The sequence below is a fragment of the Aulonocara sp. 'chitande type north' Nkhata Bay genome, linkage group LG15 (genome assembly GCF_057382095.1).
Source record: "Aulonocara sp. 'chitande type north' Nkhata Bay isolate Kocher_YH1m ecotype deep benthic linkage group LG15, A_spYH_male_GT1.1, whole genome shotgun sequence".
Lineage (NCBI taxonomy): Eukaryota > Metazoa > Chordata > Actinopteri > Cichliformes > Cichlidae > Aulonocara > Aulonocara sp. 'chitande type north' Nkhata Bay.
In genome coordinates, this window is record NC_141358.1 from 6,297,353 (window position 1) to 6,364,734 (window position 67,382).

The window sequence follows — 67,382 nt, forward strand, 5'->3', positions numbered from 1 at the left end:
TGTACACAGTCCCTGTGGCATCTTATTGTTAGACCTATTGTTACTGTTACAAAGGAAATGAATGGACTGTAGCATGAAGCACATTCCTGAAACCCTTTTAACCAATGGGAGTTAAGGTCACATGAGGGTAAATGTAAAGGCTTTCTCTCTGGGTTGCCCAGGGATGTGCGTGAAAGTTGCATGTTTGGACTTGCTGCTATTTCCCCCAGCTGGAACCTATAAATATATTACCTGTTGGCAAAAAGTCTCTTTCCCCACAGACCACTATTATATTGTAAAATGGAAGTCTGCAAGAAATCAACAAAAATATTTGTATCCTCTGAGGTTTTCAGCATGCCCAGTCCCCAAAGATTATCAGTGTGTTTATTGATCACAATTTCCGCCGTTTATTTTGATGCCGGGAGGAGACTCAAATCCCCCGGGGGTTGTGTCAGGAAGGGCATCCTGCGTAAAAATCTGCCAAATAAAACATGCGGCGCTACCCGCTGTGGCGACTTGCGAATAAAGGAGCAGCCAAAAGTAGTTTATTTTGGTTTATGGCTTGAATCTGTTAATTCGACTGAGTTGGGTGTTTTGATTCAGTGTTTTGATCCTCTGCGATTTATTTGTGTTTCCTGTGGAATCTGCAGTTAATCAGTAGTGGCGAAGTCGGGTTTGCATGATTAGATCCTAAGCTGTGAGTGATTGGGGCACAGGAGCAGAAGAGGGAGAGAATAGGTGAGTGGTTTTCGGTAGTCATTGACATTCTGTGAATATGTGGATGCACAACATGTTATAGGTATCGATTTTTAAGGAGAGCCTGGGCAGGAACCAGGATGACCTTTAACCTTATTGTTGTATATATATTTTGTGTTATTTGTGTGTTGATCATCCTCATTCCTGAAAAATAGCAAATGCACAAATTTATTAAAATTTAATATTACCCAAAATGTGTGCCTGATCCAGTGTACCCAAGTGGTCAAATGCACTGCAACTCAAGAAAACACAAGAAAACAAAAAAATGTAACACTGAAACGAAACAGAAGTGTTTCTGGGGAGACAATAACCTGACAGAGCAGCTGTGGAAGTGACAAGCTAGCAGTAAAAGGCTAATGGCAAACATGTATCTACAGTATTATATGAATCATGTGATTAAAACACATATTACCTGCATCTTTCACTAATTCCCTACACTAATGAATCCACCACTTCTTCTAAGTGTGTCTCAGCGCATTGCTTCGCTTATTTGGATTTCTTTCACTTCAGCAGCCGGTGCACAAACGCAGAAATGTTTCTTTTGTGTTTTGTTCAGTTCTGTTGTGCTTTGTGTGCTGTTGCTGCATTTTTCTATTTGCTGGCATTTTCTTGAGTTGCAGTCTGTTCGATCTCTCAGGTCCACCATAGTCTGAGAACATTTTTCCACATATTTCACTGGGATCATTAGTCTTTTTGCAGTTTCGGGTATCGTCCCCTGGTGGTGTTTAAAAAGAATGCAGGTTAGAGGAACCTCCATGTCGACTTCACTTTTCAGACCCAGAAGCTACATCCATCTTTTATTCCGTCTATGCTCTTGATCTAGCTTGCAGTGGCAATCTGCTTTTTACTCCCATGATTCTTAGCTGTCATTTTATTTTATCTTCTGATCACCTCAACCACCCAGTTGCTGCCTTTGACCAACTTTGAATAACTGTGCACAAATTCCTCCTCTAATCTCACACTTCCTTCTTGACTTCGTTTCCTCTTTGCTTGCTTTTGAATTGATAGATAAATCTTTACAGATGTATCTGGGTCTTTCCCGGGGGATTGAAAATCCATAAAATTAGCTCTCTCTCGCCTCTGTTCTTTCCCATGCTTACAGACAAACCGACGAGTGCAGCAGCAAGATAAAAGCCAGTGTTATGTGAAAACACGAAATCACTCACTTTCATTTCATTTGAAAGGATCTTCCTAAAAAACCACTCCCTTTAGTCAAGGAGAGGTGTAGAGTCATGGATAGAGCTCAGCAGCACAGCAGTAGTATGGTTTCAGGCTTTACTAAAAACAGAGATTTTTGTCTGTATGAGATGTTCTCAGGCAGCTCTGTGTTATTCACCTGCTCTGTAGCCTTACTATCCACATGCTTTACTGAGAAACTGACTGAATATGTGTTAATGCACATCCTCCTCATGCCAGCTCGACTCAAAGCGCCATAGCTTTCTGCAGGCATGTAAAAATAAATGTATTTCACAATAAGCTCCTCAGTCTTACGAGTGCACGGAGTCATACACATTCAACAGTTTTGACAATATTCATTTAACTGCAGCCAATTAAAACTCAGGTAACAAAATGAATGGCTCTCTGGCCCTCACTCTAAAGACATTTTTAACTATTTCTCATGAATAACTGACAAATTCAGTTATTCAGCGGGGACATAATTTTATTCTCTCTGCTGAGGTTTCTTTATTGAAAGAGATAAGTGAAAGCAAATATACCCACAAAGAATATCCAGTCTAAATATATTGGCAGGAAAAGGAAAGATAGATAAAGCTCAGTTCAGTTTGAAAATGCAAATACTTCTGTGGGTTTTTTGAGGGTGTGTGTGGGTGATGTGATGTAAACTGTATCCTTGGGGTCTGCTCTGGAAATAAAGCTGAAGTAGCCCCCAGCTTGACTAATACTGTCATCTGAGATGGGAACATTTAGAAAACATAACATCTGTGAGGCGTTTTTGTTTTTTTCTTAAACTGTTTTGGAGATCTCAGTAGAAAGAAAGGCAGCACACACTCCTCTAAGCTCTTTCCCCTGAATAATCTAGCATTACAAATTCACAAGGTATGCTCAAAACCAGCACCTGCTCTTCGTGCTATTTTTATAGACAGCGCCTGAGTCACATAAGCTAAATGAGCCTCTTTTTAGAGTTTGCAGTCTGTCCAAAGCCCTCCTTAATACCCCAAGCAATTTCATTAGAATCCAAAATTAGCATGTTGTTATTGTTTTTAAAACGAGACAACACAATAACAATCCAGCCCAAATCAATTATGTTAAACGTACTTCTTATTTTACAGCTGTAGGGAAATATCATATAGTGTGACCTAAGTGGGAGGAGACGAGGGGGTGCTTGCTCTTCAATTTTCATTTCCATCAGTCTCCTCTACCGATATGGAATTCTCATGGGTGTCTTGGAGCAAGTTATCTCCTCAAAAAGAAAAAGAAAAAGAAAAAGACAATTGTTGATGGGGTGGGGGTGCTGGAAATATCTGGGTTGCGATGCATTACATCCCTAAATCTATGTGCAGAACATTTCTGCAAAAAGTTTATTTTTCCGACCAGCTTCATTTTCATCTTTGTCTCCTTCTGTTGCAGGAAAATGGAAAAAATGAGAAATGGTAACTGCAGTGCACGGCAGCTGAGAAGGAAATCACACTTAAAACCATGAGGGACATGTAGTGTTGACACTGTAATTAATACCCAAATTGTTTCTGTAGTTTGGAAGCTGCTCCACATGTCTTTTTTTTTGGCTTAATCCACCGCTAAACATGATTACTGGAACAACTCCACTTGCTCACAGATTTTGTTATGCATAAGGGTTCATAAAGTGGGGTTTCCAAAGAACCGCACCATCCTTGAGTGAAACACAAAAATGCATCTGAGAAATCCACATGTAGACTGCAGTCCAGTGCTGTAGCTTCCAGTCAGAAACATGAGGTGAGCAAATACAGCCAGCCTGTTTCTCTCCTGCAGGAATCTTTGGCATTGCCAAGAAACGCTCATTGAAATGATGAAAAGTGACTCATCCACAGATGAGAGCAACCGAGGAAGTTGCTTTGCTTTTTCTTCTTTGTAAACTCTCAATAATTGACAGTCTGTGAAGATTTTATTAGTGACTTCATAACAACAGGCCCCCTTTCCTGCACCTTCACAAATGATTTTATTTAATTTAAATGTACACAAGAAATCCCTCGTGCACAAATCAGACACAAAATATTTTCCCACTCACTGTCTTGTTTTCTCAGGCAAAAGCACGGAGCATTGGCAAACACAACAGCCTTCTTTTGATCTATACTGCTTATTAATTCAATCTGCTTGTTTGTCTGCCTGTTCAGCATATCCTGGTGGAAAAAAAGTGAAGCAAGCTCTTTGTTTTGTTTTATATGAGCACTTTTCACCCTGGATGACTAGGCAAGCATCTCATCATTGGTTATTGTGCTGCAGCATGTTCACTGACAAAGACATCAGCATGTGACTCACTCCTCACTCTCCTACTGTAATGAGAGCTCTTCCCCAGCTGGTGCTGCAGTCGCTGCTGTTGCATGTATGCTGGCACGGCAGAGCCGCGTTTAACCCTCTCACAGAGGGGATTCGGCTATGCAAATTTAGTTTCTTCATTCTTAAGGAGGAAGGCGTACTTCAGTTTTTGTCAGCATAACTAAAAAAAAAAAAGCACATTCATCAACCTGATTCAGCTGCAGCATAGTGACACCAACAATGCTTACAAACTGGAACATGCACAGAACCGGCTGGCTACAAGTAACAAATTAGCAGCTTTAAGAAATAAGTAATTCAAATAGCTGGGTGAAATGTTTGACATTTTAAATAAAACAAGCTGTTGAAGCCAGCTAAAATGATTGTAATTAATGTGCATGTTAGCTAATGTAATAGCTAACATATGGTGTATTGTACGGCTATTAAGGCCCCAGTTTGAATTCACCCCAGGTTTACTGGCTGTCATTCCCCTGCTGTTTCTCAGCTTCCTTATCTTCTGTCTACTGTCCTATTCAATAAAGAAAAAAAAAATGAAATGATAGAGATTAAGCTACATACTAACCTTTATTATAGCGGTTAATAGACAACAGAATTAACTGTTAGCTAGTGTAAAAATTGAAAGGCAGTGGCTTGAAACTGTAAATACTAAAGGGGAATTAATCAGTTACTAAGAGTAGGAAAAAGTTGCAGCTGATGGTGACTTTGAAAGAAAATGCAAGTAAAATATCAAAAATGTAATGAATAACTGAAATAGCTGAGCTTAATTCAGAGAATAATCCTTTTACAAAAGTCATGTGATACAGCACAGGAAAAGCCGGCCAAAGATTGAGCTTGAGAATCTTGGTAAATACAGCCAAGCAATGATGCGATGCAGAGTTCTAATATTTTGATTTCACCATTTGCAAACATTTTCAAAACTATGTGTGATAAATGTAGTCTGCGGAGCAGTTTGTGATGCATAAATTGCAGATAATGCAGCACTTCCCAAAATCCTCACCCTGTAAACCTATTGACTATAATAGGAAAACTCATACTTGATGAGGCCACACTCAGCCGAAGGTATGATCTGGCCAGTCAGACTTTCAAATTTTCCTCCCTAGTGATGCTGGTGACCTTTTCTTCTTTGTGACAATACCAAAGAAGAAAAGTGCAGACAATCGCTTTTTGCCTTTTTACTAAATCACCATAAATTAAAGAAGGGACACAGTTTGACAAGTTAAAAGTCATGGAGATAGATTAAAAAAATCTGCTTTTTTAAGCCAGCAGTATTAATATTTTAGGAAACAAACAAGTAAAGTGGTGTTTGCGGGCTGCACCACACCCGTTGTGCTCATCTGATACACTGTGGGGGTATGTACAACAACAACAACAGAAAAAAAAGTTGAGAGCCATTGATAATGTGCACCACAACCAACAATCACAACAGAATATAACATCATTGCTCTTCTTTGTCAAAGTGACTGCCGCAATAATAGGACACCGTGTGGGAAATGTTAGCTTGTTCTGTTGGCATTTTGTTCACTGTGTGAAATTTTGAGCTGGGTAGGCTACAGCTCTGCTGTTCAATAATCATAATGGTTGACAACACAAAGGGAAATGTACTTTCCTGCATGCAGCAAAGAGAATGGTGCAGTTATACAGATTTCAAAGCTGCTCCTCTGTCTCTTTCTGGCAAAACCACCTACACCCCATGACTCAGTCTGTGTTTGCTTTTGCTTTAAGAACAACTCAAGCATCTCAATTACTCAGCCAGTTCCTTCAGATTGTGAAGGGCTTTTCAGATATGAATCCAACTATAGAACTTCACATTACAAAAATCAGAGAAAGAATTTTTGCTTCCAAGAAAGGCCATCCTTCCTGATTTATTTGTCATTACATTTGAACATGTCTTTATTTGCAATATGTACATGTTGCCGTCACACAAGATAGGAAAGAAATCCCAAAGATAATGTAACAACATTGTTTTTCTTTAACGCGGCTTAAAGCACGACACGAAGAGATCACTATCAACCTGGCATTCAGCAAACTTCTTTGTTGCATGGATGTGTAGCTCATCACAATGAGGAAAAAAAAGAATAACAGCATTAAAACTTACGTATTGTTGTAACACTTTGCACAATACCATGTTGCCAAAGAAGCCAGCTAAAAACACATCATTTGAATGACACGCTACAAAACACAAAGTATCTTCATCGCTATCAGCAATAAAACTTTCTCCGTGAGATGAAAACAAACTTTCGCTATAGGTACAGTGATGGTGATGTGTGCATACACTGCAATCAGTAGCTTGTGAGTTAAGTTTGGGACAAGTGGTCAAAAAGGTGTCAAAGGTTATCAGACTAAACATATACAGATACATTATCCTGTCTTCAGAACCCCTTAAGAGTGCACTGTGGTCCATTTCTGACTTATTTTAGTCAGAAGATGATTGTTTACCCATAAAGGCAGTCAAAGACAACATTCAAAAGAAACTTTGGGGTTTTTGAATTAAACTGCAGCTCGGACCCCAAACGTCAAGCTTCCTCTTGTAGAGAATATGTAAAGATATTCACTCGTCATTAGCACATGAGAACAGAGTTACATTTTAGCCTAAAAATTTCACAGAACCAAGGATGTGTGTAAATGGATTGTTTACTTGCCTGGTTTGACAGCAAGCAGTGACATCAAAAGTGGCTTATTAGTGAAATTAATGTGGTTGTGCTATTTTAGGGCTATGCTCCAGAGAATATGCATTCCTTCAGAAAAAGCCATTAATGGGAGCTAATTGTGCACCATAACTGTCAGGTATGACTAATGCAGGACCTGTGCAGGGTAGCAAAGTGTATATCATCCCCTCTTGAGGCTTCACTGCTTGAAATAGTATCTGCCAGACTTGTGTAAAAACACAAGCTAAAATATCAGTAATTAATAAGCCCTTCTTGCAGACAATCTGTGAACTTGTCTGTTGAACGTCTTCACCTTCAAAGTGTGAAGGAACAAAGCGAAATCTCCCCTGTTTTATTAGCTGGAATAAGGGAAAGTGGGAAAAGGCATTGTGCAAAATATGAGCCTTTTGGTTTGTTTTTTAATTTAACTCAGTTGAATTTATGATTAAGGAAAGCTCTAAATCAAATAAATGATCAGAGCTAAAATCAGGACTACCACACTTGGAAAAGTCTACATATATATATACATATATTAGGAGTGCAACAATACTCGTATCGATATTGAACCGTTCGATACAGTGCTTTCGGTTTGAACAATACCAAATTTTTTATTTATTTTATCAACTTTTCTTCTGACGATGCTGTCTGTGTTAAGAGCTCAGTGGATCTGCGTTCGACTACTCCGCCTAGGCTGCACTGTCGAGTGCAGATCCACTGAGCGCAGCACAAGCTAGCAAGACAGAAGCTAAGCTCGTTGCAACATGGCAACTGCCTCAACGCTACCCGAAATTGAACCTCCCCCACCCTCATTCTCTGTATTGAACTTTCTTTTCCAAAGATGAGTGATTCCTCGATCAGATAGATTTATTTGTTTTATTATTTTGCTTTTGTTGTTTCAGCAACATTAAATTTAAAACTGTACTTTTGAGTTAAAATATATATTCATAATTTTAATAAATGACATATTAAAAAGGCATGAACATTTTTTTGTATCGAAAAAATATCGACCCGTGACACCAAAGTGTCGAACCGAACCGTGAATTTTGTGTATCGTTGCACCCCTAATATATGTATATATATATATATATATATATATATATATATATATATATACACACAGTTAGAAGTCTGGAATCTATATACGTCACCAAATGTTGCATTTCCTTGCTTCAGATTCACTGCTAGGCCTTTACTGTGGTCACATTTAATTGCTTATTATTGGGTTTGTATTTAACGACATGCTCGGTTCAGACAGATACGCACGAATTACTTCACCATTGAAGGATATGTAACTGTTTTGCCTTGGGTTGCTTTTGCAGTATGCTTTCCATTTCCACTGTGAAGTTCAGTGTGATCAGTTTTACAGCTACAGCTGAATCTGAGCAGAGTGTAGTCGTGTCATTATCATCAATAAACACCAGTGACTCAGTTCCACTACCAAATGCCACATTTGACCATTTGAATCTACTCCAGATCTTTTATTTGCTTAATTTATAATACAACGGTGCAGAAAACCAGGCCTCACCTGGCTGTGTAACTGCTTGTTAGTCCATTGTCCAATTATAAGTATTTTTTTAGCCTCTTGAAATTAAATACTAATTAAATACTTCTGTTAAACCACTTGAATGAAATCGGAAAGTCTGCACATCTTGATCGTTTGATTTCCAACAAACCAGAATTTACACAATTAAGTCTTTGTCCAAAAACCAAGAACCTAACTGTATGTAAGTCCTGCTTTGAACTGACATTATGTACTTGATGTATATGGCATCCTTAAATGGCTCATGCTTCATTTCATATTTCATGCTGTGTTATCAGATGTATCACTTGTAGAAACACTGGACACCATTTGCCCTGAATATCTGGCCATCTCACATCTGTGCTTTACTTCAAAGGCCATAAATGAAAATTAGTTTAAGCAGTATTAATGAAGACACTTTTTAAACAGTAGAGAACACAAAAGGACAAACATTAAAAAAACAAACAAAATAAAGCAAATTTGTATGTATGTAGGCAAACATATCTGCATGAGCAGATTTTAGGAGTACTAGGGATTTGACAGATGGCTAGCTTTACTGAGGAAAAATGCAGGCCTGTGGCTCCATTGAGATTTTTCTGATTCATGCCAGTGCATTTGTTTTAATGAGAAGGGAACCGTGTTCCCTATTATAATTATTATTATTTTGATTTTCAAGAGTTTGATCCTTTATTGATGAACGCTCTATATTTTTTTTCTTATGTCCCTCTGGAAATAAGTCCTTTGTCATGGTTTAAGAAAGTGTAAATATTCTCACATCTTCTTTTTTTATTTTATTTAAATCTTGCGGTGTGAGGCAGTCAGCCCAGAGACAAATGCATTTTTGAGCTGATGGGGGCAGATTATAGTATATTAAAGACAATCCTAGGTGGCAAACTGAGATGATACAGGGCAAGACTCCACAGGGCAGCTCCAATTTTAACAGCAGCTCAAACAACAACAGTATAGTATTGGTTTAGGTGAATAAGTTACACTGTGTTGATCTGAACCTTCCTAAACCTCTGCTTGTTAATAATTGGTTAAGTTCAATAGGTTACTGTATGAGCTTCTCTCTTCAAAGTTTCTTTAGGGCTTGTGGAACCTAAAAATCCGTCAGGAGAGGATGAAGCAAACATGGATTTAAGCCATTGCAATGCAAACTGGGCTCCAACATGGAATGCTTCCTTTACTCAAACCCTCTGTCTCAGCAGTCTCTCTCAATCCACAGGCCTCCCTCTTCTTGCCCTCTTGCTTGACCTCTCTCCAGTCACTGTGGCAAATCTTGGCTGACAGAGGGCCTGCAGGGAGAGAAGTCTGGAACAAAAGGAAGGTGGAGGGGGGGAAAAATTGTACATCCTGGAAAAACTTTCCTCAAAGTCTGCAGGCGCAGTGACATTCCCCAGAGGACGGTGTTCTCTTCCTGGGCTCCCTGGAGGTGTTTGGAAAGAAGGTGTGACTGCTATATGTGCCCTGGTTTAGAAAGGTAGGCAATGAGCGCTACCACTACCCCTACATACACACCGGTGCCTATAGTGATGGAGAGGGCAGCTAAGAACAAAGCCCTTCGGGAGGCGATGTTGGCCAGCGGGAAGTCACCTTTGTTCACTGCCTTAGTGGTCTGTAAAAGGGAAAACAAAGAAGAAGAAGAAGAAAGTCAGAGGCTGATATCATTTGCAACGACTTCAAGAGAAATGGTGAGCCACTGAAAAATATGTTGTTTATCGTTTCTATTGCAATGTAAAACCTAAAGTCATGGAAATGGAGAGACCAACTGACTGACCTGTGCAAATAAATACATGAACTGAATAAAAAATGCATTGCAGGACTAAGAAATCGCAATCAGTGTGAAAATGTGAAGGACAGGAGGTTATGGTCACCTCAGCTGCTATCACTGAATGACAAAAATCGTATGGGGGGAAACAAGATAGATAATTTATCATTGAACTAAAAAAATAATAATTATTTTCATGTTTATATATCACACAGTTAATCCATGCTTTCAAGTCACAGAGTGTAAAGCTGGTTCTTTGTGTGCCCACACTGCTTTTTTCCCCCTCCAAAGAGTGACTCCCACTGACATGACCCATTTACAACAGGCACATATAGATCCTCTTCACGAGCCCCTGTTAGTGTAGCTAGAAAAAGCAGCCGTTAAACCGCAGTAAATACTAGTTTTTGTTTTCAATCAAATAAGAATCCTAAAATTGGTGTTATATTTTGTCCTCTGGCATACATTTATTTTTCAAGCAATCTGCTTTTATAACAAAAACCACTCTGAGAGCACAAACCTCTGCCAAGGCTTCTCGTTGTCTGGGCAGTATTTGGTTTCAAGGAAATGGGAAATGGCATTGAGATCTTTATGCATTCATTTTGCTTTCTTTGTTCTTTTTATTCATTCTTTAAGAAGCGTGTTGTACAATAAAAAGTAATTTCAGGCTTTTCTTTTTTCTCTGTTGAAACCCATTTTAATATACTTGACATGTTTTTCAGTACAATTATGTTTTACTTTACTTACTAAACTTAATTTTAAATGTTTAGTGATAAATGTCAAGCGAAAACGTTTCTATTGATTTTTTGTTTGATAGTTTTGTTTTCCAAGTAAAATCATACTTGTTCATGAGCATGTATTCAAATTGTTATGTATTTAAACACTTAGCCTTTTACTGTAATGTATATAACAACATCAAAATAAAATATTAATAATATTATAATAAATATAATATTTATTCACTGTTTTCCCATTCATTGTCAATACAAACAATGGCAGTGATAAACATATTTTTAAATACCTACAGCTTTACTATCACTTTGACTTTCAGATCAACCTATTAACATTAAAGGAAAGGTCAAAGGTCAAATGGGGAATGATATTTTATATCGTTATACTGCACTGTACTTTCAATACTAAGAATCATAGTTTATAGGTGAGGTTATAAGGCTTTTGTCAGTTTTTAAATCCATTAATCATTAAGCTGACCTTTAAGACCTTGTAGGATGAAAGCCAAGTTTTAATGAATTGTTAACATTACCCAACTCTACACACATACAAAGTTTTATCAGAAGTGATTCAAAACTCTTTGAGCTTTTCTGTGTTTACAGACATGAATGATGACACGCATGCAGGTACTGCAGCCTTTTTTTCTAAGTATATATGCCAACTGGAAAACCAATTGACAAAAAGAAAAATATATATATGTATGTATACATTTACAATATAATCACGTATATATGATTTGCCATTTGACTAAATTTGATTTGTATATTTAATCTGTCTGATTTGCGTTTCCAGGAAACTACTGACTTTGTGTTTTACAGTGCAAACACTGAAGCGATTATGTTGCATGATTCAGCGTAATGAATATAAGCTTGAGCATTAATATAGTGTATTTTTAGAATAGAATAGAATAGAATAGAATACTTTTATTTGTCAATTTCTTCAAATGTACTTGCCATACAAAGGAATTGAAATTACGTTTCACACTGTCCCATGCGTAGACATTGACAACAATAAGGTGCAGATGCACAACAAAAACAGCCCTAACAATAAAGTAATAAATAGTAATATAATAATATAAATAGTGCTAAAAGAAATACTAAAAATATATATATAGTTGCAGGTGTGTGCAATTGCAATGCAAGTCAGGAATGTTTTCAGTTCTTGGTTCAGAGAGTGTTTCTTTGTTGGAGAGTGTGCGTGGGTGAGGGGGAGTAGAGTCCAATCTGTCTTCCTATACTTCTGCCAATCTGGTGATTATGCTGGCTGGGAGTCGGGAGGGAAGAGAGTTCAGCAGTCTCACAGCCTGGTGGATGAAGCTGTTGGTGAGCCTGGTAGTGCGGGAGTGGAGACTTCTGTATCTCTTTCCAGAGGGCAGGAGGCTGAACAGACAGTGCGCGGGGTGGGTTGCATCGTTGACAATTGTGATGGCTTTGCGGGTGAGGCGAGTGGTGTAAAGAAGAAGTGTATTAGAAGAGTCTATGGTAAAAGAAGAAACTAAATGAACACTGTGAGATTAACAATGGGCAGTACTTACATTCTCAGAAATAACAATTATTTGATACGTAATAACTTCAGAAATAAACAGACTGAAACTTGGTTATGTTTTGAAGTGGTCCGTTTCCTGCCTCATTAGTCACTGTAGATGTATATTAAACATGTTGGTTGTATTTAAACACATCTAAATGTAATCATGTAGGCGAAAAATTCATCCTAATTTTGTGGTGATTGTAATGTGAAGTCTGGGCTCCAAAACACTGAGCTGAAAATGATTATAAAGCAGGGAGCTGCAGAGTTGTGCAGTGTTTGGATGTAGTATTTGGAATCTACATCAAAACATACATTTTTTTAGCATTTATCATCACACTATAATTATTGTAATATATGCATGCATGTATGTTTCCTATCTCCCACACATAGGGCGGGGGATTTGCTAGTTAATAATGGTAAATAGAGAATCTCCTCTCTAAAGCAGGAGCAGGTATAAAGACTTGTGGTTGCTGTGCTATGTAACCTTTAGCTATCTTCTTGTTCAAATGGATTTCCTCGCCAGAAGGGAAAGGAAGGGAAAATAGACTATTTTGATTTCTCTTTTTCATTTAGTTCACTGAGTGGAGGTTATCCCTGAAGCAGAAATTACAGAGCATAAACTGTTATATTGGCGTTTTTTGGCCTTTGTATTGGCTTTTTAAGTTTCTTGTTTCATTTTTCTTCCACTAAATTAAAATAAATTCAGTTTTTTTATTACAATGCCTTACTGTATTTACTACTTTTTTTTTCTTCACAGCAGTCAAAGATTCAGCAGTCTCCAGTGTTCAACATGTTTATAAATTACAACCATAATTCAATGTGCCAACAACACAACACAGTCAGATGGGTGTGAACCTGTGCTAACAGAATTTTGAAATGCATTGTGTGGATGCATGAAATGGCCTTCATTATTCTTGTATCCAATTTAATAATGATGTGTGGCATGTGAGTATGATGAAGTTGGCCTTAGGGTCACACTAGCTCACTCTGCCACTTTCATTTTGGAGGTGAGCCACAGCACCAAGTACATGAGGTAACATTTCTTAATAAAATATCAATACTTGAAATGTGCAATTCACTTGTATTTTTATTTTTTATTCCTATTTATTCTATTTATCCCCTTTGTATATTTTATTTATATTTGTCTCTGTATTTATATATGTGTGTGTGTGTGTGTGTGTGTATATATATATATATATAACAGTTCTGTAACTGTAACTTCGGTCGTTGCTGTGCTTTTTTTGGAAGTCGAATTTCCCAGAGGAACCCACCCGAGGGATTAATAAAGTTCTATCTTATCTTATCTTATCTTATCTTATCTTAAAAATCAAGGTTAACAAGGATTGCACTGCTACTCAGGTGCAGCTCTCTCAGTAGTCAGAGAGTTTGCATCTGGCAGAGGCAGGGAGTGGAACCCTAAACACAAAGTCTCCATTAAAAAAAAAAAAGAGCTATACTTGGTTTGACCTTTGACTTTGAAAGTCTTGCATATGAGTTGCTTTTGTAGAATTGCTTTGCTCAACATAAGGGAAAACTGAGAAGAATTCTGAAATCTTCTTCTCATTGAGAAGAGCGAGCTGGTTCAGGTATGTAGTCTAATAGCATCTTTCTTTATTTAAGTGTGGTCTTGTTGGATATCTGAGGGGAGAGAAGAAATACTGACTGGAGTAAGGATTACTTGAAGTTTACTTTTTTAACATAGTATAATCTGAGATAGTTCTCGAGGCTTTCTGAAGGCCTTTCAAAGTTGCTTTTCCTTGAAGATTGGCTGTTTGGTTTTTTCTTGTGCTAGTCATATAAATAGTAAAACAAAATCTGTCTTTGTAACATTAAGCCAGTATAATGTTTAAGTATTGCACTTAAAATTTAATATTTTATACAGTACTGTATAATGCTAATACTGTTTTTAGCCGCCTGTAACAAAAACACATAATTTATTCTAATTTCTTTAGTTGAATCTACAAAAAAAAAAGCCAAAGATGACATAACACAGTATTTTTGTAGCAATAAGGTGATTCCCAAATAGCTGTTAGCTGAAAACGTATCTTGGCATCGAGTGCAACATGTCCTTAAACAAAATGAGGACATTTTCCTTCAGGAAAATGAGGATAGTAGAGAAAATAGAGAGTGGAAGATGCAATAAAAAGTGGCAAGACTATTTCCTAAACTATATTTGAAGGTGATGCTGACATTTTTTACTATTTACAAAGAAGAAAATCCAGCAATGACGTTTGACAGGACCCGAGAGATGCATCTGGCTCTTCAGTTGATCCATCTACTTGCGTCATTAGAAATGGTCTTACTGGGAGACCATGTGAAACATACAGTGGAACAGTATCAGCCATAGATTGGCCTCCCCAGAGTTCGGACCGCAACATTTTTGAAGCAGTGTGGGAACATCTTGACAGAACAGAACAAAAGGCAGCACACATCTAAAAAGAGCTTTAAATGTCCTTCAAGAAGCCTGGAGAACTATTCATCAATCAGACTCAGAATACTTTATTAATCCCTAAGAAAATTATTTGGTCACAGTTGCTCCAAGACAATAAGAACAGTAACAGACTGAACTAAATTAAATAATACAATATATTACAAAGTGACAAATTTAAGAAATTGGCTCTAATACATGCAAACAGCTTAGTTCAGTCTTTCTTCAATAATGAAGGTGCTCATACCAATTATTGACATTCAAACTTATTAGAATTGTGCAAACTCTGTGTTTGCCTTAGAAACTGTATTATGTTTGCACGTTTTAATAAATCGCCGCACCTACTTCCTGTTCTACCAGCAAAATATAAGGAAATATCGGAAGGCTCAACTCTTTCGCACATTACAGTACAGTTTACAGAAATACAGTGATAACAAAGAATGAGTGCAGTGTGCGATAAATCTAATGTAAAATATATATTGAAATTTCTATTAGGAAGATTGTCTTGATGCTAGCTCTGTTTAGATTACTGCACATCCCTCTCTCCCGTTTCCCCACTTCAAACTCATCACTTTTTCCTGAGGTCATTTATTCTCTGCCAAACCAATCAGATTGTGCTTTCTCTCCCACTGCCAGGTGTTATTTTAGTGTGGAATTAATGCAATTCTCTTCAACCTTACTGGTGGGTTCTTCACATCCCTCCAGTTCTCATGTCATCACTCCTCATCCACCACCAGGGTCTAGACTCCATAAAATGACTAACCCGTTAAAATAATGACATCACAATGGGGTCTACTCACAAAAGGCTAATGGCATATTTCTTTTCCCTTTTGTGCATATTAAGTCGAATACATTATTTTAATTACTCTTTAAGTGTCTTGCTTTATCGCTCTCTCCTGACAAAAATATTGTATTATTCATAGTCTCTGCCAATTTGCACTACAGTCATGCAAACAGCGACAAAGCAGCTGTACCAGAATATGACCTCTAGTTACTCATGCCTTCCTCCATTTAGCTCGAAATTCTGGATCTCATTCTCTGCAGTTTCTCACCAGGGTAAAATAACTCCAGTGAAGCAGATATAAATGAATTTTGCATATTTAGTCTGGCTTTAGCCAATTATATTAGAACAGAACGACAGGCATTGTTTATGTAGTCATTTCAATATATTGTTAAGAACATAAATGCAGACAGGATTAATAATCAGTTGTTTTCTGCTTTTAAGGAAGCATTGTTAATTGCCATGAGCTCAGAGCTCAAGAGGATTTTTTGATGCTTACTGGACGGAAAACTTTGTGTTGGGGTTGTTTTTTAGGGTACGGAGACAATTACGAAGCATTTAAACAAAATCAGATGCCTAAAACTTTCTGTATGTTTCTGCGAGTGCCCACAGCAAGTGAAGAAGATGTTTCACTGCAGATTACTGAAAAACCAATCACTTGTTTGAATTCCTGACTTTTGTGGATGTAGCCCTGGCTCAGACACAACGCATCTGTCAGAACCTTCTGTAGTTTTGCAGAATGCACGCAGAGTGGCCATTAGGAAGGGTCTTGTATCACTTTGATTGTTTGAACTTAATAAAAAAAACAGCACAAGGTATTGCCACTTTGCTCTGTTTCTCTAAGGCTGAGCAGATTTTTGAAGACAAAGTTAATAGTCCAAGACAAAGACAGCTAGATTAGAGCCAACGAGAGAGGCTCTTTAGAAAAATGCCTCGAAAGGTCAGGAAGAAAATCCAGACGAAATATGTGCATTCGAGGCAGCCTTCAGCTTCCACATCAATACAGTAATCACTGGAACAGAAGCACCATTATGAGGGGTTTATGGGAAATTAGGCTTTAATTTGCTTTCAAAATGACACAAAGCACATTCTCCCTCTGACAATATATTAGCACAACCCCACAGAGGTCTTTGGGGACACTAAAATAGTTCTGACTTGTTTTGAGATTCAGACTGAAGAGGGGTTTTTTTCTACAGAGGCTATTCAAAGGGCACTCACTCGAGGGTCAGTTTCTCTGGTGCATTTGTCAAATATGATACGCAATGTTTGTCAGTTAAAATGAAATCAAGGCATTTTGTGACAAACTGAAATAATTCTGTAATGTGGACTGAGAGTGATGAAAATATCGCAGCTTAACTTTTAACACTGTCAATCATTGTATTTTTCCTTGAATACCCTTGAGAGCAAAATGGTTAGAAGCATTTAAGGCTTTATCTCCACCACCTTGACAAAATGATTGAAATGTGGTGTCATAGAAAAAAGATAACATCTGAGACTCGGCTGCATGGAGACTCGGCACCCTTAACAGGTTTTTCTTCCAAACAAACAACACTCGACGCCCCCTTCTCTGTGTCTGTGTCTCCGCCTCCCTCGCACAGACAGGCACAAATAGAGAAACAGTTTCACTATAACGAGCTCATTCATTTTCATTCTTTATTATGGCTCGTACGCCATACGATAACTTCAGGGGAGTCTTATTTGCAAGATCGTGAAATAGATTGTTGCTGCTCCTCAGCCCTGCACTTTCCAGTGCAGATGTCTCAGAGCTAAGTGACGAATTTATCAGCATCTCCAAAACAAAACACTCACCCAATTAGCGGCAATAATTGAAACTCAATTCCGCTTCCCAATCAAATGCTCAAAGCTAATTTCCCTCAGATATTTATGGTATTCCAGTTATTATCAGCTGATGTGTGCGTTTGTGGGGGGAGGTTAACACTGAATCTCAAAATTGTGCACCACAAGTTACCATAAAGACATTATGCACAATAAAAGCCGTTGTCTTTGGCGAACAGCGTTACAGCAGCATATGAATGCATGTCTGTTTTTGTGTTAAGGTGTTTGCTGACGCCTTCACTCACTCGTCTCCTTGGCAAAGCAGCGGCGCTGTATTTGACTAGGCCTGACCTTCCAGTGGAACAAAAACACTATTGATCTGCCATCCACAGAGTCTATTACAGTCGCTAACGTGTTTGTTTTTAAATGTCCTTAGAGTAAGTGGTGAAGCTGATGTGCTATCATTTCTAAAATATAAATAAATAAATTTCTTTGCCCTTGTCACATCTACAGTGTTCTACAAAGACAGAAAGCTCTGCCAAAGCAATGAAATGAGCAGGGTGTGTATATGTGAAAGGAACCTGCGACAGAGGTAAATCCCTATCTTAGAAAACTGATTTCCATCCCAGTTTGCATGTTAGGTGTGTTTTAACAGTCAGGTACAGGAGTGGATAATTCATTTTCCCAGAGGGCACATGAGAACCTGGGACTGTTGTGGAAGGTACAGCCTTCTACAACAGTCCCAGTTTCTCAAGCGGCCCCTTGAGACAATTAATTGCCCAGCCTCGGTCAGGTAGCTTGTTGTAGGTAGGCAATATTTATAAGCATGGCTTAGGGTTGCTTAAGCATTCTCTCTCAGTAGATCTATTGAAGCTTTCTGATTGAAGTAAAGGGTAAATCAATATAGTTTTCATATACGGAATTTTCTTGATGCACTGATTGGAAATTTCAAAAACGTAACTGATTTTGCTATGTGGTCCACAGCTCTTCCAAAACAGTGCCCTCAACCCAGCAGCGAGCGAAACGCATGCTTTGTTGTATCTGAAAGCTCCATTTGTCTGATTTTTACCCCCAAACATCATTGTGACAGACAGATTACCTTAGGCAACAATGCAACATCTGTTTATTGTTTTCTCTCATCAGTTCTGGACAGCACATTCTCATCCCAGGGCATCACTTACTGCTGTTCCGGCAAATGACGCAGGCAGAGATGCACACAGGGTGCGTGCCATGGAAATATTAGATTTGGAAAAATAGCTGTCTTATTTTTGAGATCTACAAAGTACTCATTTGGAGTGGCAGTGGAATAATCAGCCAGAAGAACATGGCTTTGAATTTAGGGACTTTGTTTTGCTCTTTGCTTCGCTTGCACCGCTATTTGGTTAGGTTTGGAAATTGAAACAGGGTTCGCTTGAATGCTCGCAGGATTGGGATGTTGGTATCACTAAGGATAGGATTCTAAGATTAACAAAGTCTGAATGATACTATTGATTGTGTGATGATTGCACAGTTTAGGAGGACCAGTTGCTAATCTTGCTATTTGAACCCATGTCTAAAACAAAAACACAGAAAATCAAAATTATCCTTTAATTATAATAATAATAATAATAATAATGGATACTTTATTGATCCCCATGGGGAAATTACTTGCTTTTCTCTGCATTTGACCCATTCACTCAGTGAAGCAGTGGGCAGCCCACTAAGCAGGCGCCCGGGGAGCAGTGTGTAGGGACGGTACCTTGCTCAGGGGTACCTCAGGGTAGCCGTTAAGTGGATTCGAACCGCCGACCTTCCGATCATGGGGCGACCACTTTACCTACTGAGCTATCCCTGCCTAGATAACATCCAATCCAAAAAGGAAATCTGACTCAGCTACAACTAGTTATGGTTTGTGTTGGCTTCTTTTAATGAGTCATATATTCCTCAGCCATTATATTTTTATGAAGTAAAAGCTGATAAAGATTCTGATTTTACCTACATGTTGAGTTGATATTGCCATTATTGGCCACCAGTGCAGTGCAAATGCACCGGTAAGCATACTCAGACATGTGCTCTGCTAGCTCCTATAGAATCACCACTTTCAGGTTGGTCCTTCTGAATAACGGCATGAAACGAAGACCAGTGAAGTGGGTTATTGAACTATAAAATTAAGCGATCCCAAACTTCCTCCATATCTTTGAAATCCTGACAGCTCTTCAGGAAAGCACCTTCTAAAGGGGGGAGATTGGCAGAAAAATCATCCATCCCTAAACACAGCCATCACTTCCCCATAATTACCCAGGAAGAATCAAATTAGCTCCTGACAAGATAATTCACTGACGGGCTTAGACTACTTGCGCCCAAGATAAGGCAGCTAAATGCTTGAGCTTTTGATAAGAATTTGTGGTCAGACGCAGGGCAATTTAATGAAAAGCTTGTCTGTCTCTAGCACGTTTGTGTGTTTGTATGTGCAGTGCGTGTGTTTACATGCATTTTCGGACATACTGTGTGTTTACGCTTGTGCTGTTAGCCTTTTAATGTGTTGTCTTTATTATGCTGATGATTCACAGGACAGACTTGATTAGCGGCAAGACAAGAGGCACTCCCTGTGCTCTTTGGTTGACATAACATCATCAGAGTCATTTCAAAGAGAACTGAAAAGAGGGAGGAAGTCTGGCTGGAATCTATTAGATACCTATTATGTTGTGATTGCAGACGTTACTGAAAAGAAAATATTGGTAAAGCTTCTCGCTTCAGATTACGTTGTTTAGGGTCATTTTTAGTATTTTTTTATGCTGGACTGCAATAAAACATTTGTTTTTAGTGCATCAGTCAAAAGAATGCCAGTGTGTCTGCAAAATAATTACGGCTCATCTTTCCCAAGGGCTCACCATCTTTAATACATCAGCCCGCCTTTAATTGGGTTCATCTTCAGTCCTCTTGAAAAGTCTACACGTTCAGAGATCCTCTCTCATCTTATTATTTTGAATACAACCTTTCTTGGCATTTACAGATAGAACCTTGAAAGTGATTTATAGACTCTTCCTAAAGGAGGCTCTCAGCCTGTTTACAGAGCATCAAGCAGCCATTACAGATTGGCCTTGAGTTATTGATGCATAGCTCAGTAAAAATTGGCCTTGTAGTAAGCGAGTCAGCTGTCAGTCCTTTTTTAAGAGTGAAGGCTCTTAATCTTTTGGTAATGAGTCATACATAAAGACGGATAGATGTGTGTGTTTACATGTTTGTGTGTTCCCATCTCTACGAATTTATAGAAGCATGTGTATGGGTGATTGGGGGGGGAAGGGGTGGGGGCATGCTAGACCTTGACAACCAGATGCTGCATCATTCATGTGTGACAGACCACAACTTTGAAAGGGTATGCATTGCATGCCTGTGTTAATATGTGCATGTGTGGCCTCACCCCTTGTGAGAAGTAAAATGCTGCAATCCCCAAAGGCCAGAAACAGCAGAGCATGGAGAATATGGCCAGGCCGAGATGATCTCGTGGAGGGACAACTATGAAGTTGTCTTCACTCTCGCTGTCGGTAGAACAGTCTGTCTGCACAGAAAACAGCAGTTAATGTTAAAACATATAGCCATTTAAAATTTCATGATGTATATGGGCAGACTGTGTAGTTTCAGTGGCGATGTAGCAGTAAACAGGTGGTTTGAGAAAACACTGGAATTGATTCCTTTTGATTTTTGATGCAGACAGCTGCATCAAAATGCAGACAAAGACTGATGCCACTCTTATGCTTTGCAAAATTTAAGGCTATTGACAACAATCAGTTAGTATACAGCCTGGAGAACTGTAGAGACTAACAGCTAATCTACCCCTGCACAAAAGGCCACAAGCACTTCATTAACTGAAAAGCTATATTTTTGTCACAACTCATAGCCAATGACAAGATGGGTTGTTATGCCAATTGTGACTTTGTTTACAATAGTAAAAACAAAAGTAAAAATAATAAACATGAAGTATGTGGAGTCAGAGGTATCAGTTGTGGCATGGATGATTGAGATAAGCATTTTTCTGTTGTTGAAAGTGGAGTGGATCTTTTTGTTACTTAATTTTCTTAGGTCATTTTTTTCAACCCACAAGACAAAATTTTTTGTTGCTAAAAGTTTTTGCTGCATCTGAAATTTTTGAGTTAAGATCTCAAAATTTTGAAATGCAAAGAAAAAATTTAAAAAGCTAAAAACAAAAAAACCCACTACAAATGGAGAAAATAACCTGAAATTTCAAGCTACCAAGTTGGAATTTGTGTTGACTTGTGAATGAGAAAAAAATGTTTGTTTGCTTTTTTAGTGCCAGAATAAAGCTTCCATGGTAAGTAGGCAAACTTTGATTCTATTTGACAGAACTCTGTTTTATGTGCTAACCAGTTTTTGGTTGAAGACTAAAGTTAAAACCTGACCAACTTAGGTTAGATATTAGCCATTCGTCTTTTGGTATCGGCATATATAATAGCCCAAAAATGAACATTTAAAAAGATAGCAACCAGCTGATCCAAACCAAAATAAATAACCAAACAAAACAGATATTAGCAATATCTGTTTATATTAGGTTTGTGAGAAAGAAAAAAATAATCAGCCATTATATTGAAATATCTCAGTTTTAGATATTGGTATCACTCTTAAAACAGATTCAATATCCTCTAATCCTCAGTGAAAGCACAAGCATTATTAACCGTTGAACAGTTTCTAACTACTGAGATAGAAATTTCTCATTGCAAACTCATAGCAATACAGGTAATACAAGTAATATCACCAAGACACCTCATCCTGTATATTTTTGGGCGCCTAAGTCCAACCATGTGGAACTTCTGTAAATTTTCTGTCACTGGATGATGAAATTTGCCAACAAACATGCAGATAAAAACAGGATTTACTTTAAAATACATATGAGTAAGACTTCATTTATATGGTACAGCAGTCTTTGTACAGGTAGAGTTGGTTTTCAAGTTGAGTGGGTGGGAAAAGAATCTCCACTTATTGAGAAAGAAAAAGGCATTTGTGTAATGGGAAACAAAACATACCAGCGTATGCAGGATCATTTGCTTCCACATAATGTCACAGCTCACATTTATAGACTTTTGGTAATGGCCCATTAGTTTCTCATTAGTTCTGAGATATGCAGATTCCTACATTTTGGCATCTAAACAACAGATGGCATGAAAAAAATAGCTACGGTTGAAAGTACACCCCATTTCAGATGTGAAATAGTTATGAATCAAACACACCTCCTCCCTAAAGCTTTATGAAACTATTTCACGCTCCATGCAACATTTCTCACAAGAAACTGCAGCAAAAGAGAATAGATGCTCATACATCTGCATACAGTTTAGGATGATGCAAATTCAGAGTCCTGATCCAGAGCTGAAAAGATCAGTATGTGTTACAATTCACAAGTCGGTACAGGACGTTCTGACTACGTCATTCTCTAGCATGCACGTATACAAACACGTTCCTCTTGCGGCTTTGTTGTTGGATTCTTCGACGAAGCCGAGACCAAGTACAGAGATTTATTTTCCAGGGATGAAAAGAAGTCTCAGATTGAGGCCACAGTTTCTATATGAGACATTAAGCTGCATCCTTCCCACATTATCCTGTTTGAAGGATGATCCAGCATGAGGGTGGAACATGGAAAATAAATGAAAAATTAATCAAGGCTAACAAATTGTGGGTGACTATTGTGTCAAATAAATAGACGTCAATTTTGCTCAACATTTCAATAAGAGAGATGATGTCTGCACAGATGTTGGATGTCAGGCAAAAGGTCAGGGAAGGAAGGCAGAGTACGTGAGAATCGTTATGATATATGATCTGACCAGATAATAATAATTATTATTTTTTAAGATAGCTATAGTGACAATTTTATTCTTTTTTATACAAGTTCTGGTTAAGGCAGGGGTGTCAAACTCCAGTCCCGGAGGGCCAGTGTCCTGAAACTTTGCTGCAGCACACCTGAATAAAATTAGTAGGTCATTAAGAAGACTACAGAACTTGACTGTATGCTGAGGTGGCAGTTCAGCCATTTGATTCATGTTACAGAAGCTCATGAGTGAATGAACATGGTGCAATAAAAGTACTTTTAGAAGTTACCACCTTTCCTATCGCTCACACGTTGATTCCAGATATTGTATCAAGAACCAATCCTAGACCATGGCTGGCTTGATAGAAGAGTGTACAGTTTTTACTTAAAAATGCATTTCTGATGTTTATTTTTGTGTTTCATATCGGTGAACAAGAGTGCAGAACAGTGACATTAGCATTATATTGAAAGTTACGCTTCTGTAAACATGTTAGAGTATTGGAAATACATTTGGTTTGAGGGCAAAACAGTTTTTAATTAATTTCAATAACACACCCTCCTTGTAACAATGTTGCCTGATTGATGATGAGGATTAGCGGGTGGGTGGCTGAGATGTATGGGGGCCCTGCCCACCGATGGAGGGGGAAATACTGGTTTAATCGTCTCCAAAAATAGACCCTTTGAATGCAACCGTATTAGAGAAAGTAATTGAGCCGCAGAAGAACATTTCTAATTTCTCTGTGCACTCAGACAATGCCACGCTGTGTGAAAAGCTTTGCCTACAAAGCCGTTAAAAGCTGCAAAAACGGGCCCCTGTCTAGGTGGTCAATATATTTTCATGCTCTTTATAATGACATGTGGACACCAGAAGGTTGCAACACATGAACATAATGCAGCTTAAAGAGTGCATAATGTCAGTCTGCTGTTGTGGCCTTAAGCAAGCACTATGGTGCAATCTCTGCAGAGCCAGCCCTGCTGTGTGCTGTGCCTTAGAGCTCCCTGACAATATCTGCACAGCCTTCTGGCTGTTTGGAGAATCAAAACACACATCATCCAGGGATTCTATTGGCTTAGATTACTGTGGGGAGAAAAGTTCAGGAAGCAGGGGAGGCAGGCAGGTGAAGATTTAGGTTGTCTGAAATCAGTGCAGACCTGCAGATAAGTCTGTGTTTAAGGAAGGAAGGTCATTAATCACAAACCTTCAAAGTAAAACAGGCCACTAACCCGTCTGGAAGACTGTCTCAGTTGTCAGTGAAATTACTTTATCTTTTACAGCATTTTTCTCAAAATTAATGATGGGTATGAAATCAAATCAAGAGCTGAATGACGTTACGGGTCGCAAACTTCTTTACCGGGTTTACAGAAAAACCCATCAACAAAAACTGTTGGATACTGTTTGTGACCACAATATTTAAACTTAGCCCTGCTTCCTGGCCCAACAAAAGCTTATTATTGTTATTAGAATATAATGGTTATTAGAACTGGAAAGTGAATGATGACAAAGGACCGCGTTACCTAGAACAACACAGTGAATCACAGAATAGAATAGCCCTTTATTGTTATTGTACATGTACAATGAAATCATGGTTGATCCACTTCAACTGTGTAGGAATAAAATGTAAATAGCAAGGCAGCAGCAATAAATAAAAAACTGGAGAAATATATAGAAATAGAAACATTTCATTATTTATCATCATTTATTTCACAAAGCTTGAGGGGATAGGTTAATTGGAAAATCCAAATTGCCATTGTGTGAATGGTGTGAATGTGCGAGTGAATGTGAGTGCGAATGGTTGTCTGTCCCTGTGTGTTGGCCCTGCAACAGACTGGCGACCTGTCCAGGGTGTACCCCGCCTCTCGCCCTATGACAGCTGGAATAGGCTCCAGCGCCCCCCGCGACCCTGAAAAGGATAAGCGGAAGCGAATGGATGGATGGATATTTCACAATGATTGCTTCTAAAAACACACCCTGCAAACCGTGCTGCTTTAACCTCTCTGCTCTGTGTCTCTGTTAAGCTCAGCTAAGTTAAATAGACACCCAGACCACAAGAGTTCCAGATAAATACACCACCACACGTTTTTAGTTTGTAATAGGAGATGCTTAAGTAAGAAAACCTTTATATTATTTATTACAGACATATTTATCTGGAAGATGCTGTAGATTATACCTTCAGTTTAAACAGCTTTGTAGTTTTTTGCCAAACTTTAAATGAGCAAATGCGCATGTGGGTTTGTTATGAAATGTTTATCTCTCCAGTAGCAGAAAGGACTAATGACTTGTGTATGCAGATGATGCTATCTGTGCTCAGATATCTCCTACGAGGTGTAAATCCTGTCAACATGCGGTAACTGGCTGACAGTTAATGAACAGCTAACTGATGATTTCACCATTCTGCTGTGACAGCTTAAACAAAAGCTTGTGTAATTTGCACTACAGGAAATGTGCCCCCCAACCTGTAGAATTTAATTAAATGTTTTATTTATTGATTTATTTTCATCAGATCTGATGTCATCTAAATGTCACAATTCCTGATGACAACAGCAAGATCATTTTTAATCTTTGCAAAAATCATAGGGAGGATTTTCACAAATTTGGGTACCGAAGCATTTTATTTTATTACACATTACATGTATTATTTCATAAAATAACTCATTGTGTGTGTGTCTACCCGATAGTTTAGTATGCACTTCTGCCATTATTTTGTGAACAAAATTAAATACATCATTTTCCACTAATATCCAAAACAGTGCAATAAAAGAAAATGAAAGTTATATCTTCAACTACTTTAAAAGCAAAAGCCAGCAGTTTAAATAACAGAAATTAATTGTGTGAGGCTACGCAAAGGTAAAGTACTACAGGATGGTCTCTAGAAAGAAACTACTTAACAGCCACAGGGCACTGAATTATTTACCTGCTTAAAAAAATAGATTACATTCAGAATATTTATATTTCGGGTGGTGAATATGAATTCAGGTGAAATGAAAAGAAATCGTGCAAGAAAACAAAGAACGTTAAAGCAACAAGCAGAAGTCTGTAGCCACTAGCGATTCAGTACTAATCGACACAAAAAAGCACTATTGTATTATATTAACAACCGTAATGACCTTTTTCCATTAGTACCTACTCCGGTCACCTCGGCACAGCTCAAAATGGTTTTTAGGGATTTCCATTAGGTCATAGTACCTGGTACCAGGTTTTTTTTTTTAATACCTACTCGACCGGGGTTTCAAGCTATCTGAGGCGATCCAAAAATGTGACATCAGCAGACTGCATGCCACGGATTGGCTAGTCAGTGGCATCACTCAATGATTTATGAAAGCATCTTCTTCACAGAAATCAAAACAACCATTTATGAAACTATGAGGGGAGTGGCTGCACAGAAACAATACTCTGGTCTTGGAGTTTGACAAAAGAGCCACAGACTGAGTAGCAGGTATCACATAGAAATGATATTATGGGGTATTGCCATAACAACCACATGCACATTTGGTGGTACTCTGTTGTGTCTTCACCTCTAGCTGACACTCAACTTTACAGTCAGGTAGGCACACAGCCCCTCACCTCGCTAGCAGCTGAACACAAACAGCAACAATAGAACAATGAACTTCAAGGTCAGTTAAGCACTCATTTCAGCAGCATTGGCATATTAAATATTTAATGTAACTATTAACCTGGCCAGTGTACCCATTACCATTAACCATTTAACTATCAGAAATTCCCAGATGGATAACAAACCCAGCCTCAGCGCATCATAAGCTAGCATACAGCTAATGCTGGTATCAAGATAAATGCAATGCGTTAGGAAGGGCATCAGACATAAAATCTGTGCCAGTTCAACCATGCAGGTCCATCCACAGAGTTAATTTAACAGGATAACACCAAAAACAGTTATGTTTCTCTTAACGTCCCAGCAACTAGACAGAAAGAATGCTAGCCTACATTACCAACTACTTATCAAATCAAATATCTGGCATACAAACACCATACAGTTTCGCAACTGTATTTTTCTTTATTTTTCACCACATCAGACAACCTAAAAAAATAGTGTTGTCATTGGGGTTATTGTTTGCACTGTTCTAATCACAATCATTTTTTCACTCCTATGCTTCTGAAAATGGCATAAAGTATCAAATTTAATTTAATGTAATGTCTAAATTTGCATTTTCTTCTAACTAACAGAGCAACACTGCTCTGGTTATTTAAAAAAAAAAAAGCCTCATCACGTTCGATATATGACCTCAGTAAAAATTTTCCTAATAACCATATTTTCTCAGATGTTAGTTTATAGTCTATCAATACAGCACAATGTTTATTCTGTAACTTGTGGTTCCATTTAGAGTGAAAAAAAGTATGATTTAGGGTGCAGATACAATTTGCTACCATGAGTGCTCACCATCCCTTGTTCTCACAGTCAGATCCCCATTTAGCTAGTAAAAAAAGATGCCCTAGATGTGTGGTTTTAGGGGTTTCAGAGGAATAACAGAAGAAACACCAAGTAAAAAATAATATAATCTTTACCATATGATTAGTAAGATTTACACAGTACCTGAGTGCACAAACTCTGGGTCGACGACACTCCTGTATGTGAGAGGCATATTCAGTATTAAGAGCTTTTCATGATGTCGTTCTCCCAAACATGTATTGCAGTTATAAGGGGATGTACTTGCAGTGTTGGATTAATGAACAAAATATTTGTTATTTTTCCTTTTCGTTGCCCCGTTGCTTCTTGTTGACAGGTGTGCAATTTAGGATCGTGTAATGAGGCTGCAAGAGGGAAACACTACACATCATGCTTAGCATTCACATCAGGTTGTGTAAACAGGTTGAAATGCATAAGCAAAACTGTGCTGTTGAGCACAGAAATTGGTGATTAAATCTGACAAAAATAACAAATTCTTGTTTTGTGGGACCCCAGTACAAGTTGGATTTTATCTTTTTTGAAACACTTTTTAAAGGTGCAGTTGTAGCCTACAGGGTTTCATGAATCATGAATCTGACTGGTCAATCCAAGGACTTTTGCTGTGTGTTGCTCCCCATATAGTACTACCATTCATTCCCATCACTTCTCCACTATGAAAAAAAAAAGGCATACATAGCATAAAGAAAAATGAAAAAACTCTATGACAAGGTAAAATGATCAAAATAAAAAACAAACAAATTAAAAAAAACATACAGAATCATGGATCATGAACTTTGTATAAATCATATAAGTTGCAATACTAATGCAACTTATATGGTTTATACAAAGTTGCAACTAATAATATTTCAGCAAACAGGAGCACACTGTGTTCCTACATTATGCAAATGAAAGAAACTCCTGAAAAAACTCAAAGGATAGGGCTGTCTTAACTAATCTAAGTAGCTTCAGAATATAGAACATCCAAAACACATTCCTGCAAGTTGGGATGAGAGCACCGTCACCCCAACTGAGACGGTAGCTGCATTAACAGTAAAAAAGCTTGCATCTATAATTTAGCAGGTAATTGATTCGCTGGTGCCTTTAGCTGTGTAATACGTGATTTGGCATGACTGTATCACATATTCACATCCATTGAAAAGGTGTCAAGTCAGACCTGCCACAGTAATGGAGAGGGACAGATGGGATATAAATCAGAACACCCTCTTGGTATTATAACTAGCCACAAATTCTACATATTGCTCATTTTGTGAGGAAGAAAAACCCCTAAATCTAACAGACTAATCATTACATGTCTGCCCATAAAAATAAATAAATAAATAAATGAAAGCAAGAAAGCAAGAAAGCAAGAAAGAAAGAAAGAAAGAAAGAAAGAGGGAAAAAACTGCTCAGGGATTGCAACATGTAATCACTCCCGAAGGGCTGATATTACTCGAAACTCATTGCAAAAGCATCTTTCTCATTATTCACGTTGCTATTCAGGCAAGGATTAAAGTTGCAACAGTGACGTCTGGCAGAGAGAAAATCTGTGCTACTTCGTTTCTCTTTCAGGAATCTTATTCAGAACCAAAAATAAGGAGAGTCTTTTACTCCTTATTCTGTAATTAACAGTGAAAGCCACATATCATATTATCCTCATTTAGGATGACCAATTATGCCTGCTGCTGCTTACTGACTCCCACTCCTGTTCTGGGTAGAGACTGTGCAAACATGCACTTGAATCACTATGATGACCATCATTAATGCTTTTTCCTCTGCCTATTCTTAGAACCCAAATTGGTGTGCTCCTTTGTCTAAACAGTGGCTATGGGTAAATAAAAAAGAAAAATGATCTTTAAGATTAAATAAACAACTAAAAAGGCTGTTTGTGTCTCTACAACAACCTCATTTGACGTATTTATGATTAGGTTCAAGGCAGACTCAGGGTTTTGGTAAAACACTGTCATATTAGGAGATAATTCAGGTGGAGGAGGCACAAACAAACCTGTAGTCACACAGTTCATTAAAGTTGGTTTCTAAGTTGTATTAGCTCAAAGTGCAGTGGAAATGTTTTCCATAATCATCAGGTAGGAAAATACTAATAGAAAAACAAAGGTTTATGTAACTAAAAGATCTATAAAAAATAATTCCTTATATAAAATTCTGCAACTTTAAAAATATGTCATTATTCACACTCCCTCAAGGCCAAGTTTGCTTAATTTTATAATTCCTGTGGAACTAACCCTGTGGCTTTCCAAGTGATCATTTGTATAATATATAGGGCCATGTATTAATGCATGCTGAGTGGAAGAGAGCAAGGCCATGCCAAACAATTAATGAAATGCAGTGACTCAAACTGATATCCCATTTTAATACCACACGATCCCAGGAAGCAAAGATTGTCAGAATGCAAACAGAGTTTGGTTGGCATGTTTTGTTTGTGTGTGACTTAGTATTGCATTAGACAGAACATCACTGCCATACTTTTCCGTTTAATAATCACCCAAGGACTTATGATGTTGCTGTTAATACTCCTCCAACAAAATGTGTGCATGTGGTTGGAGGAGGACTTTAGTGTCCTATTAAATAGAATGGAAAAATCCGCTGCCTTTGCAGTGGTGCCTTTCATACCTATCTGGACTCTTTACAACTTCAAATATACTAATCATGCATGTTATCACACACAAAGTGGCAATCTGTCAGAACTCTTTTGCAATTTTAAGGAGAAATTCTGAGCTACTATTTCAAAAGTAGTTTTGGCACGAGATTTGATTCATTCTTTAAATGATGTAAAAAGGCAGCCAAGAGCAGAGCGACTTAATAAATACACATAAATGAGCATTCCTAAATCTTTTTATAAATTAACATTGAAGAAAAACTTAATATGGAATTAGTGTAAATTACTGACATTCCAAATGAATATAACATCAAAGGAGAAAAAAAACAATCTTTAATGAAGGATAAGGTTTCTGCTTATCATGACCACATTTTTGAGTTATTCTCTGCCAATGGAAGCAGTGACTCACAGACTCTGGAAAGTTACAATGTTCAATCAAGTTTTTGGAACCAGAAGATTTCGATAGATCAGAAAGATTTTCCAAGCTGAGAAATAAATATCTTTAGTTTGAAAAGAGAACACTTTCATTTTGCTGAATTGGGAATGACTCAAGAGATTGGTCTGTCATTTTCTGCCACAAAGAAATGTCTGAAAGATTTCACTAGAATACATGAAACATTGTCATAATGGTTAGACCTTTCAGAGGAAGAACAATGTGCGTGCAGTGAACTGAAGAATGACTACATTTTGGATTTAATTAAGCCATAGGCACTAATATTCCCACAGATTTAGACAGAATTGATAACCTTTTCAATCAAACTGGTCTGATTTAAAATTCAGAAAGGCAACAGAGGTCAATTATTGTATTTCTTTCTCTGGATTTCTCTTCAAGGCTTAGGGTTTTAAAATTACAATATCTCAATTGGAAAAGCTGAAGAAAGACAGGATTTAATGATTTAATGAAATGTTGCCACTGAATATGATATGCACTGATGAATGCAAATTCTGTACGCTGAAGAACATGCAACAGATGGTGCAGCCATTTTCAAACTCAAGTTTTGGTAGTATTCGTTGCTGTCATTTATTCTCCTCTTCCATTAACACTGTGCTGGTGAAGTCCTCCCATTCTAGGAAAGCCCACCAGGCGTTTTTCTTTTCCTGTTATATTTCTGAATATGTAGCTTCTCAAAGCACATTCCATGCTTTAAGGGAGTCATAAATATAGCACTTATAATGGAACTGTTCATATCATTAACACCATGTAAGTATGTTTACCAGCGAGGGTCAGAGGTTTTTCTCAAATTAACAATATGTGATATAACTACAAACAACATACACTAGCATAATGCTGCTGCTGTGACAGAGACGCATTTACTCAAATGATTTAAAGAACACCCATATTCCAGTATGTCAACGCCAGTAACACGTTAAGCCTGTTCATCCCTGATTCTATATATGTATAGTACACACATAATCGTTACACTAGTATCAGGGTTTTAGCGTGAAATTTAGGACCTTGGGGGGAGGGGTATTAACAGGACAGTTGAACATTGACATTGCAGCTCTCTGTACTTCTGTGCAGAGCTGCTGATGCTTTGTGGACAGTGAAAGAGAGACGATGGGATATGGGAGGATGACAGCTGAAGAAACAAAACGGTAATAAGACAACATATTTTAATTCTTCTCTTTTAATTTTAAACTTCTTTAGTTTTAACTCAGCCAACAGTATAAACTGACTTGTACAAAGCTAAATTAGTGTTTGCAGCTTAAGTATAAGAACAGTTTTAATGTATAAGTTAAAAACTGCCCCAATTATTTGGCCTATAAGTAGTCAGTTGGACACTTACAGACCTCTGGGGCCCAGTCAAAAATGAAATTAAACCACAGCCATAATACCTACTAAATCACCCTACTACAATGTTTAGCAATCATGTTATGATTAAGTGTCATTTCATTATACTGAAGTATTTGCCATCTAAAAACACAGATACTGATGTGTGAAATGGTAAGTAATGGGAACGGGTTATGATCAAGGCAAATCAGTTTCTGCTGGTTCATTAACTCCACCCGTCTTCTCAATTTGATACCACCACCACTATCACGGGATGAGTGATTTCAGGTAGTACCGTGGCCTTGGTGTATTTTGTCCTGCCACATCATGCTTCCTGCAAGCACTTATTTGATTGATGCACTCTCTTCAAGACCTATCCACCAGGTCTCTACCTGCCCCTGTGTAGAGCTTACCTGAAAAAACATCTTTCACCACCAAATTCAAAGGTTGCACCTCCCACTCAAATGTATTTATTTATTTTTTGCAGAGGATTCTCTCTCAACCCTGACTTGCAGTGAAAAAAATGCTCTAAATGCATTTTCTTCCCTCTTTTTTTTGGTTTCAGTTAGAAAAACATCAGTTACACTGTCCCCCTACTCAGACTCTGCACACCAAAACCGTCACCTTTAACTTGATTATATTGTCACACAACTAAATAATAAAGCAGAGCAGTAACTTGCCAACTGTTGTAATATGAGCACTGGCATCTTGACGGCCTGTATCAGTCACCGTGACATGATAATGACATCGTCTAACAGCATAAATTAAAAAAGAATAAACAAATAGATAAATAGTTTACCTCTCGTGTGACATACTTTATTGGCATTCAAGATTAGTGACTACAGCTGGGATCTGAGCAGGCATACCTTTTGCATAATTTTGGAAAAATCAGTGCCTAAAACACAGGAGCTCTTTCAAATCAAGCTGACTGTATGTTCCCACCTCACAAAAGTGAGACCAGGAGCAAGGCAGAGAAAGAGGGCTTCATTTGGTAGCCCTCCTGTGGTTGATGCTGAAAAGAGAAGGCAGGTGAGGTTGCCTCAGTTGTCTGGAACAGACACCTCGAACACGTAAAGTGTTTTCTGAAGGCAAAACTCTCACCTTTCATGTTCTACATGGAGGTCACAATGCAGAACTGTGACCTTGCAGCTGGGACCGATTCAATAATTCTGGTGCATGCCATTATGCTGCTTCTATTCAGCAAATGTTCTGCTTACAAACTGCTCTGCTTTTTAATATTGCACTCAAAATAAAATAAAACTAATAAAGGGGAAAAACTAATAAAGTACTCTAATGGGAGATGTAAGACTTAAAAGGGGCTTTTGGACAGAGGATGCGTTTTGTAAAAAGGAATGTAAGTGTTAGTAAACAAAAGTTAATCATTTGATGTTTTAGTGTTTTGAATAAATTATTGTTTTTTTTTTTTACACTTGAGATGTTACTGAGCTCTAAAAGTGTTTAAAAAAGACAAATGGTACTTTGAATCATACTGAGATTTCAGTTTCTCCAGTAATATCATTAAGAGCTGCTTTACTTCTAATTTCGTACTTGAAGAAATTGCTATTCTACTTTACTGATTCTCCTCAGAGGCTATCTGCAATTTACTCATGCACTTTGATCATTGGAGAGTTTGTGCTTTATATAATAACTCTTTTCAGGCCCACCCTTTTAAAAATAAAATACTTCTTTCCACTGCAGTAGTTCTCTCTTTTTATCTATCTTTTTTGTAATTTAAACACACACACATAATCAGCAAAATAAAGGAAAAGTAACATGAGCATACTGTACTGGCTAAGCTGTTCATTCATTAAGTTAAAAAAAAAAAAGGGGGGGGGGGGTAAACCTGATTAAAACCTGAAACCTGATTAAAAGATTTTCTCAGTAATGTGATCTTGAAATGTCCAAGAAAGGAATCCAACCAACTTGAGTGGAGCCACCCTATGCATATTATAATTTATGAAAATATATATGTGTTTGCATAGCCCTGAGAGATTTCATGATATATAGTATATTGGGAATTAAAAATTAAAGGAAGATATGTCGGGGCGACCGTGACTCAGGGGGTTGCATCTGTAATCGGAAGGTCGCCGGTTCAATCCCCGGGCTCTCTGTCCTGGTCGTTGTGTCCTTGGGCACTGGTGATGGCCAGAGGGGCCGATGGCGCGATATGGCAGCCTCGCTTCTGTCAGTCTGCCCCAGGGCAGCTGTGGCTACAACCGTAGCTTGCCTCCACCAGTGTGTGAATGTGAGAGTGAATGAATAGTGGCATTGTAAAGCGCTTTGGGTGCCTTGAAAAGCGCTATATAAATCCAATCCATTATTATGTCCTGGAGAAAATTCTGACACAGATGAAGGCCCTAGCATGAGTAGTGGTCAGAAGAAAGCAAAAAATGTATACTACGGACAAACCGAGACAATCCCGCTATACCTGGGGCACGGGGAAAAATGATCAATATGCTTTTTGTGACATTTTTGTTTGGTGGTGCGCCGCATGATTTTTCTGATGTGAAATATATGCCGTGGCTCCAAAGGTTTGGGAAAACACTAATTTAGACTTTTAATTATTCATCAACTCAAAGCTCACTTAATTCTGCTTTTAATGAGCGATGAACTTCTTCCGATTTAAACCCTAATATTATTTATTTGTATTTTATTCATTTTAATGCACTATATTCTGTGGAATTTGTTACAATATGAGAGGTATAAAAAACTATTTCATTACCCTTCTGTGTTTCATAATCAAGATTCAAATACTGCTGGAGTAATGTGATACATTTGTGGTAGAAGCCTTATAAGTAACCACATCTGTGTAGCTGTAGTGTATAAAGACAGCCGTTCTGCTGTTGTAGACGCTCAGCAATGACATACAATTAGTTAAACTGTACTTCTTCTCATTGACAGGTTTAATGAGAGGTGAAGCAGGCACAAGTATTAATTGAATGTTTTAGGGCGTTTCTATATCCAGTGGATAACTGATGGAGTGGAAATGAAGCTCTGGCATGTGCACTCAGTTCGACAAGGACTGAGAAGTCAGGCAGGAGACAGATTTACTACAGCACACATTTGAATTTGGCTATGACTTGGAGTTTTTCTCTGGAACAATCTGAGTAGGCATGGCACGCACTGTCCCTGGGACCATAAGAGACTTATACAGTTAAATGTATATATTATGAACAAAGAAACTTTTGTTATTGCAAGACAAGACTAAGGAATTCGGGAACTTACAGATCTGAAGTGGGACAATATAAGAACAATTTGGTGAGCACAGCTCAGGCAGTATGAATGCCACCTCAGGTATAAAGTGTGTTAATTGGGTGAGACAGCTTCGAGCCTTAAATGGTTGGATAGAAAGGAGCTTGTGACTAACATCTTGTGACTGAACTACCATTTAACCCTTGTATGGTGTTCGGGTCTGTGAGACCCGTGTTCAGTTTTTTTCAAAAGAAAAATTAAACAATTAATTATTTTTTCACGTGTAAATGTGTTGTGTCTTTCCACTCACTCCACTTGATTATAACTGATTTATTTATAACATTTTATATAAAAGAAAAACGAGAAGCACATTAATTCATAAATGTGATCTAACAAAGGTAAAGGGAAAAAATTAACCATGTTCGCTGTTCATATGTCTTGTAATTGGGATGAAGTAAACATCTGTTGAGTAATTTAACATAAAATTGTTTGATAGTGTTAATTTGGAAAGCCAAAACTCTAGCGGGTCCACCAGACCCATGAACACTGGCTGAGTAACAAAAATACGAACACCACACAAGGGTTAAGGTAGGCAATATATCAGATCTAACATGACTACACACTGACAGAGGGAATATGAGAGTTAAGTTAGCTGTAGTGGAAAGTGCACTGTTTGAATTCATGCAAGCATCCATCAGCAGCAATATTCACTTAAGTGTACAAAAGCTGAACTGAAGATATTTAAACAACCTGAGGTTCAGTTCGTCATGACTTGTGTGACTTCACAACACAAGTCATCCTTAACCACTCAACACTCACATAGAAGAGAGAACTAAATTGAGGGAGTGTGGGATGGAGGGCTATATACATTTTGGAAAAGACCAAATTTAATACAGATATATAGTTGTTATGAAAAATCCCATTCTACGCCAAATCCAGTTCAGGTGATTGTGGTAATGGACCATGAAATTGTTTGCAACCATCAAAAACAGCAATATCCACGCTGAAAAAAGAATGCTCCCTGTCTGCATTACTGTGCGTCACAACAACACGAGGTCAGGAACACAAAGTGAATTAACCAAAGCTGCCAAACTGCTACCAATGTAGGGGCAATGTGGTAAGCAGAGAACAAGCAGAATAAAACTACAGTACTAATGCCACCTGCCATTTTAAATTCCATTGTAATTGGTGCCAGGCGTTTAATACTATAAGCAGCGCCAGACGTTTAAAACATGTGATGGCACCAGGCTTTTAATAAGGGCGATGCGGGCAAGGACAGCTGGCTGTGTAGTGTAATGGGTAAGGCAAATACCTTTCATGACAATCTGGGGTTTACTATAGGGAACGTAAGAGAACCCTATAAATGAGTTTTTCACTCAATTAAGGGATAAATCTATTTAGCATGAGTGATGTATCGATTCACAATGCAGATACGGATTATATGATTAAAAAATTATATATCAAAATTTAGACTTTTAAATGTATTTTGTGATTCTACATACTATAAACACTGTGTATTAAGAAAAGGATATAGCCAAGGTAACATCACATCATCACATTTCTTGAAATTGCACATCATGAGTGAGTTATGGTTCCAAGGTAGAACCTTAGCAGACAGTGAACATACACACGGTAGTCTGCTGTCTATTTTAAAAATGGAAACAGTTTACAAAATAAATATCATACACAATTGAAAATGACCATTAACTCACATGGTTACTTTTTTGTAGTCTGTTACAATAGGAATCAAAAAGCTGGTTTATTACACTTTCACATCAGCTTCAATTTTGAGATCAGGAACTTTGAGTTTCTTTATATATTTTTTAAACCCATTATGATTATTAGATGACAGTGAACAAGTAAGTTTCTAATTGTTAAGAATAACCCATAGCTGGACTGCCAAATTGGATCATTTTACATTGGTTAATAAAAAAAGTCCAACAAGAGCAAATCTCAACTCATTTGATTGAAATGGGAAGTGAAGGAAATGACTAGCAGTCCAGATAAAGTTCATACTAATTTAAATGATGCCAAAAAGGTGAGAAGATCTATGAGGATATCAGCTGCTATACTAGTTCTTTTGGGATTGGGTGGATCAGGTTAACAGCCTTTTCAAAATGGCATCCAAATAAGAGAAATGAAGAGAAACGGCAGGTGGTGATATTAAAATGGCAGCAGAGAGAATGACACAAATTATGACCCCAACAGCTTTCTGTGTAAATGAAGACTGCCTGATTTATAAAGCATGTTTTTGGATGGGCCCAACTGGCCAGGAATGGGGTTTGTGACTAATGCTAACACTGTGCCTGCCTGAAACGCTGCAAAGGTCTGTTTATAAGTGATTCTAAGCGAATGGGCTTTATATATTTGATCTAAAGAATTTGCATTCATATTTCTGTCTTTATATAAAACCGGCACATACAGTAGTATTAAGGTCCAGCGCACCAGTAAAAAGGCTTTTGTCCAAATCTTAACCAAGCTGACAAAAATACCATAACTCTAATCACCAGAATCATGCTTCAAGCAGACATAGATCACATTATGTAGTCGGAAGCACTGCACTTCAATGTTTGCTGTTCTATAAGCCTGCAAATTTTTTTGTTGCTGAGTTTGGTTGATTAGCTTTCTAGTTATTAGTTTTAGTAATTCAGAAACTTTATAGATAATATGCTTTTTACACTGGTGGTATCATTCCTGGTTACAGGAATAATGATGATTATGGATTAGACATCGCAAAAGAAGTAGTTTTGGTTAAGCAATACCAATGGTTCTAAAAGAAAGAAAGAAACCATAGAGAAAAACTCTTTTCTCATTGCTCTATTCAGCTGAGTCAGGCAAAAACCATTACACCTTACTGATCCCTTTATTAAATCAATACAACTCACTAAGGAGGAGCTGCAAATAAAGAGAAGCAGACTAGATAAAAGGATTAAAAACTTCAAAAAGTCAATGTGGAGTAAACAAAAAAAAAAAGGAAAAGGAAAACTTCTTCTTCTTTGTAATTACATTGTGAAAGGAAACGAGGCTGGATTTTGGATCAGTTGAGCATTGGTCATGTAAGACCTAGTGCCTAAAACAAAGGATGGTAATATATGGCAGCGCTTGCAGAGTGTCACACAAATTGGCACCCATGTTATGCTTTAAACAAATAAAATTGTGTTACATTAGGCAAACTGTATTTTTCATATTTCACAATATGCCTTAAAAGTCCACATGTGCTACACAAAATAATCTAGTACCTCTTCACATTTAGGATTTAGGATTTTCAGTTTCAGGTGGGTCATTAAAGGCACCCTGTTGAGTTTCTGCTACGATCTCTAAAGAACAAACTTTTATATGGGATTTATATGGGCTGTTATATGGGAGTCAAAATCATAGACTGTATAAAAGGTGGGTATAGGTGCTGTGATATTACCCATCGGTTTTGGAGCCTCAATATGGGAGTTTCTGCCATCATCATCTTGGTTGGAAACAATGAAAAGAAATTACATGACGAGGAGGCCCTAGTCTGACTGAAAACTGCATGCTCACGAGCTAACAACTTGATACTGGCAAGTTGTTAGCCAATAAGCATACAATTTCCTACCACAGATAGTCGTTCATTTTGAAACACACTAAGACCGAGACTTGCAAAATAGGCTCAATTTGTTTTAATTCAGTGTGACCCAAATTTGACTAAGCCAATAAAGTAAGTAAGAAATTTAGAGAGAGGGTGTTTATATAAAGGTCAAGTCAAAAAGCGGTTTTCCTATATACGTTCCATAGACCCATTCCCATTTTAAGGCCTTTAGACAGAATTAAGTTATAAGGCACTTTGATATTGGATCTATTTTTACAACCTATAAGCTAAATCCATGTGTTTTTTATTGTCCATAGCCACAGTCCTGCTGTGACTTTCAGGTTACTGTTTGGAATAAAAGTACATAAAAACTATAGCAGAGTGCTAGCAAAGGCAGTGAAGAATACAAAAACTAGTAACTTGCATTCTGTGCAAGTTACTGATGTGTATTTTTTTTGCATGAGAGAACAAATCAATATGCTATTGATTGGTAGCTGTTTGCTAGTTACATTGCAAATACATCCTGTATGGCAGTGTTTCGAATGGTAGACACAGACGAGTTTTTGCATGTCAGTGTAGGGGCTTTCTAGTCTTCCTTCTGCACATTGTGTCAGACTGTGGGCCTGGTGGTAGAGACACCACACACTTTGTGGTGTCAATGATCTCCTGTTGGGAGGCTACATAATGAGTCCCACTGTGTATTTGCCTCTTTTACATCTCAAATCTGGCTGTGGGGCCTGATGATGCTTTTTTAAGCACTTGTTCATTTTTAAACAGGAAGTGTGTGGAAAAATATGAACTATATGGTAATGTGTTCGCTTAACCTTTGAGTGGGTTAAAAGGAACCTCTAGAAGTCTATGAATAGAGACTTTGTGTGAATTCAGTAAGAATTGTAACTCATGTATTCGCTCTTATTTTGTGTGCAAATCTACAACTACAATGGAATAAACCTTCACATCAGAAAATCTGGATTTTATTTGCTCTTGACATTTGCACATCAAATTTTTTCCTCAGCTCATCCTGCCAGGATGAGCTCAGTTAATCATTTACATTCCTCCCTTCCCCAGCTTCTATTTCTATGAGCTATATATACCCATTTCACGCAGCATTTCTGCAGCTGCATGTTTATCACTGCAGTCCAGGTTCGTTCTAGTGGACTCAGGTGTGTGGCAGCCAGTCCATTAAGCGTTGCAGGACACTGGTCGACTCTTAACACCCTATTCCATCAGTCCAATCCCCTAAATCCTTTGGAGTGCTTTGTGCTATTGGTCATGTCGGTTGAGAGTGAAAATACTGTGGCTAAAGCTGTGGTACCTAATATTCCTGTGTGAGGCAGACATGGGTGATTTATTATTATCTAACGATGAATTTTACAAGAGTTGGGAATTGAGGCCAAGGTCAGTGGATCAAATGGATTTGTGTTTAGCAAAAATGGCAGACTGATCCAGGAGCTAAGCTCAATCCTTTGGTGTGATGATATAAATACAGATCTACCACAGGAATACAAGCAAGCTTGCTGTCAATTAACAGAAACACATGCACACCCACATTAGCTGCCTGCTTTGGGTTTTTCCTACGAAACTGCACATGCGTCTATGAATGACTGAACTGAAATTTATATGTATATTAAAATATTATATATATGGTACTATTCGGTACAATTCACTTACAAATCCCTCAACATTCTGGTCCTTCGGTACCTATCTGACCTGCTGCACCCATACAAACAGTCTCTAATGCAATGGGCCTGCTTTTGTCCCACGCACCACCCTCCACACCTCTGGGGACAGAGCCTTCAGTGTGGCAGGCCCCACCCTCTGGAACTCTCTGTAATCTGAACTTTGAAACACCCCACACTGAACTCTTAAGGAACCTCTCAAAAATAATCTCTTCAACAAAGCTTTCACCCTCCAGCCTTTTTGTTTACTTATATACTTTTGTAAAGCATGTAAAGCACCCTTGGGTTTCTTGAAAGGCGCTAAACAAGTTCATTTTTTTATTACTTTTGGATTCTTCTATTTTAATTTTAGTTCTACGTGCTTTTTGTTAAGAACAGAGCAAATTTTAAAAAGTATCTAAAATAATGCAAGCTTTCTATCATGCATTGTCTTTCCATGCTGAATGCATTTTTTGCCCTTACCTCATATTCCACATACTCCTCCTCCTCCACCTCATAGGAAACCGTTTGGATCTTGATGTGTTCGCCGTCCTCCAGCAGCTTCGTCTGGGGTTCTTCCGTGCTGGGCGTGTCTGCCCCTGTTGTGTTGGACACCTCCTTTGCCTTTTTCTCAGTGAAGGTGGTCTCACAGCACTCATTTCTGTATTCCTTAGCCTTAATGCTGCCACTGTCCTCCTTGTATAGGATGAAATTGGGTCTGTAGAAGGCTTCTACTGCCAGATGTAGCGAGGTGGCATCCAAAAACTGCTGGGATTTCACCTTCCCGTTGGTATTGTAACTTCCGCTCACTGCATTGCCATTACTCACTTTTCCTCCTCCTCCACCTTCACCTCCTCCACCTCCTCCTCCTCCAGCAAAGTAGTTTATAATGTTTTCCTGATAATGATTGTTGGGGAATTCTCCTCCGTAACCATTGATCATGTGTTTACTGTTTTTGTCCAGCAAAGGATTTTGGAGTTCACTGAGATTCTCCATAATCAGCAGGGGTAAAAAAGTGGAAGGAGCTTCTCGGTGACAGCAGGGAGATGAAAGAGTGATGTGAAAGAGGCTCCTCGGTGACTGGTTTATGTCAGTGAAGGAGTTAATGGCATTAAGCACTCTGAGACCTAGAGGAAAAAGAAACAGCAATAGAGACGGGGAGCGTTTTTAGAGTCAGTGGAAAACTTGGAAGGAGAATTTTATTTGTCATGTACCAGCAGGTAGCAGTTACTCAAATCTCGCTCGCATCAGATCAAAGTTTAGCTGTCGTTTCCTCAGCAGAAACAAATTTTACAACATTCTGCTTGTCGAGAGGTGCACCCTGCAGACGACTCAATTAAGTTTAATTTGCTTCCTTGCTCTAGACACATAAAGTAACATGAACACACACACACACACTGGAGTATTAACAGCAGTACATCATAGAAATTTCCATCTACTAAAAATATCAACCTCCACCATCAGTGTCCATGTGTTCTCTGTCCACCTAATTTGATTTTTATCACTACATTGTTTATAGAGATCATTGGGGTGTCATTACTGTCACAGTCTGATCCTGATAAGCTGAGGCCTCCTACCCATATAAAGCTCAGAAGGCTCCCATGTATGTATAAATTTATGACTCATTATACTAAAATCAGTTACACATCGGCTATGAAATGTACGATAAATAAAATCGGTTGACGATGGACATAACACAGCGGGTAGAGCATTAAAAATGACTTGCTAGTATTCTGTAACTGTATTGTGATGATTCATAATAGTGGTTCACACATTCATCTTACACTCGAACACACGAATTACTGCTTCTGGGGGTCACAACCCCCCCTGAAAAAATATGGTATAAAATCTGTGCCAAATCAAACATGTGGATACATTCACTGTAGAGACCCTTTGAGAAATAAGGGAACATGCAGAATGTTCCCAAAGACTTAAATGGCCTCATTAGTTAGGGAGCAAATAATGATCCCGTGTTAACAGGAGTTACCTGGTGTTTGAGTAGACTCCAAGTTGGATACATGTAAATGCAGATTTTAAAATAATTCTTATTTTGATTGTGTATAAACCTGCAGTTTAGAAGTGGGTTTTGAATTTAACATTCTTAAATATTATACTTTAATAAACAGTTTCTCATAAGTTTATATCCAGACATAAATTACATTTGTAATTGGCTTCCATATATCTATATTTTAGGAGCGGGAACTATGTATATAAATATAGTTGTTATATCTGTTTAAAAATCTGGGATTCTGCCATGAATGTATACTGCAGATGTGCAGCCTTAAATAGCTACAGGCTTGTAATACTGAAGCCAACATTGATTATTAGCATTATAAACATGTAGGTATAATATTGATGCCAATCATGCAGTGCAAAGCTAAGAAAAGTGTGAGCTTCAGAGGATGGACCAAATACTTAACACCAGACTTATAGGCCTCAGTCAGTCCTAAAAAGCAATCCAAACCAAATTACAAACTTCCCCCCTTCCCAGCTATTTCCATACTGCAAAAATAGTCCAGAGTTTTCTGCCTCCCAGTCGGCACCCTGAACTCTTGTCTGATTAATCTGCGTTTAAAATAGAAATGCCAAGAGCAGATTATTTCTGGGGGGTCCTGACCCCAATCATGTATATCTGGCTTGCTGGCGTATTTCTAAATGCTTGAAGGTAATGTATTTCCAATTGAAGACAACAAGATTACACAAAATGCAAACTGGCATTATGGTGATGGGATAAGGATAATAGTCTGTCAGTTCATAGGTTAATAATGTACGGAAGATTCGTGTACTTTCTTTGTAGATTGATTGTGGTTGTAAAGCACTGGTGATCATATTAGAATAACGTTTAATTCTTCATACTGTGTAGGCTTTTGTGTTCTGTGCCATACATTTATTCCTCCCTTAGAGGAAGATGAGAGATGATCAGGAGAAGTTGTGAAAATATTTAGGCTTTGTTTTTGTTTTTTCTGACAAATAATTCATCTCAAAACAGGCAGTTGTTTTTGGAATAAACTCTAGAACAAAAGAACAAAAGCCCCTATAAAAGTCCAACATACTCAGGTTCCTGGAGGGGAAACTGATTTAGAATCACCTAAAGACTCTTTCTATTAACATTTCTTCTCTTTATTCCTCCATCCATGCTTTGTATGTAACAGCTCCCTCATTATACTCTGTATACTCTTTAATTTGCTGCGTATTCATCACTTCCTTCTCAGATTCCCCGACTCCCCTTCCCTTATTTACTTTATATGTTGCAGTTTTCTTTCTTTCGCTTCCTCAAATTACCTCGATGTAGGATTTTTGTTAGCTATCCTTTTTATGTTTTCTGCGCCATGAATAAAACACAAGCCCCATGCTCCCAGATTTCCTGAAGCTCTGTAAGCACTGGACAGCCAGCAAAGTTTTCATGGTTCCTCCCTGTTGGACCTCCTGCGTCTGAATATGCTGACATTGTTGTTCCATGCCAGTGCTCCTTTTGGTCCGCGCATAGCCCTGGGGATCACATACTTCTTCAGTTCGTCAGATAGTGTGAGTACCTTGTAAAAAAAGATGAGCCGGCCCTGGGATTGCCAAATACTTTAGATGCTGATGTTGTGTGTGTTACGTGCTGTTGTTTAAGCAGCAGGATGCTCTCTGACCCATGTGTGCTTAAGTGTCAAAAATCCACAGCTAGCAGCCCTGACAGCTACAAGCATTGCTGAAAATCAGCTGTAATCTCCCTGGTGGGGTTAATGAATAATCCATGCAGATTTTGTGGACACAAAGTTAATTTATATTTTAGTATTTCTACTGCTTTATATTAATTGGTTCCAACAGGGAGTGAGTGATAAACGTTACATAACACACCCCATGTCCAAGTGTTTTCAAAATGTCAAAGGACATCAAAGGATCAAGACTTAAAGGGGCCACAAATAGCATTTTAACATCAATAAATCACGACTGCATTAATACTAAAGTACAGCTGCGATTACCATAATCATGTGGGACAGCCACCAAGCCTGAGAGCTTCAATGGGATAGTAGTGAGTAGGCTCTGTTGAAGGCAAAGTTGAATGAAACCTCAGCTGAGTGAAATTGTATGTACCCTTCAACCAGTGACTGGTTGGGTATACAACTTATGGTGGTGGTGGGAGGTAGTTATTGGGGTTATGTCATCGCTACATTTACTAAATCTGCCAGATGAATTGGAGTGCACTCTACCTCATAGAACACATTACCCCAACAGAACACTTCACTTTCAGACTGCTGGCTTATTTGTGGTTTCTAGGATATTTAAAAGTAGAGTATGAGGCAGAGCCTTCAGCTTTCAGGCTCCTCTTCTGTCGAACAGGCTCCCAGTTTGGGATTCAGGAGACAAACACCCGCTTTACTTTTAGGGTTAGGCTTCCCGCGATGCACTGTGTATTTCTTCTTCATTCCCCTTTCATTACTCACTATGTGTTTATACACCACTCTGCATTTAATCATTATGTGGGAGTGGGAGGCAAGTTAGGGAGGTTGCCCCTTCCTTCCTATATGTCCTGGAGGAAGCAGCTTGAGGTGACTGTTGTTGTGATTTGACGCTCTATAAATGAAATAGAATTGAACAGAGTCCATTAAAAGCTAGAGTAACATAAAAAAGTCAATTGAATTTGCTGTTAATTCATTTGGAACCAACTAACTAAAATTTTAGCAAATGTAAATTTAATCAGACCAGCAATCACAGCGGCAGACGGGATCATTTTTCCCCGTTAAAAGTAACATTACCAAAAATCAGTTTGGACAGACAAAAATCTGTCGTATTTACCAAAAACAATTAGCAGCTAACTTCAAAACTACAGCTATTCTTTTGTTAAAAACACAAAGTTTGCGTCACTAAGTGAATTTGCTCCGATAACGGCTAAATGGGATTTTCATCTTCCAAAAAGGTACACAAGATTTTGTGACAGATGGTGGAGTCTAATACACAAATTAACATTTTGCTTTCTTTTGTGTCCAAACACACCAGTGCATCAGCTAATGCAAAAATAAATGCTAAATAATTCACTCTGACGTGGGCTGAGGAACGAGATACGATGGGCTGTGATGCACACAGCCCAAAAAAACATTTCCTCTAAACTTCCCAGCTTTTGCTTCTGTAAAAACTCCCACTCTGCACAAAGCTACGAGCTGACAGCGGATTACTTTTCGTGTCATTACTTAGGGATGCTCTGAGTAATCTTTTTGGTGCTGTCATCCTTGCAAATACATTGCTGCCACAATGCTGGTGCAGAGCAAGGGTTATTTGGCTGCAAACAGGAATTAAAGTGTGAATACAGTATTTTTGTCACGGCTGGCGGAGGGAGCCGTGTGGTGTGGAGGAAAAGGAGGACCCAAGATGCAGCAAACTGATGATACGAGTGATGTTTTATTTACAAAGGTGGTGGTGACAAAAACAGGCAACGAGGTATGAGTACTTTACAAACGGAAACCTAAACTGGGAGAAACTAAATAGCAAACCTGAGACCGTACAAAGGGGGTGCGGGGCAGAGGGACGCAGAGACAGGACACCATGGAACGCAGATGAATGCAGAGATACGCAGAAATACACGGATGAGTGCAGACGAGCCGACGAGGAGCACAGGCAGACACCAACTATAAATACACACACCAGGTAATGAGGAAATGACACACAGGAGGGGACACAGCTGGAACTTAATGGGCATAACGAGACACAGACCTACAAAGTAAAACAGGAAATCTAGAACCCGAACCGGACACAAGGGGGGAGGACACAGAATAACTAGAACAGAGGGAAATAGTCACAAAACACAAAACGCTGGGTCAACGACCCAGGACCATGACAGTACCCCCCCTCCAAGGGCTGGCTCCAGACAGCCCAAAACAAAAACAGACGACCAACCCAGGGCGGGCGGCGGGGGCCCAGGACGGAGGGACCAACACCGAACAAAACAAGCTCCAGCGGACCGAGGGAATTGTCCAAAACAAAAACACACATGCTGGAGTACCAGGACAAAACACAGTTCAGGAGGCCGGCCCAGAGGCTCACAGCTCAGAAGTCCAGGACAGTTTATCTTCTGAGGCCGGCCACGTCGGCGACACAGCTCCGAAAGCCGACCGAGTGGAAGGCAGCGGTGGCGGAGCGGAGGCAGCTCAGGGGGCCGACCGTGCACACGGCAGCGGCGGCGACGAGGAAACCGTTCAGGCGGCCGACCGTGCGGACAGCAACGGCGGTGACGAGGAAACAGTTCAGGCGGCCGACCGTGCGGACAGCAACGGCGGCGTCTAGGAGGTCGTCCATAGTGACGATGACGCTCCACCAGCGGCCTGGCAGATGACCGCCGATGTCGAGGCGGCAGTTTGGGACCCGAAGGTGGCGTGGCCGTCGCAGCACCAGACGAGACCGAAGCAGAGGCTGGACCAGACGAGGCAGCTGATGAGGATGCTGAAGCAGAGGCCGGACCAGGCGATGCTGACGAGGATGCTGGAGCCGGGCCAGGCGATGCTGAAGACACGAAGGCTGGAGCCGGACCAGGCGAGGATGAAGCAGAAGCAGAGGCTGGACCAGACGAGACTGAAGCAGAAGCAGAGGCTGAAGCCGGGCCAGGCGTGGGTGAAGCAGTGGCTGGACCAGGCGACGGCGTGGGTGAAGACACAGAGGCCGCAGCTGGCGAGGATGGAGACACAGAGGCTGCAGCTGGTGGCGATGATGGGTCTTGGGGCTGGACGGGCTCCTTGGGCCCCCCAGCTGACGAGACAGGAGGCTGGCTAGGTTCTCCTGAACCTCCAGCTGATGAGTCTTGAGGCTGGACGGGCTCCTCGGGCCCCCCAGCAGGCGAGACAGGAGGCTGGACGGGCTCCTCGGGCCCCCCAGCAGGCGAAGCAGGAGGCTGGACGGGCTCCTCGGGCCCCCCAGCGAAAACAGTCTCTGGACCAGTGGGCACCGGGGCCCCTGGAACACACAGGTCAGAACCAGTAGGCGCACGGGCCTCTGGCAGGCACAGTTCAGAGCCAGCAGGCGCACGGGCCTCTGGCAGGCACAGAACAGAGCCAGTAGGCGCACGGGCCTCTGGCAGGCACAGAACAGAGCCAGTAGGCGCACGGGCCTCTGGCAGGTACGGGTCAGAACCAGCAGGCGCACGGGCCTCTGGCAGGAACAGATCAGAACCAGCAGGCGCACGGGCCTCTGGCAAACACAAAGCAGACTGCAGCTGCACAGAGCATCGACTCAGCTCAGGCAACGACAGCCGGATGCAGTCCTCAGCTGGCTTCTTAACCTCCAGGGGTCCAGAGTCAGCCGGGGGCTGGGACCCAGCCTCTGGGGAGGCCCTGGAGTGCGTCACAGTCTCTGGGCTGGCCAGCTGTTGCGGACTGACTACTGCGTTATGTGGTGTGTCTCTCTGCTTGACATGAACAGGTGAAAAACAGTGCTTTTCCGGTTGGATGGACTGGACTTGTAGTACAGGCGGAGCTGGTGAAGATGGTGGCTGAGCTGGTAATAACGCTGATGAGTCTCTTGCCAACTGAGCTATTGACTGAGCCACGGATTGTAACAAGGTGTCTAATAGGTCTGGCTGTGACTGTAATGGAGGTGGAGATTGAGTGGCTAACTGAGGTAGCGGCTGCAGGGCAGCTAACCGAGCTACCGGCTGGGCAGCTGGCTCAACAAACACAGCCCCGGAATAAACAGTCATGCGAGCTGGCGAAACAGACGGAGTGTCTTTTCCACTCACCACAGCCGGCAGTTCCGAAGTCCCAACCTCCGGCTGTGGGGCGACGCGCCGACGGCGCGATCGTCGTTTCCTCCCGGGCAAAACCTCCGGCGGGCCGGGCAAAACCTCCGGCGGGCCGGGCAAAATCTTCACCGCCGGGCTGGGTTGGGAAGCGGTAGCGGCTGGAGGGTGGAGGTGAAGTTCGTTAAGGATGAAGTCCTGTGCGAGCGGGTGAAGAGAGTCGAGTAGCCAGCAGTGAGCAGACATCAGCTGCTGTAGCCTAGCTTCTACAGCGTGGTGAAGCTCTTCCTCCTCATGCTCCAGCCACAGGTTGACCAACCTGGAGACGCTGTCGATCACTTCCTCCCGAAACTCCTGGGACGGTGCGGATGCTGCTGGGTCCATGTTTGGTCGGGTCGTACTGTCACGGCTGGCGGAGGGAGCCGTGTGGTGTGGAGGAAAAGGAGGACCCAAGATGCAGCAAACTGATGATACGAGTGATGTTTTATTTACAAAGGTGGTGGTGACAAAAACAGGCAACGAGGTATGAGTACTTTACAAACGGAAACCTAAACTGGGAGAAACTAAATAGCAAACCTGAGACCGTACAAAGGGGGTGCGGGGCAGAGGGACGCAGAGACAGGACACCATGGAACGCAGATGAATGCAGAGATACGCAGAAATACACGGATGAGTGCAGACGAGCCGACGAGGAGCACAGGCAGACACCAACTATAAATACACACACCAGGTAATGAGGAAATGGCACACAGGAGGGGACACAGCTGGAACTTAATGGGCATAACGAGACACAGACCTACAAAGTAAAACAGGAAATCTAGAACCCGAACCGGACACAAGGGGGGAGGACACAGAATAACTAGAACAGAGGGAAATAGTCACAAAACACAAAACGCTGGGTCAACGACCCAGGACCATGACAATTTTAGTGCAAGCCGAAGACAACTCAGTATGGGTGATGATAAATGCTGAAGAAATAACCACAGATTTGTGTGTTTATTAATGTGCGCGCATTTGTTTGTTGGAGGATGTGTATTGTGCGTGTGCGGCTGTGAGTAAATAAACGTGTGTATGAGTGGGTGGAGGTGTTTGGAAAGGAAGGGAGAGTAGCAAAGAGACAGAGAGAGAAGATGGGTGGGAGAAAGCGAGAGAGAGAGAGAGATCACACTTTTGTGCTATTCTCTGGTCGAGTGCATTTGGGCATGTTGGCGGGCAGCAGAGGTTATGGAGTCGTAAGGAGCTGGGAGGTATAGCTGAAAGCGAATGAGGCAGAGCAATCATTGTTGCAAGGGAAACAGTTCAGCATGAGAGCGACAGCACAAGAGGGGGCCTGTGTGCTGCCGTGTAAGACATCTCAGAGGTGTCTGACAAGGGGTTAAAAGATTAGAGAACAACCTGTAAGAATACAGGTGCGTGAGGGTAAGAATGAGGCTGTGGCACTGCTAACATGTCAGACGCGCTGATACGTCTGTGCGCTCCAACCCCATTAGACTCCAGTCAGCACAATCAATTTTCCCATGTCAGCCCATTGCCAATCAACCTTGGACCTCTGACCCTGAAGCCAAGCGTGGGCATTTTCAGCCGGCGGCGAAGAGCAGCTGAATACCAATGTGTCTCATCCGTCGGCCACGTTTACCAATCCGTTCCATCCAGACTGCGTCTCTCACAGCTTTTCCTGTGCACCGCATGTAGAGATCTGCTCGCTGCACCCGACAACAACAACTTCATCTTCCTGTAATTTAATTTAGAGGCAGCGGCTGGCATATAATATGCATAATAAGGTAGCGCCCGGCAGTTATTGATGATCACAAATCGGGATAATGCACGAGATCTTATTGCTGAAAATGCAAATACCAACATAGGCTACATTTGTCAGTGAATCTTACTCCCGGCCTCAGCACGTGAAGGTCCACTGACAGATTAGGAGACAGAAAATGACAAAGTGAAGTAACTGACTTAACACCATGTTGACTGATCCTTTTATGAACTATTATCTTCAAAGGAGACTGTGTAAAATGCCATAATCCACTTGAAATTAATCTGAAGCCTATTCCTCTTACAGCAGCCACTGCTGTCCCTTCTGTCTACATGTCTATCTGTGAGCTGATAAAGCATTAAACCCTTAGCAAGTTCCCTTTAACATAGAAGTCGGGGCTCCTCTGAAGCCAATGAGCTCATCATCTGGCTTACTGTCTTCCACACCTTTGTTGGTTGATTTAAAGTGTTCTTCAGTATGTTAATCCACCATCTCTGTTACGTGTTTGAATAATTCACTGGTTGGGCGTTGCAAAAAGCAGCCGTGTATGCCTCTGCTGGAGTGTTTTGTTGTTTATGAGATGCAGGCTCTGGCTAAGTTGCCTTTGTTGTTGCCTATTGATCACAATCTCCATTAGCAGATGATAGCAACATTTAGGTTGTTTCTAGTCTGTAGCACTCATTTCTAAACGTGCTCGTTATTCTGAAGATAGACAGATGAATGAATGTACAGTAACAGAATGAGAATCATCTCCTTTTAAAAAATACAAAAAAATAACAAACAATAAAAACAAGACAAGGTGGAAGCTGAAACGTACCACTTTTCCCAGTTCCATCTATTAAAGCAGTTAAAGCAGAGATCAGGCCTGACTTTGCTTGTGCTACCCCAATTATTAAAGGCACCAGGGGTAGATCAGAGGGAGGGGGCAGTCTCTCTATCTGTGTGTGTGTGTGTGTGTGTGTGTGTGTTACTCATAGAGGGGCCATAAATCTGTTTGCACAGGCACATTTTGGGGACCTGCCGCAAAAAGCAAAACCACACATATAATGACTTGATTTAATGTTGGTGTGTGTTAGGCTTAAGTCATCTGAAGTAATGTTAGTTTTTGTGTGCGGGTGTGTTGAGTGTGCAAGTGTGTAAGTGTGTGGGTTAGAGTGCATGGTCTTGCACTCCTGTTGTATGCCCCCTTATTTTGCCCTCACTACTGAATCTCTGATATAACTATAACTGTGTAAGAGCTGCTAGAGTACCTCAAACCATAACTAACTACATGCATGACAACAACAATAATAACAACAACAACAAAATATATCCTGAATGCACACAGAATCATCACTTTGGTTCCCTTTGTTTATGTTTATGAGGTAAAAATGACCCTGGTGCATTCTTTGGCCAAGTGTTCTAGTCTATTTGCAGAGGGACAAAAGAACCAAAAGGCGCTGTTACAGTAGGAGGTCACAGAATGACTTGATGACTTCATGCCAAAAGCACTTCTCACTTAAAAACACACAAAGAAAAGGAAGGGATTTTTTTTTTGGTCCAGCAATCGCAGGTGGAAACTGTGTGGAGAGTTCTTCATCAGCATCATCCTCCATCCTCCATCACAGAATACATTGCAGTGCGACATATTCATTACTTATTTCTATTTATAACTTAAACATGAACATGTGTATTCACGTAAAAGCACCGTCTGGGTGCACAGAGTTTACTGTAGACAATTAAATAAAAATAAAACCCTTAAAAACAGACCAAAACGCACACTATTAAAAGGCAGTTTTTAACAAATAACCGAAGAATGTTCTTTACGCTTTAAGGATTTATACATATTTTTTCCTTACCTCTGAGTTCTCGTCAATCCAGATATTGTTTGAAGGACGCAAAGACTGGCTTGTTTTCGCCTGTACATTATGGCTCGGATGCTGATGGTGTCGCCCACAGAAAAAGACATTTCTCAGACTTTCTCATTTGAAGAAATGGCCAATCGCTCAGGAAAAAAAAGGGGAAAAAAAAAGAAACCCACTGCCGCCTGCCACAGTATCGTAATTTCTCTCCTCTATAAATTTGAAGGTCGCTTTGTTCAATAAGCCATTTGGCCACTGAAATTCTGTCGTCTTTGCAAAGTTAAAATAGCTTCTGTGAACGAGAAAGAGAGAGAGAGCGGGAGAGTGTGTAGGGAGGTTTAGAGACGCGGATGATGAGATGAGGTGAGGAGTGTACACGCTTCGCAGTGCGCGCAAAGCGAGAGCCCCCAGAGTAGCGTCCACCCCTGCCCGTCTGCATGCATCTTACTTTCACAGTACTGAAAACGGTAGCGAGGTTAATCTTGTCTTACAGATGATGATGATGATGATGAGTGTGTGTGTGTGTGTGTGTGTGTGTGTGTTTTTTTTCTTCCTCTTGCAAATCATTAAGAGGTAGAGGCAGGCTTTAAAAGCTCCACCTCTGAGAAGTGTGGGCAATTGCCCATCATTTAGACGCTCCATGATTTCAATCAGTTATTTCAGACAGCAGCCGCTTATGTCACGGAAGAGCAAATAACTACAACACATGTTCTGCTAGAGATTAAAAAAAGTAAGAAAAATAATTCTGTAATTGTTGTGATTATTCGTGAAAAAATAGTTGCGGTGGACTGTCGTATCTCGAAGTGTTTCACGGCAGACAGCAAAACCTTTCACAAGCTGCCTCCACAATTAGAGCGATTGGACTACAGCTGATGTCTATTGTGACTCTGCTGATTTGATTAGCTAAAATGGACTCGGTGATCTCAGTAAAGGCACTGTGACATCTGTGCGACTTTAATCTTTCATTTCAAAGTACACGGGGAGCCACAACTTTCCTATGATAGACTTTGAAAGACCTGAAAGCAGAATTGAATGAACTTTTCAGTGATTCCATCTAATATGATTGTCAAAGTCACAGCAGTAGGCTGTAGATTATTTTGTACTGCGAGATTTTGTGTTTTTCGTGTAAACTTGAAGGTTTATTTTTATGTGGGCGTGGCTTAATTGAGTACAGGTGATGTCACACACCTTTAATGGCGTGCAATACTAAAAATGTTGGTATTGATCAGATACTGATTTTATAAAGGCAGCTTATGTAGAAAAGAGCAGTGTGACATGACTTATGTAACAAACCATCAACAATTTGCTAGTTCTGACCACATTTAATGACCAATTCACTGTATTCATTTTTACTTTCCACAACAATCAATTCATAATGTTGTACTAGTACGAATTGAATCCCAATACCAATGCTGTTATCCATACTATTGATATTGGGATCAGTCTGTGTAGGAGCCATAATTAAATGTATTGAATTTTGATGATCACTGGGTTTTCATTTGTTTGGTTGCTATGGTGATGTTTAATGAGAGTCACGTGGGTGCTAGCGGTGACATCAAGAGGGCGTTGTCAGTCTGTCATTCACTGGTTTGATTCTGACAGAGAGGAGGGCTGGGTAGCCGTAGTTTTTGTTGACCGCTGCGCAACGAGTTTCCCCTTGTTGCGTTAGAGTCTGTGATGTTTTAAAAGTCCGAATCGCGAGCCAATCACATTACTCTGTAAACTCTCAAAGCACTTTAATAATGAAGACTATCAGTATGAAAAAGAATACAAACATGCCAGTGGTGCTATTTTAATTTGAAATATCATGTGACGAGGCATAGAAGACATGGGAAGGTTTAAAAAGAGAATATTAACTTATAAACACAGCAAACTGTCAAATAAAATAAAGGAAATCAATGGGCTGTAATAGTCACAATGGCTTTCAAGTTATTAATTACAGCATCTTCAGTTTTATTTAATAATGGGGAGAATTGTCATTAAGTGGAGAAAAATACACTTTGAGGTTCTGTGGACAATAGTATTCACTTAGCTTTTACAGAAATATGATCATATTTAGAACTGAAAATGTCGACTGTGTCTAGGAAACTCAGTCCTGCACTATTATTCTGTATGCATTGCATATAAAAACCAGCAGTGGAGTGAAATTGCCATTTGACCTCCAATTTAATACTTCTAAGCAACTGGCTTTTAAACCCATCAAATACCTTGCTGAATAAAAATGCTGTCTGCTAATGAAAGTTCTAGTCTAAAGTTTAGTCTTATTGTATCTATCCTCTGATCCTCAGAGAATTTAAACGTCAGCTGGTTTTTGTGAACTCCATTTTCTCCTCTAAAAGGACCAGCTCAGACCTCCTTCATTCCCTGAGGCATCAGCTTAAATTTGCACAGTGAGACAGCACAGAGAGGAAACAAATAATAGGGCTGACGAGGCTTCATCTAAACTGAGAGGAAGCAGTGAGACAGAAACGTGTTGACAGAAATCTGAACATTTTAAGTTTCTTGAAAAGATATATAAAGATACATCAGCATAGTTTGACAATTACAGTTATTATGTGACTGTTTTAATACTTAATTGATAGTAGGAAAGATGTAGCAACCCCACATTTTGTGAGGCTTTCTTTTCCAACTTAATTTAAAAAAAGAAAGATTGTGCAAAAGTCTTCAACTAACCCTGATTTCTTTATATTTTGCTTGGAAAATGGAAAAATATATTTGGTGTATATAAGACAAGAACAGAGTTTGTACAATTCTAACAAGCTTGAGAGTCAATATTTGGTATGGCCACCTTTATTCAACACATCTGTCATCATACACTTATTCTTCTTCTTTTTTATACTAAGTTAATATACTGTGTTGTGTTGTTTGTTACGTTGTGATGTGTCATATCGTGTCGTGTTGTGTTATATGTAGTGCCGACGTAGGACAGTTTTTCCAATTTCATTGTACTACTGTACTATGTATGACTGTGCAATGACAATAAAGAGTTATCTTATCTTATCTTATCTTATCTTATCTTATCTTATCTTATGATCTCACACTGTTTAAGTTGAGGTCTGGGCTATGGGGAGGCCAATCTATGATTGATAGCGCTCTATTGTGTGTGTCTTTCTATCCAGATATCCGTTTATGGTGTCATGCTAAATTAAGTGGTGGATCAAAATCTGATCCACCACTTTTCTGCATTCATAAGTCCATCAATATTTGAGAAAATACCAAATACTACTGTCTGAAATCCAACCTGAAACCATGACTCCTCTGCTGTGTTTTACAGATGACTGCTGACACTCACTGTTGTAACTCTGATCTCCTCATAACAACCTTTACATACTAAACATACTTACATACTATGTCAAATTTTGATTTATCACTCCATAAGATCTACTAGCACTGATTTTGAGGGCAGTTCTTGTGCAATTTGGCATATGTCATCCCTTTTTTCCTGTTTCCCTTCATTAAGAATTGGATTTCTTTACAGCCACCCTTCTTCCTCTGAGACCATTTCTGATGAGGCTTCAATGAACAGTAGATGAATCAGCCAGATGCATTTCTCAGGTCCTGTGTCAGGCATTTGCTGGATTTTTTTTTTTTTTTTTAAGGACAGGACTTTCTGATACTCTTCATCGGCTGTAGATGGCTTTTTATGCCTGCTACTTCTTTTGTACTCCACTTTTCCAATTCCATTTGATTTTTTTAAAGAGAGACTGCAGACCATGCTGAGAAATGACAGGTTTATGGCTAATAGCTCTTTGGTAATTGCCTTGTTGATACAAAAACACTGTTTTATGTCTTTCAAGTTATGTTATCTTTGGCATTTTTCATAGATTTAACTTAAGAAATGGGAGCAAAGTATGTGTTGCTGTGACAGGCTGCTAGTAACAAAGTGACTAATGATACGGTTCAAGATTGGTTCTTTCTTAAATTGCTAAGTTGTAGGCAAAACACTGGTTCATCCCTGGAGTAACGTGTCTTTTTTATGCTTGAATGATTAATAGGTCAGAGTTAGGTGATTTAAAAGAAAAATAGCAATAGCAATTTTTTAAAAACCTTTGCACATTACTGTATGTAGTTTGAGAAATTCAAAGGCACAGCGTGTTCATCAAGGTACGAGGTGATGAATAAAGCTCAAAACCGAGGCCACTGAAATCATTCAAATCGGTCTTTATAGTGCAGTAATAAAGACAGTTAAAAGCAGAAAATGCATGTCCTTCATCAGAGCTACTGGTCTTTAAAATACAAACCAGGCTCTGTGTCTCTAATGAAGCTCAGCAAGCCCACAAAGAAAGCACAGACTATCAGCAGAAGACAAAAGACAGAGAGATCAGCTTTCTTTACTCTGCATCAGCTCTTCTTTTTTTGCCCATGGGAGCAGATGATTTGGTGGCAGGGAGCTTTGGAGATGTTCTCTTGGTCTCTCTGTACCAAGAAGTGAAAGGAGCTTTTAAAGACAGTGCGGTAGATGAGACGTCAGGATATTTAAGTGCTGGCTCTCAAGGGAACGTTGAAAATAAAAATAAACATAATTTCTTAATTGCATCTTAATTTCTTAATTGAGCAGCACTGGTCACTGTGAAGTGGCTATTATTAATTTAAAATACATCAACACCCTTCTGCTGCATACTGTTGATTTGTTTTCTTTGACTTTCACAAATTTTAGTTTTTAACTTGCAGCTTGTTTGACTTAATCGGTCTATAATTTTCAGACTGATTTGAAGTTTGGTTCTTTGTTTTGGATTTTAATCTTGTGTTTACCTTGATTAGGACATTAAAAACAGCAGATGCATTTGATATTTTACTGAATGTGTACAGCATAGAAATAGTCATCAAAAGATTGAACTTTTCTTCATTCATGGGTACATGATAATTAATGAACGTTTGTTCACTGCACAGACACTGTTGTCAAATTTGGCGTAATGTTTTCCTACTTTTCAATTATATTTCTTGCACAGTGTCATGTTTGCTCTTTATAAGATAATAACCACATTAATAGCTTATATTCACAGTTTTAATTGCAGAGGTTTTGTCACTGTTTTAAACTCTTCATGCATTTATCTTTCAAGGTTATTGAAACACGCTGAAAAGCAACTGGATGCCACTTACAACATCAGCCAGATAAAAGTAAAGAGCCCCAGTGGCTCAATTTAGAGGCGCCTGTGAAAAGGAAAAAGTCCAAGTCAAAGGGAAAGAAAAACTTTTGATTTGCTGAGTGTTGCTTTGTATATCTTGATTCAAAATGTCACACTGCCCCTGGGTGCCGACATCATATTTCCCTCTCTGCACTGCATGTGGTCGCCAGAGAGGCTTTAGGACAACAATACAGCTACAATAGTGTGGATGTTTTTCAGGTCAGTCAAAGAACTAATAAATTGTGTTATACATTCATCAGTAGTGATGCTTTTTAGCCTCTGTTAGGATTTTCCGAGGTAAATAGAACCAGCCAGAAATCCAGCTCTGAATGATGGTTATAGCTTCTTCCAGCTCTTAAAAGGGGATAATGACATTAGAGGGGGCTATTATTGTGCAATTACATTTACAATGCTTTCCTTACTTATTTTTGTGATGTCTTGACAAAAAAGTTTTAATTGTATCTCGACCGAGAAGGAAATCTTTTCAGTTCTTTTTTTTTTTCTGTTTGCTGAAGTTGTCATATGGACACAGCTATGGTGGAAAGTTAGACTTTTAATTCATTTTAAGACTGCATATATAAAAAATAGCAGAGTCTTTCCACTGAGACTATTAAACACCTATGGCTTCATATATGGGCTACCTATATCAGCACGAATCCATATGGGCACCACCCAAAGTGAGAGTGTTGCGCACATTTAGGCTAATTGATATTTAATTATGATGACTGGGTATACATTTTAAATTGCAGACTGCACACGATGAGCTGTCACACAGAGTTGGTGTTTTACAGTTTTACACAGCAGCTGTCCTCAAACTGAGTTTGTGTTTTACTGTTGGTAAAAATCTGATCTGTTCTTACTAGAACTGCATAAATCAGTTTAATACCACTCCATCTCCTGAAAATCTGATTTATTTATTTTTTTGTGCATGTTATATTTCTATATTTCTTTTTCTTCTTTTTGTTGTTGGGTCCTGCTGGCAAAGTTGATGCCTAAATGTTTTCTTGATTGAATTATTTAATTTTAGGTAACAGGCTTTGCTATAAAAGTCTTTCCTATGGCCTTTTTTACAGTTTTCAGCATGCAAATGAATAATAAAGAAGTTTCAGATATGATATAAAATGGCTGTGTCTAAAATATGTCCCTATACACTGCCTGAACATTAAATTGACTTCCAACTTTTCCAGAGACATATAATTCTGTTATAAGTATAAAGAAATAGAGCATTCTCAAGACATTGTGTCACTGAGCTGTGAGGACTATTCATCAAAATAAGAAAAATTTCTCACAAAAAAGGGCCAAGAAAAACAAAGCACATAAATAGCTGCTCTGATAAAGATAAGAATTTGTTTTAGTGTAATGGTCTAATAAATCAAAAAAGGAATGCACACCAGCTTTGTCAGTTGTCGCTGCTCTGTCTTAAAACCATCATTTCATAACATACAAAGGGAAGTAACTAAGTCTGAGGGACAAAGGACCCCCTGATGATCAGTGTTGGGGAGTAACGGAATACATGTACCGCCATTACGCATTTAAAATACAAAATATGAGTAACTGTATTCCGTAACAGTTACCGTTTAAAAAGGTGGTATTTAGAATACAGTTACACGGCTGTATTTTCCTGTTTCATGTTGTCGCGGGTCAGGATTGTTTGGGTTTTGTTTGACAGCTATGTTATGTTTTTTTGAGGATAGTCCTCCCCCAGCTGCTATCAGGGCAGAAGATGTTCACACCTATGTCCGAACTGCAAATGAATCGCGCATGAACGAAGCCGCTGCTCCCGCACTGTAACACAGTCAATTCTTATTTCACTGTTATGCTGTTTTGTAGATCACGAGGTTTAAAACTACTTATAAACACACACACACACACACACACACACACACACACACACACACACACACACACACACACACAAAATAAGTCCACCAGAGTGCCTATTTCGGGTCACTTTTGCCGGTCCAAGCCCGGATAAAGGATCAAGGTTGGAATTGTGACATTAAGAAAAAACAATAATTGCTAAAAGAAATTTAATTTGTAGTTCTAAATAAACTCTAAATGCATTTAGGACGTTTTTTACTCACTTTATGTCTCTTCCACGATGTTATTTCTCTCTCCAACAACATAGGTTACAATTAGATTAGCATGACCAATTGTGCAAATTAGGCGATGACATCATTTAGCGACTTCTAGCGACTTTTAGGACAGCCATTAGCGATTTTCCTTACTGAGGAGTTGGCAACACTCGGGGAGAAAAAGGAGAGTGGAAAACTACGAGTTGTCATCGAGCAGAAACGGGAGCTGGAAGCATGTAAATATAATAATAACCACTGCAGCCAAGAAGAGTGCCTGACGAGTAAGTAAGCTATTAAAACTCGACTGTACACAGTGTTCGTGTTTTCCTCCGAAACAATAAGTTCCGTTGGAGCAGCCTTTCAACGCCTCTCTCTCGCTAGCAAACTTGACCCAGACAACAAAGTAAAGCTATTTTTCGGCTACCAGCCCGACACGGAACCCGACGTATTAGCCAAAGGTCCTCCCTTTACTACGGTTCGGAGCCGCGGACCTTCAGTAATAGTAATAAATCACATTCATGTAGTTGTAAACAGCATGATAATATATTAACAGGGTTCATACGCCTTTTTCAGGGTCAAATTCAAGCACCTTTTAAGCACTTTCAAGGTCCCTTTTCAAGCTTCTCCAGCACATCTATTTAATTTATCATCTGTGATATTATTATGTACAATTCCAATGTATTTTGTTCATCTCCCTTAAATAAACAGGAAGCCTTAAAGTATGAAATATTCATATACAAATACACATATAAATGTGTGTACTGTCTGAGCGGCTGATTGTGCCCCACAGGTCTCAGTGTGAGCTTGAAGACATTTATGAGTTTTAAGTAGTTTAATGTGCAGGTACTGAAGATAAACACATTTTGAATGAAAGCCGGGGAACTTTGGTAGCACAGAAACAAGTGGCTATTCTTTGTGACCATATGGATCACTCATATTACCATTATTTCAAATACTCCAAAAAGCTGGGGTCCAGGGTATAATTGGCCGTTTTTGACTACTTTTGATTTGGCCTCTATATTTCACCTTTAAAAACTGTTTATCTGTTATTTACTCATTTTGACATACCGTATCAGCACAATTGATCTAAATTCAGACAAAATTTAAAATATGAGTAGAAAGTGATATTTTTGACTGTAAAAACCACAGGCATTTTCATAACTTGAAATGCAAAAAGAAATTGTACATTTTTTAAAAATATGCACAAGTTTTGCAAAGCTGTCAGACCTGCAAATCCTGCAGGTCTGACAGCAGCTGTGTCACTCAGCGTTTACACTGCAATCTGCCTTAGGTGGCTTTTTTGCAGCAACTGTCACATTCACTAGTAGAACTGACACACAAAACAAAACAACGACTACACTAACTACAAAATGGTAAATGGCCTGTATTTATATAGCGCTTTACTAGTCCCTAAGGACCCCAAAGCGCTTTACATATCCAGTCATCCACCCATTCACACACACATTCACACACTGGTGATGGCAAGCTACATTGTAGCCACAGCCACCCTGGGGCGCACTGACAGAGGCGAGGCTGCCGGACACTGGCGCCACCGGGCCCTCTGACCACCACCAGTAGGCAACGGGTGAAGTGTCTTGCCCGAGGACACAACGACCAAGACTGTCCAAGCCGGGGCTCGAACCGGCAACCTTCCGATTACAAGGCGAACGCCCAACTCTTGAGCCACGATCGCCCGTCAAAAGACAACACACTAACTTGAGACTCCAAACACGGTAAACGTCACAAATTTCTCATGTATCAAAACCGTCTCTCTCTCTCTTTCGCTCACTCCTAAAACTCCCCTCTCTTCCCAAACAACCAAATGCCACATGTTGCCATATCATTTTTTTGATTGGTACATTTTTCCACCAATAGGGAAGGAGAGTTTTTCTTTTTTCACCAATGACTGTTGTTTTTCACTCACAAGCAAAGCGTATTTGCTAGCGCTCTCCTTAGAAAACGCCATTTTTACCGTTTCTTCCCGGAGTAAACGCCACTGTTTTATTAAAAACAAAAAACATCGGTTTTACGTGGCCTATCAACACAATTTAAACACTGGTATATAGTTTGAAGTCCGCACGTTCGACCCAAGTTGAAATGGAGACTCTAGGACGTCGACCCCAGAGGGTTAACCAGAAAGACTTGAGTTAGCTAGTTATGTATCAGGCTAATGTTTAAAGCTTTCACTTGAGCAAAGTAACTCATATCACTGCTAAGTAATGTTAGCCAAGTTCACAGCATATTCCATTATAGCGCTGCCATACTGCATCACACTCAGTGCATTTCAATCATTTCTCCAGCGAGTTTGATAGCTAGCAAAATAATAATCATAATTTTTTAAAAATAGCATGTGTAACGTACACGTACTAGAAAATTATTTACTAGGACTCACCTATCATGCGACTGGAGACTGGAGAGCTTCTTTCCAAGCTCCTTGGACTACGATGACCTGGATGACTGAGAACCTTCAAGGCTTCTGTATATTTGTAATTGTCTTTTCCAACTGTTGCTGAAGAAGTTTGAGAAAGAATCCCACAACAATGGGTAAGCATTGTGTCCTTGGGCAAGACACTTCACCCGTTGCCTACTGGTGGTGGTCAGAGGGCCCGGTGGCGCCAGTGTCCGGCAGCCTCGCCTCTGTCAGTGCGCCCCAGGGTGGCTGTGGCTACAATGTAGCTTGCCATCACCAGTGTGTGAATGTGTGCGTGAATGGGTGGATGACTGGATATGTAAAGCGCTTTGGGGTCCTTAGGGACTAGTAAAAGCGCTATATAAATACAGGCCATTTACCATTGTCTTTTGGTCTACAGGGTCATCTTTGTAAAAAGGGAAAATCCCCCCCCCCCCCCCCCCAAAAAAACCCCCAAAACAAAACAAAAAAAACCCACAAAACAATCAATAATCCTAACTGCACCTTCAACCTCCTAATATGGACTTTCACAGTCTTTAAAAGAAGACCCTGAGCTCACGTCAAACAACTTTTCCACTGCTACTTCATCAAGGCACGGACACCAAAAGAAACAGTCTTCTGTACTGTTGTGCCACTGTGACCTACCTCTTACAAGGAAGAAGTGCAAAGTGAACAACTCTTTTTTAAAATCAAACTTTTCTATCTTGCCATTTCCTGGATCTTAGCATCACCATCCATAGGGCAAACAGACTCACTGAATGGTTCAGCTAGGAAAAATTGAATCATGTACTAAAGCCCCACAGTCACCAAGATCTCAACTAAATTTTACCCTTGTGAGAGATTTTGGACCAGCATGTCAGACAACACTTTCCACCACTGCTTTCCAGAGACCTTCGAAGTGGATATCCAGCATTCATGCAACTTTAAAAAAGATTTCAGTGAGGCTGCATTTGTTTGGCTGAGATAGTGGTATGGTGGGTGTCACAGCTGTGAGCTCTGACTGCATGCTCTACCGTGGAGGTCAGACAGCAGCCGTAGAGTCCATTAGCACATTACACAGTCCTCTCAGCCAGGAGACAAGAAAAAGCCATTGAACATCCCATTCCACCCCGCCACCACACAGATTAGAGTGGTCCTAATGCAGCTACGATAGGTATGTTACTCATGAGAGAGGAGGAGAGGGAGCTGTGAACCAGAGGCTGAGGGTAACAGCAAACGAGCAAGTGAGGGGGAGAGGAAGACAAAGAGAATATTAGAAAGAGAAACGAGGAAGTAAATGAAGTGTGCGCCACTGATGATCATTCTCTTTGATGGCGTATTGGCATAGCGTCCAATAGACCACACACTCATTAGAGACAGAGAACAGAGTGCAACTTTCCTCCATATGCTTGGTTAAAGCAGGCCAGAAATTAAGAACAAAACTTAATAAAACACACTTCACTAATTATCCTGCTGTATCAGCATAAATGTTGACACGTTTATTTATTTATAGTTCCTCTGAGCACAAACCTGTATGTATAAAAAAGTGTGCTACAGCACACCCCTTGGGAAAACGTGCACTGAGCATGTCTGGGTAATGTGTGAGTTGAATGGAAGGACATATGTTTTATCTGTCTAATACTTTCTGATGCTGTTTTAGGGTTTCTGTGGAAGTGCACTGTGTCAGTGTTTTTTTTTCTTTTGATGAATTACGCAGCTCTTTCCGGTTCTACAAATTGATGGTGAAGATTTAAACAAAAAGCACATTTTCCATGAACAACATGGAAGTTTAACATGACTTGAAAGCCTTTTATTCTCTTGGGGAAAACCACATATCTACACTAGCATCACCGAGTTATTTTCCTTGCTCTCTTTTGGTTGCCGGATTTCATTTGTCTCTTGATTTGTTTTCCTTTCACCACTTGTAATAAACATATGTTAGAGTACATGAAAGGGTATTTGAATTTCCTTTATCTCAAAAGCAGCGAGTGATAATGCAAACTGCCTCAGAGGCAAAAGAAACCAATCCATTTAATAAACTTTTTCTCCACAATCTGTTTATATGGGCCTGCCTGCCAATGGCACATCAAAGAATAAACTTACAAAGGTTTTAGAGTGTGTGGTGCCTTATTACAATTCGCTTGAAATCATTAAAAGAATACTGGGTGGGTGTTGTTGCTTCTGGTTCGTCTTTCATATCAGGTGGTTTTGATGAAGGAATGGTTGGTAGGGAGACTTGGAGGCAGCAGCACAAGGTGGTAAACAACTCATCTCTCTTGCATTTATTTTTTGAAAAGCATTATAAGTATAAGAGACTGAAAAAATGAAGGAGGTGGAAGGGAGGGGTGTGGGTGTACAGTGATTCATTAAAACTGATTTCCAAGCTCAGTCGATTTCCCTGCTATCGGTCTCTGCAGACATGGAATGCCTTTGGGTATGTAACAGACACAGCACAGAGTGAGATATATTGGAAGTCTTGTTCAATGGATGCATTGATGGACAAACAGATAGGCTCAGGAACACCAACCATTTATAATCACTAATGTTATGCAACCACTTTTCCATGATATGAAAGCCTGGAGTACATGAGATATGACAATGTTTATTCTGGGGAAGCTTAGAAACATTAAACCAGGGGTGTCCCAGATGATCATCATTCTAACATTTGTTCACATAAATCAATAAATTCACCAATCTATATACCCGCAGAACATATATAAATTTCTGTTCTCCCCCCCTCCCCCCTCCCATTTTCCCATGCTTTAATCAGCATGGAAAAACCTTAACTGACATCTTTTATAGTCATTTCGAGCAGTTTGCCATGTTTGTTGTTGTCAAATTGTATGCTAGGCTTGCTCATTAGCTTACTGCTCCTTGTAGTGGTGTGGAAGAGCTGGGAGATTTGCGCTGTTGCACAGTAGTTCTGCGGGCTATCTACTTATAGTGCAGTAATCTATCAACAAAGACACAGCCAATTTATTTGTGTATTCACAAACACATTCCACAAAGAGAAGTGCACATTAGTGAGTAACAAATGAGCAGACCTAATGAAGGGGTAGAGGTATGTACCAAAAGGTTGTGGTTCTGTTTGAAATCAACATAGCATTTGACATAGATTAGAGACAGCTGAAGGAGAATCGATATGTTTTTGTTATACAGGTGAACTCCTGTTAGAAGTCACTGTGAATTGTGTGGTCCTATAGGTTGACACAACTGTCCCCTGGATGAAAATGACAGCTCAGGTCGAGTGCTAGACTTATCCAGCATCTGACTGACAATAGCTTCATTTTTCAGCCTGGCAATGATCCCAAACACCCTGCCAATGAAGTAAAAGCATACCTGGATAGACACACAATGAAAGATCAGTTGCAGATCGGCCTCCCTGGAGCAGGGACCTTAATATTATTGAAGCAGTGTGGAATAATCTCATCAGAGAATGGAACAAAAGGCAGCCACCATCCAAAGAAGAGCTTTGAATGGCCTTTAAGAAGTATGAATAACTATTTCTGAAGACTACTTAAAGAAATTTCAAGAAATCTTACCTAAGAGAGTTCAAATTGTGTCCACACATTTCATTCGCAAAACTGAAATAACACCCCACGGCTAGGTAATGATGACAGTCTTTTTTTAAATACTAAAACAGAGTTTTGGGCTCGCACAAACTATTAATAAATCTGTCTGTTCATGTCAATATATGCTTAACATTATCTAGTGCTTACAGTAATGTACAAAGCTCAGCATAATATGTTTTTGCAGCTCCCCCCCCCCCCTTTTTTTTTTAGCAGTAACAGCATTAATTTATTGATTAGAATTATAATCTTCTAAATCCACTGCATTTCATTTGTTGTTATCTAACAAGCTGTATAGACAAATAACTTGGTTTCCACTTCATCAAAATGGCAATTACTGTAGGCCTAATTGCAATAATCTTTAAAAAAAATTTCTATGCAGATATAAAAATCCTCCAAACACTTTAGGTATTTGTTTACATTGCTTTTAAAATTATTACATTAAATTGATTTGTGGGGATAGGTTAATTGGATAATCCAAATTGTCACTAGGTGTGAATGTGTGAATGAATGTGAGTGCGAATGGTTTTCTGTCTCTGTGTGTTGGCCCTGCGACAGACTGGCGACCTGTCCAGGGTGTACCCTGCCTCTCGCCCTATGACAGCTGGGATAGGCTCCAGCGCCCCCCGCGACCCTGAAAAGGATAAGCGGAAGCGAATGGATGGATGGATGGATGGATGGATGATTTAGAGCCTTGTGATGCACTGGCAACCTATACAGAGTGTACGTTGCCTCTCAGCCTGACAGGTGGGAAGGGCTCCCCATCAACCTAGATTGGATAGACCTCTAAGAAAATGGATGGATTAAAAGTCCAAAAATAAAAATCCAAGTAAGACTCTGTTTTTCTTTCCAAAACACTGCCAGAAGACTCAAACATTGCAAAAATGCAGTGAAAGGTCGTTATTTCTTCTTCATGCTTAACCATTACCTTCAGCCTCACCTTCACATCTTGGGTGCATTTCAAATCTAGCACACAACAGAAATTGACATTTTCGCTCCTAAATTCATCTCTCTGTACAAAGACTCTTGCCTCTTGTTTCACACAGAACTGTTGAGGCTCATTCATTTCTGCAGAACTCTGTCAGTTCACACAACATGCCCCCTATGACTTAGCTGAAATACCATGCAATGAAAAAGGCATTGCAAAAAGCCCTTCCTCTTTCAATAAAACATAATATTATCCCTTTAATCCTATGTTCAGAAGGACTGTATAGCACTTTACAGACAACACATCTTTTAGACCTCAAAATCTACCTGTTTATGTGTTCATGTATATGCAGTTTAGCAAATGAATCTGATAGAATTTCCTGTGAATGACTAAATCGTACTGAAAGTAAACATATCTCTTTTTATGGTGGAAATAAAAGTGGTGATTACAATGAATGCTGTTTCTTGTGAGATGACCGATTATATGAACTCAACAACAAATATCAGAGGAAGACATGTGACATCACTGTCAGGTGAATGACTATTTGAACACAATGCATCAGTAGCAATACCTCCGAGAAGTGTCTGCAATATAAAAAGGGGGGGGGAGACAAGCGCTGCCAAGACAAAAAGACCCATATGGCAGGGATAGACAAGAAAACAAAACATATCAAACTCTGATGCCAAAAACGCTGCCTCTCATAACATATTTGTCTAACTAGGTTCTAACAGGCACTGTCAACCGTCGTCCCTCAGAAAAGCCAGAATTTATGTGTCTTCTCCTTGTTCTTGTGCTTATTTTGGTGAGATGAACAAACAGGGAGGAAGAGAGAGAGAGAGAGAGGTCATTTGAGGTACAGGTAAGCTGTTCTAAAATCCTGTGCATTTGCAGCACAGAAAGAGGACACAAAAAGATGATTTAAACAGGCAGTTTGATTCACACTGTTATTCTGTTTTAAAAATAGCATGTAATGCCATTTAAATGGCTTGGCTTGTTCTTGGCTTGTTCATTTAGCCTGTTTAGCTTCCTGCTGCATAATGGCATGAAAATGTTCAGGGATGAGGACTTTGGAAGGCAGGAGCAGAGTAGGGCATGTTGCCACAAACACAAACACAAACACATCATTTTAGGCATTATTTGTCTATGTAAATATATGTATTGACTTAAAACAAATTGAAAGGAAAACAACATTTGAAAACCTAATAAAAAAAATAATAATATTGTAAGCATGCAATACAATAATAACCTTGGCTGACTCTTTAACTCTTCTGTTCCATTTTCTGTCCAGTTTTGTTTGTTTCATTAAGGAAATTTGTGACAACCCCGTCCTTTAGTGTCAGTTTTCCTTTGCATGTGTGTGAGGTAGAATTTTTTTCTCCCTTCCTGGCTGCTATGAGTCTTCTCAAGACTATTTTGTGTCCACTGGCATAGATATTTGCCTGCACAGAGCCTAGACAACCTAGGCAAATGTGCCTGTGTGCAGTCTTCCAAAAAAACAGCAGGATGTAGCTCAACATGGATGATTCTATGTATAAGTTGAATCCTCATTGGTTGAAAGTGGGCTGGAACAGGAAAGGGAGCGATAGCAAAGTTCACCATGAACAAAGGAAG

The 67,382-nt window shown here is 39.5% G+C and overlaps 1 protein-coding gene across 1 annotated transcript; it reads right to left on the reverse strand.

Annotated features, from left to right (window-relative positions):
- Window positions 1-7,970: 7,970 nt before the first annotated feature.
- syndig1l (synapse differentiation inducing 1-like) lies at window positions 7,971-52,151 on the reverse strand. The gene is made up of 4 exons (XM_086264425.1): window positions 51,682-52,151; window positions 40,863-41,506; window positions 20,792-20,929; window positions 7,971-10,000 (listed from the first exon to the last, which is right to left on the reverse strand). The coding sequence occupies exons 2-4, from the start codon at window positions 41,373-41,375 to the stop codon at window positions 9,842-9,844; spliced, it is 810 nt and encodes a 269-aa protein (XP_086120551.1). The 5' UTR covers window positions 41,376-41,506; window positions 51,682-52,151; the 3' UTR covers window positions 7,971-9,841.
- Window positions 52,152-67,382: the final 15,231 nt, after the last annotated feature.

Coding starts and splice junctions, on each gene's coding strand:
- syndig1l (XM_086264425.1), bottom strand. CDS start 41,375: ATGGAGAATCTCAGTGAACTCCAAAATCCTTTGCTGGACAAAAACAGT. Junction 20,930..40,862: donor AGGAGTATGTGGAATATGAG/GTAAGGGCAAAA, acceptor TTTTCTGTGCAG/ACAGACTGTTCTACCGACAG. Junction 10,001..20,791: donor CATTTTACTTCTCACAAGGG/GTGAGGCCACAC, acceptor TCCCTTTTACAG/ACCACTAAGGCAGTGAACAA.